The sequence below is a fragment of the Triticum urartu genome, chromosome 1 (genome assembly GCF_003073215.2).
Source record: "Triticum urartu cultivar G1812 chromosome 1, Tu2.1, whole genome shotgun sequence".
Lineage (NCBI taxonomy): Eukaryota > Viridiplantae > Streptophyta > Magnoliopsida > Poales > Poaceae > Triticum > Triticum urartu.
The window spans coordinates 317345332-317417420 of record NC_053022.1 but is presented as its reverse complement, the minus strand read 5'-3'; positions in this window follow the sequence as shown (position 1 = coordinate 317417420).

Below are 72089 nucleotides of genomic sequence, written 5' to 3'. Positions count from 1 at the left end.
ATTTATAGACGTAGAGGGAGCTAGGAAGCTCCAAATGGAGTGCGGTTTTTGGCCACGCGATTGTGATCGAACGCTCTAGATGATGGAGAGGGATTAGGTGGGTTTTGGGCCAAATTGGAAGGTTGTTGGGCTGCAACACCAACGAGGCCTTTTTGGTCCCTCGGTTAACCGTTGGAGTATCAAACGAAGTCCAAATGGCACGAAACTTGACAGGCGGTCTACCGGTAGTAAACCAAGGCCGCTTGGCAAGTCTCGGTCCAATCCAGAAATGTTTAACCCCCACACACGAAAAGAGGTAGAAAGGGGCACCGGAGGAGATAGGAGCGCTGGAATGTAAAACGGACAACGGGGAAAATGCTCGAATGCATGAGACGAACACGTATGCAAATTCAATGCACATGATGACATGATATGATATGCATGACAAGGACAACAACACACGGAGACAAAAACCTGACACCGAGGAAAGTAAAATAACTTAGGCTGGAAACGGCAAGAGTTGGGATACAGATAAGGTAAATTACATCCGGGGTGTTACAAGAGGCCACTGCTAGCATATCATCCATTACTTGGAATTTTATGCACTTTTGATTGGAACTATTAGCAAGCATCCGCAACTACTAACGTTCATTAAGGTAAAACCCAACCATAGCATTAAGATATATTGGTCCCCCTTCAATCTCGTATGCATCAATTTCTATGCTAAGTTGAAGCTTCTGTCACTCTTGCCCCCCCAGTACATAGTCCTATCAACATACAACTAACCCTATGGTGTGATCCACACGCGCGCTCATATGATGGGCACCAAAGGACAACAACATAACCACAAGCAATTTAAACGAATCATAGCAATTTACCAATTACTGATAGGACAAAGAAAATCTACTCAGACATCATAGGATGGCAACACACCATTGGATAATAATATGAAGCATAAAGCACCATGTTCAAGTAGAGGGTACAACGGGTTGCGGGAGAGTGGACCACTGTAGATAGATGGGGGAAGGTGATGAAGATGTTGGTGAAGATGACGGAGGTGTTGGTGTAGATTGCCGTGACGATGATGGCCCTGGCGGCGTTCCGGCGCCACCGGAAGAGAGGGGGAGAGGGCCCCCCCTCCCTATTCTTCCTTGATCTTCCCCTAGATGCGAGAAGGGTTTACCCCCTAGTCCATGGCTTCCATGGTGGCAGAGGGGCGAGAGCCCCTCCGAGATTGGATATGTCTCTTTGTCTCTCTCTGTTTCTGCGAGAGCCCCACCTCCGAGAGCCCCACCTCATCATATGACATATATATGGTAGACACACCCAAAGAAGGCAATGGCGACGAGACAGCGGAGGATGACCCCTCCAAGAAGCAACCCAAGCGCCGACGTCAGCGGTGCCGCTCTAAGTCTCGCCAAAGCAAAAGCGGTGACACTGACACAGGAGATAATACCACTCCGGACAGTGTCGAAGATGACAACAATCCCCTCCAGCAAGATTTAGGGCAGGAGGATGGAGAAGCCAGCCCTCCCGAGAGAGCGGTAGATGGAGAGGCGGAGGATGATAATTACATGCCTCCCTCCAAAGACGAGGCAAGCCTCGACGATGACGAATTCGTCATGCCTGAGGATCCCCTCGAACAAGAGCGCTTCAAGTGCCGGCTTATATCCACGACAAATAGCCTTAAGAAAAAGCAACAACAGCTTCAAGCTGGTCAAGATTTGCTAGCTGACAGATGGACTGAAGTCCTTGCGGCTGAGGAATATAAACTCAAACGCCCCTCCAAGAGTTACCCAAAGCGTAGGTTGCTACCTCGACTAGAGGAGGAAGCACTCAAACCTACATCTCCAACATATGATGCGGCTGACCAGCCACCTCGTGGCCGCGACAGAGAGGCATTTCAGCCAAAAGCTCAGCCTGCACTCCGACGCCACTCAAATAAAAATGTCAAGGCATGGGGAAATACGCCAGACCTGCGAGACGTATTGGAGGACAAAGAAAAACATGCAAGATCAATCTACGGATCACGAGGGCACGCCACTATGCGGGACGATAACCGTCACGCCGGATATAGTAAAAGTAAGTTCGGCCGGGCCGAACACAGCGGGCAAGACTCATTTTGAGCTGCGTCGCGATATAGCCCAGTACAGAGGCGCCGCACACCCCCTATGCTTCACAGAAGAAGTAATGGATCACCAAATCCCAGAGGGTTTCAAACCCGTAAATATCGAATCATACGACGACACAACAGATCCTGGGGTATGGATCGAGGATTTCCTGCTGCACATCCACATGGCCCGCGGTGATGATCTACACGCCATCAAATACCTCCCACTCAAGCTCAAAGGACCAGCTCGGCATTGGCTCAACAGCCTGCCAGCGGAATCCATTGGCTGTTGGGAAGATCCAGGGCACTTATGTGCGACCACCGGATGCCGATGACTTGAGCCACATAATTCAGTAGCCAGAAGAATCGGCCAGGCAATTCTGGACACGGTTCCTAACAAAGAAAAATCAAATCGTCGACTGTTCGGATGCAGAGGCCCTAGCAGCTTTTAAGCACAACATCCGCGACGAGTGGCTCGCCCGACACCTTGGCCAGGAAAAGCCGAAATCTATGGTAGCCCTCACGACACTCATGCCCCGCTTCTGCGTGGGAGAAGACAGCTGGCTGGCTCGTAGCAATAACATATCAAAGAACCATGGTACTACGGATACCAAGGATGGCAATGGCTGGTCACGTCGCAACAAACACAAGCGCCGAATGAACAGCGACAATACCGAGGATACGGCAATCAATGCCGGATTCAAAGACTCTAAACCCGGTCAGCGGAAAAAGCCATTCAAAAGAAGCACTTCGAGCCCGTCCAGTTTGGACCGTATACTCGACCGCTCATGTCAAATACACGGCACCCCGACAAGCCAGCCAACCACACCAACAGGGATTGTTGGGTGTTCAAGCAGGCCGGCAAGTTAAACGCCGAAAACAAAGATAAGGGGTCACATAGCGATGAAGAGGAGGAGCCCCGGCAGCCGAACACCGGAGGACAGAAGAGGTTCCCCCCACAAGTGCGTACGGTGAACATGATATACGCAACCCACATCCCCAAGAGGGAGCGGAAGCGTGCGCTAAGGGACGTATATGCGTTGGAGCCAGTCGCCCCAAAGTTCAACCCATGGTCCTCTTGTCCGATCACCTTCGATCGCAGGGACCACCCCACTAGTATCCGTCATGGCGGATTCGCCGCACTAGTCCTAGACCCAATCATTGACGGATTTCACCTCACTCGAGTCCTTATGGATGGCGGCAGCATTCTGAACCTGCTTTATTAGGACACAGTGCGCAAAATGGGTATAGACCCCTCAAGGATCAAACCCACAAAAACGACCTTCAAAGGCGTCATACCAGGTGTAGAGGCCCATTGCACAGGCTCAGTCACACTGGAAGTGGTCTTCGGATCCCCGAATAACTTCCGAAGCGAGGAGTTAATCTTCGATATAGTCCCGTTCCGCAGTGGCTATCATGCACTGCTCGGGTGAACCGCATTTGTGAGATTCAATGTTGTACCGCATTATGCATACCTCAAGCTCAAGATGCCAGGACCTCGGGGGTCATCATAGTTAATGGAAACACAGAGCGCTTTCTCCATACGGAGGAGCACACTGTGGCCCTCGTAGCAGAAGCGCAAAGCAGCCTCTTAAGGCACTCCACCAGTTCGGCGATTCAAGACCAGGACACCTTCAAGCGCGCCTGGAGTAATCGGCAACAAGACCGCCTGGCACGTTCCGAGCTCGCATAGCAATGCGGCCCCCACCCCAGTACCAGCCAAACTGCGAAATCCGTGCCATGCGTACATAATTACGCATTAAAAATACCATGGGCACAGGTGGGGAGGGGGCACGACTACGGCACGCCCCAAGACGCGGCTCAACCGCACTAGGGGCTTCCCGCTTTGTTACTTTTCTCTTTTTCAGGACCTTAATCTCTGGAAACCCCGTCCGGCAGTACGGTTGCCGGACACACGATGCAACAACCAAGTAGGCAGAAAGCTACGTCTCACCACAGAACTCCCAGGTGGTCTCTGACAACGAGTGAAATACCTGCTTTAAATACCATTCCTCAGCTTGCCCTGGGAGGGGACATGTCAAATAGTCCTACTTTTTGCTTATCGCACTACTTGTATCATTCTGCTTTAACGCACCTTTTTTTAAACAATGCATAGCACTAGACTATTATCGCATTCTATATTCTTCTTTATATATATATGTTCATTCATGACATTCAGCACCCGTACACTCTGGTACGGCCAATACGCTAGGGGCTTAAGCATACCCCATAATACGGTGTGAGAAGTCCGAACACTTTCGACAGTGCGGCACCCCGAACTTATAGCATTATATGCATCAACTATGAATCATGTCTTGGGTCAATAGTTGGGTTTGCCCGGCTCCCATGTTTTGGTACCTTACGTTCCGCTATATCGGCTAAGGTAGCACTAGGAGAACTACTGCGATTGTGCCCCGGTTCAGCTGGGCTAAGCACCTCAGTAGAGAAAGCTAAAACTGACTGTCATGATAAGGCGAGAGCTGGTCGCTGTTCGAGAGGTTTCGAGTCTCTAAAGACTTATGTCGCTTAGAGCGAGGAGTCGGCTTTGTCCGGCTTCAGGCGTGTATAGCGCCCCGAATTCAGCCTTCCAAATACTAGGGGCTTCGCCAAAATTTAAAATTGTAGAATTCTATGGCTAAGTGAGGGTGATAAAGCATTATAGTCAGATTGCCTTGTTCGTTGTGCTGAGCACCTCCCTCGAAGGACCCAAAAATGGGAAAAGAGTGCTCAGGTTTATCCCGAACACCCCAACACTCGTGGCATGGGGGCAGAAGCCAACGACTAGCCATCTCTCAGATTTGATAAACAGCCGAACATAAGGTAATATTTTAAATTCAAACAAGCGTTGCATAGCGCATATGAACAAGTTTTCATAATACTTGATCACACGAGAAAGTTCATTCAAATATTATGTCTTTCGCACACTCGTCCGCTACAAGACGGGCACCCTTCAGGACACCCTCATAATACATCTCGAGGTGGCGATGCTCCTTGCCCTGCGGCGGCCCCTCCTTCACCAGCTTCTTAGCGTCCATCTTGGCCCAATGCACCTTGGCACGGGCAAAGGCCCGGCGTGCACCCTCGATGCAGACGGACCGCTTTATGGCCTCCAGCCGTGGGCAATTATCCATAAGCCGCCTCACCAGGCCAAACTAGCTATTGGGAAGGGCGTCACCAGGCCACATACGGACTATAAGGCCCCTCATGGCCTGTTCGGCCCCCTTGTGTAGCTCGACCAGTTGCTTCAGCTGGTCGCTCATAGACATCGGGTGTTCGGTCCCAGTATACTGAGACCAGAACAGCTTCTCCATCGAGCTTCCCTCCTCGTCCTGGTAAAACTTTGAGGCATCCTATACGCTGCGGGGCAAATCTGCGAATGCTCCTGGAGAGCTCCGGACTCGGGTAAGTAACAAGTAATTTACTTTCACATGCTTGCTTTGCATATTGAATGCCTTACCCGCCGCTATCTTCCTCATCACCTCAATCTCCTGGAGGGCCTTTTGGGATTTAGCCTTGGCATTCTTTGCGCTCTCAAGGGACACGGCAAGCTCAGACTCTCGTGTCTTTGAGTCAAGCTCCAACGCCTCGTGCTTCGTCACGAGAGCTTGGAGCTCTTGCTGCACCTCGCCCACCCATGCCTCTTGCTTTTCCCGCTCGGTGCGCTCCTGGGCCGCTTTGTTTTCGGCCTCGGACAACGCTTGCTTCAAGGTCACCACTTCGGTCGCGGCCCCTGGCAAATTCATGATGATCCTGTCATTTTGCAATCGCATATTTTTTGTATATATATATAGACAAGGTATTACTTACCTTTGTTCTCCTTGAGCTGCCTCTTAGCAAGGCCGAGCTCTTTCTCGGACCACTCGAGGTCCTACTTCAGTGCGGCGTCCTCCGTAGTCAGTGCGGCAGAGGTCAGCAGCGAAGCCTGCATATGCATATAGACATACTTATATTAGACTCCTGCAGATATTATGTGATCCTCTATTCGGCTTTTCTTTGTGAACACCAAACAGAGCATCAGGGGCTACTGTCTATGCGGTAATATTTTCCTATATTTTAAATACGTACCTCAAAGCCTGTTAGAAGGCTGGCACAAGCTTTAGTCAGTCCGCTCTTGGCGGACTGAACCTTCTTGATCACCGCACTCATAATAGTGCGGTGCTCTTTGTCGATGGAAGCACCGCGAAGCGCTCCCAGCAGGTTGTCCGGTGCCTCTGGATGGACAGAGGTCACCGGCACGGGCGTCTTGCCCCTTTTGGAAGGGGCCACCTGCCCGAGTCCGGAACTACTGGAGGTTCCGGCGCGGTGTTCGGCTGAGAGCAGAACTTGGGGCCCCCGGGAGCCTTGCTCCCTTTGCTCCTGGAGTCCGGAAGGTCGCCTTGAGGCGCCTCCGGGACTGTCTCCCCTTGGCTCGGTGCCTCTTGATACAATACCTCGATATTGTCCGTAGGGCAAGGGGAGGAGGCGGTCGGAAGTGGATCGCTATCCATACCCGACGAGTCCAAGGAACCGTCCGATGAGGATACATCGATAGGGGCTTGGGACGGTCTGCATAATCATATTCGGCGTTAGGAGAAGCAGTGCGACAACAGTATGCTATGAGTTACTTTGGTATCCAAATACTTACGACTTCTCTAGGGGCTTGGCCCTGAGCAGCCACTCGTCTTCGCCTTCGGCGGTGGTGGTGGAGCATTCCGGAAGAAGAGTCCTTCCCTTCTTGGACCCTTTGGCCTCCCCGGTTGGGGCGGCCTTCCTTTTCTTGTCTCCCCCGGCTGGAGGGGGAGCATCTTCATCTTCCTCCTCATCTTCATGGGAGGAGTGCGTCGCGGAGTTATCGGACGATGAGTCCGATACCACCTGGCGCTGGGAACTCTTTCGGGTTCCCTTGGCCTTCTTCTTGGTCTTCTTCGGCACCTTATAAGGAGCCGGAGTCAGCATCTCCGTCAGGAGAGCGTCCACGGTGTCTTCGGGCAGGGGGGGCGGACAGTTAATCTGCTCCGATGTCTCCACCCAGTCCTGTCCGCGATCCTCGGTAAGAGAGGGAGGGACCTCGGCGCCCTTGAACAACACCCTCCAGACGTCTTTATGCGTCGTGTCGAAGAGCTCGCTTAGAGTCTGGTGCTGAGCCGGGTCGAACTCCCATAAGTTGAAATCCCGTTGTTGACACGGGAGGATCCGGTGGAAGAGCATGACCTGGACTATGTTGACAAGCTTAAGTTTCTTGCTTATCATGTTCCGGATACATTTCTGGAGTCCGTCCAGCTCTACCGATGAACCCTAGGACAGGCCCTTCTCCTTCCAGGAAGTGAGCCACGTGGGGAATCTGGATCGAAACTCGGGGGCCGCCACCCAGTTGGTGTCGCGCGGCTCGGTGATGTAGAACCACCCCGATTGCCACCCCTTTATGGTCTCCACGAAGGAGCCCTCGAGCCATATAACGTTGGGCATTTTGCCCACCATGGCTCCGCCACATTCCGCTTGTTGGCCGCCCACCACCTTCGGCTTGATATTGAAGGTCTTTAGCCAGAGGCCGAAGTGGGGCCGGATGCGGAGGAAGGCCTCGCACACGATGATGAACGCCGAGATGTTGAGGATAAAGTTCGGGGCCAGATCATGAAAGTCCAGCCCATAATAGAACATAAGGCCGTGGACAAATGGATGGAGGGGAAACCCCAGTCCGCGGACGAAGTGGGGGAGGAAGACCACCCTCTCGTGAGGTTCTGGGGTAGGGATGACCTGCCCCGTGGTTGGCAGCGGGTGCGCGATATCCGCAGCTAAGTATCCGGCTCCACGCTGCTTTTTGATGTGTCCCTCTGTGACGGAGGAGGCCATCCACTTGCCTCCCGCTCCGGACATGTTTGGAGAGAGTTGAGGAGAAGGATGTGGACTTGGGCGTTGGAGCTCGAGTGCGCAAGAATGGATGAGCAAGGAGGAAGAAGGCGTGGGTAGAAAAAGGTGAGAGCTTATCCCTTTATAAGGGCGGACGAAACTATGCGCCCCCACTAGCCTGGTAAAACTCGCTTATCCCCCAAAGCGCCGTAATTGGTGGCGCGGTTGGGTTACCCATGTCTGTATTGATGAGAATCCCGTAATAAGGGGAACATGATCTCTGCTTTGACAAGACGTGTCAAGAAACCGGCTCGCGTTATGTGCGGGGCTGGTTAAAGAAAAATAGTTTGAATAATTGCCGGGCCATGGCGTGATGTCGTGCTGCCAAAACGTGTCAGCAAATTAGATTTGTGGAAATATTATTCTCTCTACGGTGGTATGTGGAACTTATTTTGCAGGGTCGGACACTATCCTTGTATTCAAACTCTTCTGTGGTGTATTCGGAGGAGGAACCCGCCTTGCAATGCCGAAGACAACACTGCGCGCCGGACTCATCGTCATTGAACCATGGTTCAGGGGCTACTGAGGGAGTCCTGGATTACGGGGTCTCCGGACAGCCGGACTATATCCTTTGGCCGGACTGTTGGACTATGAAGACAGGAGATTGAAGACTTCATCCCGTGTCCAGATGGGACTCTACTTGGCGTGGAAGGCAAGCTAGGAAATACGGACATGTATATCTCCTCCTTTGTAACCCACCTTGTGTAACCCTAGCCACCTCCGGTGTCTATATAAACCGGAGGGTTTTAGTCCGTAGGACAATAGACAATCATACCATAGGCTAGCTTCTAGGGTTTAGCCTCTCCGATCTCGTGGTAGATCAACTCTTGTATTACTCATGTTATCAAGAATAATCAAGCGGGACGTAGGGTTTTACCTCCATCAAGAGGGCCCGAACCTGGGTAAAACATCGTGTCCCCTGCCTCTTGTTACCATCCGCCTTAGACGCACAGTTCGGGACCCCCTACCTGAGATCCGCCGGTTTTGACACCGACACGCACACCCACCTGCCTCGTGGTCCCCTCGGGCATCGTCTCGCGTTGATTCTTCTTCCCAGAAATCACATATATTCCAAAAAAAATCTTCGTAAGTTTTATTTCGTTTGGACTCCGTTTGATATGGATTTTCCGCGAAACAAAAAACATGCAACAAACAAGAACTGACACTGGGCACTGGATCAGTATGTTAGTCCCAGAAATAGTATAAAAAGTTGCCAAAAGTATATGAAAGTTGTATAATATTGGCATGGAACAATCAAAAATTATAGATACGATGGAGACGTATCAGAGTTTCTCTCGAAAGAAGTAAGTGAGAGGAAAGTAGAACTTGATGAGGTAATTGTACCTTCTCCCTTATTGGAAAGTAGTTCATCACATAAATCAGTTCCAGTGATACCTACACCAATCAGTGAGGAAGCTAATGATGATGGTCATGAAACTTCTGACTAAGTTACTACCGAATCTCGTAGGTCAACCAGAGTATGATCCGCACCAGAGTGGTACGGTAATCCTGTTCTGGAGGTCATGTTACTTGACCATGACGAACCTACGAACTATGAGGAAGCGATGATGAGCCCAGATTCCGCGTAATGGCTTGAGCCCATGAAATGTGAGATTGGATCCATGTATGAGAACAAAGTGTGGACTTTGGTTGACTTTCCCGATGATCGGCAAGCCATAGAGAATAAATGGATCTTCAAGAAGAAGACTGACACTGACGGTAATGTTACTGTCTACAATGCTCGACTTGTTGCGAAAGGTTTTCGACAAGTTCAAGGAGTTGACTACGATGAGACCTTCTCACCCGTAGTGATGCTTATGTCTATCCAAATCATGTTAGCAATTGCCGCATTTTATGATTATGAAATTTGGCAAATGGATGTCAAAACTACGTTCCTCAATGGATATCTTAAAGAAGAGTTGTATATGATGCAACCAGAAGGTTTTGTCGATCCTAAAGGTGCTAACAAAGTGTGCAAGCTCCAGCGATCCATTTATGGACTGGTGCAAGCCTCTCAGAGTTGGAATATACGCTTTGATAGTGTAATCAAAGCATATGGTTTATAGACTTTTGGAGAAGCCTATATTTACAAGAAAGTGAGTGGGATCTCTGTAGCATTTCTAATATTATATGTGGATGACATATTGTTGATTGGAAATAATACAGAATTTTTGGATAGCATAAAAGGATACTTGAATAAGAATTTTTCAATGAAAGACCTCGGTGAAGCTGCTTATATATTGGGTGTCAAGATCTATAGAGATAGATCAAGACGCTTAATTGGACTTTCACAAAGCACATACCTTGATAAAGTTTTGAAGAAGTTCAAAATGGATCGGTCAAAGAAAGGGTTCTTACCTGTGTTACAAGGTGTGAAGTTGAGTCAGGCACAATGCCCTACCACTGCAGAAGATAGAGAGAAAATGAAGTCATTCCCTATGCCTCAGCCATAGGTTCTATCATGTATGCAATGCTGTGTACCAGACCTGATGTGTGCCTTGCTATAAGTTTAGTAGGGAGGTACCAAAGTAATCCAGGAGTGGATCACTGGACAGCGGTCAAGAACACCTTGAAATACCTGAAAAGGACTAAGGACATGTTTCTCGTTTATGGAGGTGACAAAGAGCTTGTCGTAAATGGTTACGTCGATGCAAGCTTTGACACTGATCCGGATGACTCTAAGTCACAAACCGGATACATATTTATATTGAATGGTGGAGCTGTCAGTTGGTGCAGTTCCAAGCAGAGCATCGTGGCGGGATCTACTTGTGAAGCGGAGTACATAGCTGCTTCAGAAGCAGCAAATGAAGGAGTCTGGATGAAGGAGTTCATATCCGATCTAGGTGTAATACCTAGTGCATATGGTCCAATGAAAATCTTTTGTGACAATACTGGAGCAATTGCCTTGGCAAAGGAATCCAGATTTCACAAGAGAACCAAACAAATCAAGAGACGCTTCAATTCCATCCGCGATCAAGTCAAGGAGGGAGACATATAGATTTGCAAGATACACACGGATCTGAATGTTGCAGACCCATTGACTAAGCCCCTCTCACAAGCAAAACATGATCAACACCAAGACTCCATGGGTGTTAGAATCATTACTATGTAATCTAGATTATTGACTCTAGTGCAAGTGGGAGACTGAAGGAAATATGCCCTAGAGGCAATAATAAAGTTGTTATTTATATTTCCTTATATCATGATAAATGTTTATTATTCATGCTAGAATTGTATTAACCATAAACTTAGTACATGTGTGAATACATAGACAAACAGAGTGTCCCTAGTATGCCTCTACTTGACTAGCTCGTTAATCAAAGATGGTTAAGTTTCCTGACCATAGACATGTGTTGTCATTTGATGAATGGGATCACATCATTAGAGAATGATGTGATGGACAAGACCCATCCGTTAGCTTAGCATTGATGTCGCTTGAAGCTACGTCGGTATTTCCCCAAAGAGGAAGGGATGATGCAGCACAACGGCGGTAGGTATTTCCCTCAGATATGAAACCAAGGTTATCAAACCAGTAGGCAAACCAAGCAACACAATGTAAACATCCCCTACATAGATAACAAATCCTCGCAACCCGACGTGTTAAAGGGGTTGTCAATCCCTTTCGAGTAACGGTGCCAGAAATTGGTCCGTGACGGGAAAAAGTTGTAATAGATTGAATAAATAGATCGCAAATAAAATAAAGTGCAGCAAAGTATTTTTGGGTTTTTGGATTAATATATCTAAAAATAAAAGAAAATAAAAGTAGATCGCAAAGGCAAATAATATGAGAAAGAGACCCGAGGGCCGTAGGTTTCACTAGTGGCTTCTCTCGAGAAAAATAGGAAACAGTGGGTGAACAAATTACTGTAGGGCAATTGATAGAACTTCAAATACTCATGACGATATCCAGGCAATGATCATTATATAGGCATCACGTCCAAGATTAGTAGAATGACTCCTGCATGCATCTACTACTATTACTCCACACATCAAACGCTATCCAGCATGCATCTAGTGTATTAAGTTCATGGAGAAACAGAGTAATGCAATAAGAAGGATGACATGATGTAGACAAGATCTATCTATGCAGAGATACACCCCGTCGTTTTATCCTTAGTAGCAACGATACATACGTGTCGGTTCCCCTTATGTCATTGGGATCAAGCACTGTAAGATCGAACCCACTACAAAGCACCTCTTCCCATTGCAAGATAAATAGATCAAGTTGGCCAAACAAAACCCAAATATCGGAGAAGAAATACGAGGCTATAAGCAATCATGCATAAAAGAGATCAAAGAAACTCAAATACTTTCATGGATATAAAAAGATAGGTCTGATCATAAACTCAAAGTTCATCGATCCCAACAAACACACCACAAAAGAGTTACATCATATGGATCTCCAAGAGACGATTGTATTGAGAATCAAGAGAGAGAGATGAATCCATCTAGCTACTAACTACGGACCCGAAGGTCTACAAAGAACTACTCACGCATCATCAGAGAGGCACCAATAATGGAGGTGGTGAACCCCGTCCGAGATGGTGTCTAGATTGGATCTAGTGGTTCTGGACTCTGCGTCGGCTGGATGAATATTTCATCGACTCCCCTAGGGTTTTGGGAATATTGGGGTATTTATAGAGCAAAGAGGTAGTCCGGGGGGCACCCGAGGTGGGTACAATCCACCAGGGCGCGCCTGGGCCTCCTGGCGCGCCCTGGTGGGTTGTGCCTCCCTCGGGGCACCCCCAGGCACAGCCAGGGCCCGTTGTGTTCCTTTTGGCCCATAAAAATTCTCCGTAAACTTTCGTGGCATTTGGACTCCGTTTGATATTGATTTTCTGCGATGTAAAAAACATGGACAAAACAGCAACTGGCACTTAGCACTATGTCAATAGGTTAGTTCCCAAAAATGATATAAAATGGCTATAAAATGATTATAAAACATCCAATATTGATAATATAACAGCATGGAACAATCAAAAATTATAGATACGTCGGAGACGTATCAAGCATTATGATCGTTTAGTTTTATTGCTATTGCTTTCTTCATGACTTATACATGTTCCTCTGACTATGAGATTATGCAACTCCCGAATACCGGAGGAACACCTTAGTACATGTGTGAATACATAGACAAACAAAGTGTCCCTAGTATGCCTCTACTTGACTAGCTCGTTAATCAAAGATGGTTTAGTTTCCTGACCATAGACATGTGTTGTCATTTGATGAACGGGATCACATCATTAGAGAATGATGTGATGGACAAGACCCATCCGTTAGCTTAGCATTATGATCGTTTAGTTTATTGCTATTTCTTTCTTCATGACTTATACAAGTTCCTCTGACTATGAGATTATGCAACTCACAAATACCGGAGGAACACCTTGTGTGCTATCAAACGTCACAATGTAACTGGGTGATTATAAAGATGCTCCACAAGTGTCTCCGATGGTGTTTGTTGAGTTGGCATAGATCAAGATTAGGATTTGTCACTCCGTGTATCGGAGAGGTATCTCTAGGCCCTCTCGGTAATGCACATCACTATGAGCCTTGCAAGCAATGTGATTAATGAGTTAGTTATGGGATGATGCATTACAAAATGAGTAAAGAGACTTGCCGGTAATGAGATTGAACCAGGTATGATGATACCGACGATCGAATCTCGGGCAAGTAACATACAGATGACAAAGGGAATAACGTATGTTCTTATGCGGTTTGATCGATAAAGATCTTCGTAGAATATGTAGGAGCCAATGTGAGCATCCAGGTTCCGCTATTGGTTATTGACCGGAGATGTGTCTTGGTCATGTCTACATAGTTCTCGAACCCGCAGGGTCCGCACGATTAACGTTCGATGATGATTTGTATTATGAGTTATGTGTTTTTCATGACGGAAGTTTGTTCAGAGTCCTAGATGAGATCACGAACATGACGGGGAGTCTCGAAATGGCAGAGACATAAAGAATGATATATTGGACGATGTTATTCGGACACCGAAAGAGTTCCGAGAGGTACCGGGTAAAAAATGGAGTGCCGGAGGGGTTACCGGAACCCCCCGGGGAAGTAATGGGCCAACATGGGCCTTAGGGGAGAGAGAGAGAGGGCAGGCCACAAGGAGGTGGCTCCCCCCATGGGGAGTCCGAATAGGACTAGGGGATGGGGCGCGACCCCCCTTTCCCTCTCCCTCTCCCTCTCCCTTCCTTCTCCCCCCTTCCACCAAGTGGAATCCTACTAGGACTTGGAGTCCTAGTAGGACTCCTCTCTCTTGGCGCACCCTATAGGGGCCGGCCAGCCTCTCCCTCTCCTCCTTTATATACGGAGGCAGGGGGCACCCTAGAACACACAAGATCAATTGTTCCTCAGCCGTGTGCGGTGCCCCCTCCATAGTTTACCACCTCGGTCATATTGTCGTAGTGCTTAGACAAAGCCCTGCGCGGATCACATCATCATCACCATCACCACACCGTCGTGCTGATGGAACTCTCCTCGTCCTCAACTGGATCAAGAGCTCAAGGGATTTCATCATGCTGAACGTGTGCTGAACACGGAGGTGCCGTACGTTCTTGGATTGGTAGGATCATGAAGACGTTCGACTACATCAACCGCGTTACTAAACACTTCCGCTTTCGGTCTATGAGGGTACATGGACACACTCTCCCCTCTCGTTGCTATGCATCTCATAGTTAGATCTTGCGTGATCGTAGGAATTTTTTTTGAATTACTATGTTCCCCAACACATTGGTGATAAACTTGCTCAATGTGTGACATTGGTGATAAACTAGCTCATTGTGCAGTACCATTGGTGAAAAACTAGATCAATGTGTGGCATTACTGATGAACTAGCCCAATGTGCGGCAGGGGGGTAAGGTGTGGGTTAACATCTAATTTCTCATGTGTGGCATTGTTGAAAAACTAGCTCAATGTGCATTAGCATTGGTCATAAAACTAGGCATGTACCCTAAATATAATCCCAAAATACTCTAGCGTTCTTACCGGCGCCAAACGCTCAGGTCCTTGTCGCAACGGCCCGCTCAAATCCATGGAGATCCTCACCGCAATGCGACGCCCCGACCAGATCTGCCCAAATCCAGGACAAGGCGGCAAGGAGGATGGCCTCGACGTGGTGGGGCGCGTGTCGACGAGGCGTGGATGGAGGTCGAACTCATCATCGAGGTGGTGTTCTAGTGTTGTGCCCCCAACTGAGATTTAGGGTTCGAGTAGATTGGGTTGTGGGGTAGGGGTGGGGGATGCGGCGGCACGAGTGCGATTCAGTGGCTTGTCCCTCTTCTGCCGCTTCTAGGTGGGCCACGGAAAACCTTCCCGAATCCAGCCAACCAGGTCACATCTCGCGGATCGACCATGTCTAACCCTAGCACCTGATCCAAACCATCCCTGAATTGCGATCCAATGGCTCGGATGGTGCAAGATTTTGAGAGGGGTTTGAGGGAATTTGATGGGGTTTTGAGAGTGTTTCAACGATTAGGGTTGAGCATAACTCATTTTAAAAATATATGAAAAATATGAAACTTGCACACATCATTGTTTTATGTTACTAAGTTGCTAGGAAAAATAAGAAACCACGTCTACGAATATTTTCATGAAATTCCCTTCACATAAATGAGCTCTCACCAACAAGGGTGCATGGTTTTCAAGGGAAATGAACTAGGGTTTAGGGTTAGCCATAGCATAGTTTGTCCAAACACTACCATATTTCGCATGGACCCTATATTTACAAACCAAATGTCACGGATTTGTTTTTAGTTCACTTAGAGAAGGTCAAAAAAATGCTTACAAATGGGTTTGTCTACCCTAGATTTCGAGCTCATTTGGAGCACATATTTCATGACTATGGGTTTTACTTCACAAAAGAGACGTCTTCATAGTACTTCAAGAAAGTAGCATCACATCACACAAAATGATAAATATCAAATTATTAGTAATCAAATTCAAATTTAGAACATCACAAAGTTCAAGCTCAAGTTTAGAATATCGAAAGGTACACAACATTGCATAGTTCAAGCTCAAGTTCAGACCATCAAAAAGTTCACAACATTACAAGGTTCAAACTCAAGTTCACGTCATTTCAAAGTTCAAACTCAATTTCGCATCATTTCAAAGTTCAAACTCAAATTCCAAACCTTTTCTGGCTCATGTTTCTTGCTGGATTCACCACCTTGCTCCTTGTGTTCGTTGCTGGGTTATCGGGTAGCTTCACTGACTTTGTTCTTTTGGTCTTCACAATAGGTTCTAGCGGTGGAGGTGGTGAAGGTGTACTTCTAGTAACAGAACAGGTAATGGCCAATGGGGAAACAACTACAGGTGTGATACGTCTCCAACGTATCTATAATTTTTTATTGTTCCATGATGTTATATTATCATTCTTGGATGTTTTACACTCATTTTATAGCAACTTTATATCATTTTTTGGGACTAACCTATTGACATAGTGCCCAGTGTCAGTTGTTGTTTTTGCTTGTTTTTTACATCACAGGAAATCAATACCAAAAGGAGTCCAAACACAGTAAACTTTTTTGGAGATTTTTTCTGGACCAGAAGACACCAGGTGGGCCAAAGAAGTACCAGAGGGGACCTCTGAGGGGAGCACAACCCACCAGGATGCGCCTGGGGGCCCAGGCACGCCCAGGTGGGTTTTACCCACCTCGGTGGCCTCCCGCACCGCCTCTTCGCCCTATAAATTCCCAAATATTCCAAAACCCTCGATGATAACCCTAGATCAGATGTTCCGCCACCGCAAGCCTCTGTAGCCACGAAAAACCAATCTGGACCCCATTCCGACACCCTGGCGGAGGGGGAAATCATCACCGGTGCCCATCTTCATCATCCCGGCGGCCACCATGATGAGGAGGGAGTAGTCCACCCTCGGGGCTGAGGGCTTGTACGAGTAGCTATGTGTTGAATCTCTCTGTCTCTCTCTCTCTCTCATGTTCTTGAGATGTCACAATCTTGATGTATCGCGGGCTTTGTTAATATAGTTGGATCATATGGTGTTTTCCCTCTCTATCTTGTTGTGAATTGAGTTTTCCCTTTGAGATTTCATTTTATCGGATTGAATACTTTTATGGATTTGAGAGCACTTGATGTATGTCTTGCTATGAATACCCGTGGTGACAATGGGGTATCATATTGATTCACTTGATATGTGTTTTGGCACTCAACTCGCGGATTCCCAAGGTGACATTAGGGTAATCTATGCATAGGGGTTGATGCATGTTCTCGTCTTTTGTTTCTTCGGTAGAAATCTTGGTGCACTCTTTGAGGTTCTTTGTGTTGGATTGAGTATTATGAATCTAAATTTGCTTTGGTGTTATTTTAGTATGAACTCTTGATAGATCGATCTGAAAGAATAACTTGTGTTATTTTAGTACGAACTCTTGATAGATCGATCGGAAAGAATAACTTGGTATTATGTTAGTACGAACTCTTGGATAGTTGATCAGAAAGAATACACTACAAAAAAAGACACATCCGTGACATTTTGGGCCGAACAAATTTTTTCTGTCATGCTTATGACACTTCTATGACAATAATTGTGCCAAAACCCGGTATCATCATAGATGTTGTGGGATCCTACTTCTATGATAAAAAATCATGAAAGAAAATGGGCTTTTCGTCCTGGGCGGGCCAGAGACACAACTGCATAACATTCTTTGGGTCGTCCATGATGGAAAAAACCATGGTAGAAGCGAGGGCGAGGAAAATATCGTGAAGTTCCCGGTTATGGTGGGTGGTCGGGGTCGAGCAATGCATGGAGGTTTGCGTGTTTCTCTTGTACACGTATGCGCATGTGTGCGAGGCGTTGCTCTCTAATCGAACCCGAGCGATTGCACTAGCTACATTACAGAACCCTGATCGATCCGTTGTTGTTAACTGAACCCGAGTGATTCCTTCGCTACTGCTGCTAACTGAAGCCGATCGAACCTGTTGCCTCCTTCCCTTGATGAACAGTGAGCGTTGGTAGTAGACACCGTTGCCGCTAGACAACCCCGTGGAGGGCTGGTTGAACAGTAGCCGGTGGAGGGCTGGATGAACAGTAGCCCATGGAGGGGTGATTGAACAGGACCCCATGGAGAGGGCTGGTTGAACAGTAGCCGGTGGAGGAGCGGTGGAGGCTGGATGAACAGGAGCTCGTGGATGAACAGTGGCTGGTGGAGGCAGGAGGGGAGACGCCGTGGATGAACAGTCGCAGGTGGAGGCTGGAGGAGGTCGACAATGGATGAACAGTAGCCCTTGGAGGCAGTCGACGATGGAGATGAACAGTATCCTGTGGAGTCCCGTTTTGCGATACGCCACACCCCTCCCAATCAACAGGACCCCCGTTTCAACCGTAGAGCTCCAACACAAGTCTGTTTCCTCTGTTTTGCGGTACGCCACACCCCTCCCGATCAACAGGACCCCATTTCGACCGTAGGAGGTCCAAGAGAAGTCCGTTGCCTCCATTTTGCGGTACGCCAGACCCCTCTCGATGAGCAGGATACTATTTCGACCGTGGTCGGTCAAGCATAAGGCCGTTTCCTCCGTTCTACGATATGATAGGCCTCGATTCGATCGGCTATTTCGTCCAAGCCGGTTGGCTCCTGATGAGCATGACGCATTCCGACCCAGTCGGTTGCCTCCCGATGAATAGGACATTATTTCTCTGTTTCGACCTAGCCGGTTCGCTGCCCGATGAACAAGACGTCATTGCTGCCATCTATTGCCTCTCCATGTACACAAGCCCTGGCCATTCGTATATATATATATGCACGAGTACACGCTCGAGACCCCGCTCGTATGTACGTACATGACCGTATTTTTTGCCCTGTGGCTGTACGTACGTGTATAGGACTTAGACAGGACTGCGTGAACTGCTATGTCAGGTGCTCTACAACAACACGTGCCACTACTTACTCGATCACGGTTCATACTTGCAGAGGCCGATCGATCAGTATGTACGTACACGTTCATGACCAGATAGACAACGCTACGTACACTTTGACCGGGTGGGTCCTAGCGGTCTGGGAGGATAAGGGCGCACTTCCTAGTGTGCGAAGATATAGCTGCTCGGTCCCAGCTGTTAGGGAGAGGAATCGTTTTTATTTTGCGATTAATAAGGAGGCACTTCCTTGTGTTCGAAGATGTAGCTGGTGGGTCCAGCTGTCAGCCTCACCGCCTAAAGTCCTCTTCGGATGGCTGTCCTTTGTTGACCACATCGCGCCGAGAGCACCAAGGCGGTGGACGATGACGAGGCCTAGGAAGGGAAGGCGCGGAGCCGGGGAAGACGCGGCAGTGGATGCCCACGTGGAGGGGAGTACGTGGGTTGATTGCTTCGGCTGCGGTGCGAGGCTACCATCACCGGAGAATAACAGGAGGTGTGGGTGAGTATAGAGGGATGACATGACCAGCGGTGGCAGCACAACCAGACACGGGAGGCAGGAGCAGGCGGCATGGCGGGCGCTGGTTTGGGCGGCTGGAGCAAGAAGACCAGAGGTTGAAGAAGCACGACGGCCGTTGGATGGACATCGTACGGTCACTGTAGCTAGAATCGTTTATATTGACTAAGTTGACAAAGCCCTTGGTACGCGTCAACTTAGTAGGCCCATAGGTCAGCCTCCGAAATAGTGCGCCCCAGATGTCAGGGGGAGGAAGCATTTTTTGGGCGGCTGAAGCAAGAATATCCGAGATTGAAGAAGAAGCACGACATCCATTAGATGGACATCCAACAGCCACTACCGCTAGAACCATGTGTTGACTATAAGTTTACAAAGCCTTGCAGACGCGTCAACTTAGTTTTTTCTTTTTTTAGGGGACGCGTCAACTTAGTAGTCCCACAAGTGTGTGGCAGAGAACATATAGCCCATTTGCGACTTGTAAGAATGTACAACCCATTTTTGAATTCGAATGGAATTTACTGCATCCCATTTGCAGTTTGTTAAAAGTATGACCCATTTTCTAGCTAGGACAACGATTAATAATTTCAACCAACCGCTCAAAACAGAATTCAATAAAATTTCCCACATTTTGATGGGATCCGAAATATTTTTATCCCGAAATTTCTAGTCAGATTAAATATAATTTCAAAATAAATTTGTATTACGTAAAAATACAGCAAAATATTATGCGCGCAACAAGTAATTAAATTAAAATTTTCAAATTCCAATAATAATATTTTTTTAACTAATTGCGTGTTTGGTGCATTTTTTTATAGTTACTACCTAGTTTTTGTACTTACATCCCACTTATTATTTCTTAAAGCCCATTTTCTTGTTAAGCCTAATGCATCCCTCCTAGGAAAGACTTGCAGCCCAGTGGGGCGGAGAATAACAAGTTGACCCGTATATTGTGTACAACTGTCGGCCCAGTTGAATTGTTGATGTTGAAAAAAAAGGCTTGTGTAGTACAGTACAACTTTACATGGCTACTGAACCCACATTCAGCAACGCCGGAAAGGCCCAAACAAGGCTTCTGTACAACTTTTTGAAGTCACTGAGCTTAATTAATAACTTAAAAAAAGTTAGAGTACAGTGGAACCTAATTAAAAGTTGTCGTGAGCGAAGAAATAATTCAATGGGTCCCACTTGTGCATGTGTGTGTGTGAGAGAGAGAGACCCATCGGTCGATGCTCGTAAATACATCATTCAGCCATATGCATTGCTGATGCTCAGTAAAAACTTATATAGTTGACACAATCATATAGAACATCATAGCACACTGAACTTGCATACAAAAATTTCACGCCGGCAGCACAATTAGAGTGGAAGCAGTGGATCGCTACGGGTAGGGCTATGCTGAAACCAACGAACTCGTACATAATGGTTCATCGTCTTTATCAATGACGGGGAAATATCTTGAATGTTGTGGAAAGAAAAAGACAGACAACACAATATATAAGTTCTGCTAGAACATTAAGTTGACGTACAACCCTTTCTAAAAAAAGTTCAGGTAAAAAAATAGAACAGGTCACAATCAAATGTACTGGCACATCAGTGCTTCACACCCATAACTCGGATTTAACTAGTACCCGACAAGATTCAGTTGTTACCTCAAATTAGAGCACATCCAAGCAACCAGCCCTACCTCTTCTCCCAAAGAAGCAGTGGCCTCCGCCGCGCGATGGAGTAGGCCCTGTGCCATCCATCGTTTCGAGCAACACGGGGACAATCTGACGTTGATTCCTGTAATGGATGTTGCCGACGGACCCGGGCACCAGCGCGGTGGCAGGACTTCGATTGATGGGTTGACCACTTCTTCGACATGCACGAACACTCGATACAGGTACATCCCTAATGTGGTCCACGGCGGCTGAGGGAGTCCTGGATTAGGGGGTGTCCGGATAGCCAGACTATACCTTCGGCCGGACTCCTGGACTATGAAGATACAAGATTGAAGACTTCGTCCCGTGTCCGAAAGGGACTTTCCTTGGCGTGGAAGGCAAGCTTGGCGATACAGATATGTAGATCTCCTACCATTGTAACCGACTCTGTGTAACCCTAGCCCTCTCTGTTGTCTATATAAACCGGAGGATATTAGTCCGTAGGAGGACAATAATCATACCATAGGCTAGCTTCTAGGGTTTAGCCTCTCTGATCTTGTGGTAGATCTACTCCTGTACTACCCATATCATCAATATTAATCAAGCAGGACGTAGGGTTTTACCTCCATCAAGAGGGCCCGAACCTAGGTAAAACATCGTGTCCCCTGCCTCCTGTTACCATCTGCCTAGACGTCGAGATCCGCCGGTTTTGACACCGACATTGGTGCTTTCATTGAGAGTTCCTCTGTGTCATCACTGTTAGGCCCGATGGCTTCTCCGATCATCAACAGCGATGCGATCTAGGGTGAGACTTTTCTCCCCGGACAGATCTTCGTATTCGGCGGCTTTGCACTGCGGGCCAATTCGCTTGGTCATCTGGAGCAGATCGAAAGCTACGCCCCTGGCCATCAGGTGAGATTTGGAAGTTTGAACTACACGGCCGACATCCGCGGAGACTTGATCTTCGACGGATTCGAGCCACAGCCGAGCGCGCCGCACTGTCACGATGGGCATGATCTAGCTCTGTCGCCGAACAGTGCCCTGGAGGCCGCACCTGTGTCCGCTCCGACCCCTAGCTCGAAGCCGATCACACAAATTGAGGATGGGTGGTTAGACACCGCCTCGGGGGCTGCAATCTCTATGGCGATCGAGCCGAACACCAGCCCTATTCTCTGCGAAGCCCGTGACTCCAAGGAGCTGGACTCCTCTCCTGACTCCGAGCCCTCCGCGCCCCTACCGATCGAACCCGATTGGGCGCCGATCATGGAGTTCACCGCCGCGGACATCTTTCAGCACTCGCCCTTCGGCGATATTCTGAATTCACTAAAGTCTCTCTCTTTATCAGGAGAGCCCTAGCCGGACTATGGTCAGCAAGGTTGGGATGCGGATGATGAAGAAATTCAAAGCCCACCCACCACCCACTTCGTAGCCACTGTCGATGATTTAACCGACATGCTCGACTTCGACTCCGAAGACATAGACGGTATGGACGCCAATGCAGGAGACGATCAAGAACCAATGCCTATAGGGCACTGGAAAGCCACCTCGTCGTATGATATATACATGGTGGACACCCCAAAAGAAGGCAATGGCGATGGAACAGCGGAGGATGACCCCTCCAAGAAGTAGCCTAAGCGCCGGCGTCAGCGGCGCCGCTCTAAATCCCACCAAAGCAAAAACGGTGATTCCGGCACGAGAGATAATATAACCCCGGACAGTGCCGAAGACAACCACCTCCAGCAAGATTCAGCAGAGGAGGATAGAGAAGCCAGCCCTAATGAGAGAGCAGCAGACAGAGAGGTCGAGGACGATAATTATATGCCTCCCTCCGAAGAAGAGGAAAGCCTCGACGATGACGAATTTGTCGTGCCAGAGGATCCCATCAAACAAGAGCGTTTCAAACGCAGGCTTATGGCCATGGCGAGCAGCCTCAAGAAAAAACAGCAACAGCTTAGAGCTGATCAAGATTTGCTAGCCAATAGATGGACTGAAGTCCTTGCGGCCGAAGAGTATGAACTCGAACGCCCCTCCAAGAGCTACCCAAAGCGCAGGTTGCTACCCCAATTAGAGGAGGAAGCACCTAAACCTACATCACTAGCGCATGATGCGGCCGACCGACCACCCCGTGGCCGCGACAGAGAGGCCTCTCGGCCCTCCACTCAAGCCGCACCCCGGCGCCGCTCAAAAAATACCAAGGCATGGGAAAATGCGCCAGACCCGCGAGATATATTGGAGGACAAGGCAAGGCAAACAAGATCGATCTACGGATCACGTGGGCGCCCCACGGCACGAGACGGTACTCATCACGCCGGATACAGTAAATCTGGCCGGGCCGAACACAGTAGACAAAGCTCGTTTGAGCTGCGTCGTGATATAGCCCAATACAGAGGCTCTGCACACCCACTATGCTTCACAGATGAAGTAATGGATCATCAAATCCCCGAGGGTTTCAAACCCGTGAACATCGAATCATACGATGGCACAACAGATCCTGCGGTATGGATCGAGGACTATCTTCTTCATATCCACATGGCCCGCGGTGATGACCTACACGCCATCAAATACCTCCCACTCAAGCTTAAAGGACCAGCTCGGCATTGGCTTAACAGCTTGCCAGCAGAATCAATTGGTTGTTGGGAGGACCTGGAAGCCGCATTCCTCGACAATTTCCAGGGCACTTATGTGCGACCACCAGACACCGATGACCTAAGCCACATAATTCAGCAGCCAGAGGAATCGTCCAGACAATTCTGGACACGGTTCCTAACCAAGAAAAATCAAATCGTCGACTGTCCGGACGCAGAGGCCCTAGCAGCCTACCAGCATAACATCCGCGACGAGTGGCTTGCACGGCACCTAGGACAGGAAAATCCAAAGTCTATGGCAGCCCTCACGACACTTATGACCCGCTTTTGCGCGGGAGAAGACAGCTGGCTAGCTCGCAGCAATAACATGACCAAGAGCCCTAGTAACTCGAATACCAAGGACAGCAGTGGCAGGTCGCGTCGCAACAAGCAAAAGCGCCGCATTAATGGCGACAATGCTGAGGATACGGCAGTTAATGCCGGATTCAGAGGCTCTAAACCCAGTCAGTGGAAAACGCCATTCAAAAGAAATACTCCGGGCCCGTCCAGTTTGGACCGAATACTCGACCGCTCATGCCAGATACATGGCACCCCCGAAAAAACCAGCCAATCACACCAACAGGGATTGTTGGGTGTTCAAGCAGGAAGGCAAGTTAAATGCCGAAAGCAGAGACAAGGGGCTGCATAGCGATGACAAGGAGGAGCCCCGGCCACCGAACAACAGTGGACAGAAAGGTTTTCCCCCACAAGTGCGGACGGTGAACATGATATACGCAACCCACGTCCCCAAGAGAGAGCGGAAGCGTGCGCTAAGGGACGTATACGCGATGGAGCCAGTCGCCCCAAAGTTCAACCCATGGTCTTCCTGCCCGATCACTTTTGATCGAAGGGACCACCCCACTAGCATCCGTCATGGCGGATTCGCCGCATTGGTCCTAGACCCAATTATTGATGGATTTCACCTCACTAGAGTCCTTATGGACGGCGGCAGCAGCCTGAACCTGCTTTACCAGGATACAGTGTGGAAAATGGGCATCGATCCCTCGAGGATTAAACCCACTAAAACGACCTTTAAAGGCGTCATACCAGGTGTAGAGGCCAACTGTACAGGCTTAGTTACACTTGAAGTGGTCTTCGGATCTCCGGATAATTTCCGAAGCGAGGAGTTAATCTTCGACATAGTCCCGTTCCGCAGTGGCTATCACGCACTGCTCGGGCGAGCCGCATTTGCTAAGTTCAATGCGGTGCTGCACTACGCATACCTCAAGCTCAAGATGCCAGGCCCTCGAGGAGTCATCACAGTCAATGGAAACACCGAACGCTCTCTTCGAACGGAGGAGCATACGGCGGCTATCGTAGCGGAAGTACAAAGCAGCCTCTCAAGGCAATTCTCCAGTCCGGCCATTAAACGTCTGGACACCGTCAAGCACGCCCGGAGTAACCTACAACAAGACCGCCTGGCACATTCCGAGCAAGCGTAGCAATGCAGCCCCAACCCCAGCCCTCGCGAACCTGCGAAACCAGTGTTGCGCGTACATAACTACGCTCTGGAAATACCATGGGCACAGGGGGAGGGGCACCATCACGGCACGCCCGAATCGCGGCTTAAACCGCACTAGGGGTTGCCGATTTCTTAATTTTCTCTTATTTTCAGGACTCCATTCTTAGGAAGGCTTGTCCGGCAGTACCATTGCCGCACAAACGATACAACCAGGGAAGCGGAAAGCTACGCCGCACTATGGAACTCTAAGGTGGTCTCTATAACGAGCAGTATACCTGTTTTACATACCATTCCACAGCTCGCCCCTGGAAAGGACATGTTAAATAGTCCCATTTTTTGCTTATCGCACTATTTGTATCGTTCTGCTTTGATCGCAGCTTTTTTAAATAAACAATGCATAGCTTTCGTCTATTATTGCATTACCTTTTTTTACGAATATATGTTCATTAATGACATGTTGCACCCGTACACTTTGGTACGGCCAATACGCCAGGGGCTTAAGTACCCCACAATACGGTGTGAGAAGTCCGAACACTTTCACAAGTGCGGCACCCCGAACTTATAGCATTATATGCATCGGCTCCGAATCATGTCTTGGGTCAATAGTTGGGTTTGCCCGGCTCCTATGTTTTGGTACCTTACGTTCCGTTATATCGGCTAAGGTAGCACTAGGAGAACTACTGCGATTGTGCCCCAGTTGAGCTGGGCTAAGCACCTCAGTAGAGAAAGCTAAAACTGACCGTCATGATGAGGCGAGAGCTGGTCGCTGTTCGAGAGGTTTTCGAGTCCCTAAAGACTTATGCCGCTTAGAGCGAGGAGTCGGCTTTGTCCGGCCTAGGTGTGGATAGCGCCCCGAACTCGGTCTTCCGAACACTAGGAGCTTCGCCGAAATTTAAAATTATAGAATTCTATGGCTAAGTGAGAGTGTTCAAGCATTATAGTCTGATTGCCTTGTTCGTTGTGTTGAGCGCCTCCCTCGAAGGACCCAAGAATGGGAAAAAGAGTGCTCATGTTTATCCCGAACACCCCAGCACTCGTGGCATGGGGGCAGAAGCCGACGACTCGCCATCTCTCAAATTTGATAAATGGCCGCACAGAAGGTAATATTTTAAATTCAAAAGCGTTGCTTAGCGCATATGAACAAGTTTTCAGCGTACAGGATCACAAATGCGAGTTTACTCAAAAACTACATCTTTGGAGCATTCATCTGCTATAGGCGGGCAACCTTCAGGACGCCCTCATAATACGCTTCCAGGACGCGATGCTCCTTGCCCGGTGGCGGCCCGTCCTTCACCAGCTTCTCCGCATCCATCTTGCCCCAGTGCACTTTAGCACGGGCAAGCGCCCTACGGGCACCTTCAATGCAGACGGAGCGCTTGATTACTTCAAGCCGTGGACAGGCATCCACCAGCCCCTCACTAGCCCGAAGTAGCTCCCAGGCAGAGCCTCTCCAGGCCACAGCTGAACTATGAGGCCCTTTATGGCCTGTTCGACCACCTTGTGGAGCTCGACCATTTGCTTCAGCTGGTCGCTCAAAGGCACCAAGTGTCCGGCCTCAGCATACTGAGACTAGAACACCTTCTCCGTCGAGCTCCCCTCTTCGGCTCGGTAGTAGGCGGCGGCATCAGACGCACTGCGGAGCAAATCTGCGAATGCTCCTGGAGAGCTCCGGACTCGGGTAAGTAACAAGTAATTCACTTTCACGTGCTTGCTTTGCATAATGAATGCCTTACCCGCTGCTATCTTCTTCATCGCTTCAATTTCTTTGAGGGCTTTCTGGGCTTCGGCCTTGGCAGACTTCGCGCTTTTGAGGGCTGCCGCAAGCTCGGACGCTTGCGTCTTTGAGTCAAGCTCCAAACTCTCGTGTTTTTTCATGAGAGCCTGGAGCTCTTTCTGCACCTCCTCCACCCGCGCCTCCTGCTTCCCTCTCTCCGTGCGCTCTGCCGCCGCTCTGTTTTCGGCCTCGGACAGCACTTGCTTAAGGGTTGCCACCTCGGTCGTGGCCCCTATAGTAGCATGTTGATCCTGTCATTTTTTGCAACCACATCTTCTCTATATACTTGCGCAAGGTATTACTTACCTTCCTTCTCCTCGAGTTGCCTCTTAGCATGGCCGAGCTCGTTCTCGGACCGTGCGAGGTTTTGCTTCAGCGTATCCACCTCCGCAATCAGTGCGGCGGAGGCCAGCAACGAAGCCTGCATACGCATATTGACTTGATTATGTTAGACTCCTGCGAATGTTATTAGATCCTCTATTCGTCTTTTCTTTCCGAACGCCGAACAGAGCATCAGGGGCTACTGTCTATGCGGTAATATTTTTACATATTCTTTACTTACCTCAAAGCCTGTTAGAAGGCTGGCACAGGCTTCAGTCAGTCCGCTCTTGGCAGACTGAACCTTCTGGATCACCGCACTCATAATAGTGCGGTGCTCCTCGTCTATGGAGGCGCCGTTAAGCACCTCCAGCAAATTGTCTGGTGCCTCCGGTTGAACGGAGGTCACCGGCTCGATAGGCTTGCTCCTCTTGGAAGGAGGCTGCCTACCGGAGTCCGGAACCGTTGAAGGTTCCGGCGCGGTGTCCGGCTCAAGGCCGGACTCAGAGCCCTTGGGGGTTTTATCCCCTTTGCGCCTAGAGTCCGGGAGGCGCCTCCAGGACCACCTCCTCCTGGCTTGGAACCTGTTGGGACAGCACCTCGGCGTTGTCCGTAGGGTGGGGGGAGGTAGCCGTCGGAAGCGAATTCACATCCGACGAATCCAGGGAACCGCTCGACGACACGTCGAGCCGGTCTTTGGGTGGACTGCATAAACATGTTCGACATAAGGAAAAGCTGTGCAATGGAGGAATACTATGAATCACTCTGGTATCCGGATACTTACGATCTCGCCAGGGGCTTGGCCCTGTGCGGCCACTCCTCTTCGCTGTCGTCGGCGTTGGTGGAGCCGTCCGGAGGAAGGGTTTTCCCCTTCTTGGACACATCGGCCTCCCCAGATGTGGCGGCCTTCCTTTTCTTCTCTCCCCCCGCTGGAGGGGGAGAGGTCTCTTCTTCCTCCTCCTCGTCTTCACGGGAGGATTGCGTCTTGGAGTCGTCGGATGATGAATCCGACACCCCCAGGCGCCGGGCACTCTTTCGAGTCCCCGTGGCCCTCTTCTTGGCCTTATTCTCCGGCACCACATAGGGTGCCGGAACCAGCAGCTTCGCCAAGCGAGCGTCCGCTGGGCCTTCGGGCAAAGGAGCCGGACAGTTGATCTGTCCGGACGTCTCCTGCTAATCCTGTCTAAGGTAAGGGAGCTTAGATCCCACATGGAGTCAAACTATGAAAAACTAATACCCTATAAAGGTAAAAACAGCTTACCGCACGAGCGCGACGCTGTGTGCTGAATCCGCGATCCTCGGTGGCGGATGCGGGGGCCTCGGCGCCCTTGAAAAGCACCTTCCAGGCATCTTCGTACATCGTGTCGAAGAGCCTGCTCAGAGTTCGGTGCTGCGCCGGGTCGAACTCCCACAGGTTGAAAGCCCGTTGTTGACACGGGAGGATCCGACGGATGAGCATAACCTGGACTACGTTGACAAGTTTGAGCTTCTTGTCCACCAGGGTTTGGACGCATGTTTGGAGTCCGGTCAGCTCTCCTTCTTTACCCCACGACATGCCCATCTCTTTCTAGGAGCTGAGCCGCGTAGGGGATCCGGATCGGAACTCGGGGGCTGTGACCCATTCAGGGTCGCGCGCTCGGTGATGTAAAACCACCCCTATTGCCACCCCTTTAGGGACTCCACGAAGGACCCCTCGGGCCATAGGACGTTGGGCATCTTGCCCACCATGGCGCCTCCGCACTCCGCCTGGGTGTCGCGCACCACCTTCGGCTTGACATTGAAAGTCTTGAGCCATAGGCCAAAATGGGGGCGGATGCAGAAGAAAGCCTCGCACACGACGATAAACGCCGAGATATTGAGGACAAAGTTCGGGGCTAGATCGTGGAAATCCAGGCCATAGTAGAACATGAGCCCCCGGACAAATGGGTGGAGAGGGAAGCCCGGTCCGCGGAGGAAATGGGGGAGGAACACCACCTCTCATGGGGCCTAGGGGTGGGGATGAGCTGCCCCTCTTCGGGAAGCCGGTGCGCAATGTCGTTAGACAAGTATCCGGCCTTCCTCAGTTTTTTGATGTGTCCCTCCGTGACAGAGGAGACCATCCACTTGCCTCCCTCTCCGGACATGGCCGGAGAAGGTTGAGGTGGGGTGTGCGGACTTGGGCGCTGGAGCTCGAGTGCGTGGAAGTGGATAGGCAAAGGAGGAAGAAGGCGTGGATGAAAAGGCGGATCCTTATCCCCTTATATGGATGGACGTGACTATGCGCCCCCACCAGCCTGGTAAAACTCGCTTATCTCCCAAGTGTCATAGTCAATGGCGCGGTTGGGTTACCCACACCCGTATTGATGAGAATCCTGGAATAAGGGGACACGATCTCTGCTTTAACAAGACGTGCCAAGGAAACCGCCTCGCTAAACGCGCCGAGGTGGGACAGTAAAACGATTCGAATAAAGACTTGGCCGTAGTGTGATGTCATGCTACGAAATATGTCAGCAGATTAGATTTGTGTAAATATTATTCTCTCTATGGCAATATGTGGAAACTTATTTTGCAGAGCCGAACACTACCTTTGTGTTCAAAATCTTCTATGAAGTACTTGGAGGAGGAACCCGCCTTGCAATGCCGAAGACAATCTGTGCGCCGGACTCGTCATCATTGAAGCCTAGTTCAGGGGCTACTGAGGGAGTCCTGGATTAGGGGGTGTCCGGATAGCCGGACTATACCTTCGGCCGGACTCCTGGACTATGAAGATACAAGATTGAAGACTTCGTCCCGTGTCCGGAAGGGACTTTCCTTGGCGTGGAAGGCAAACTTGGCGATACGGACATGTAGATCTCCTACCATTGTAATCCGACTCTGTGTAACCCTAGCCCTCTCTGGTGTCTGCATAAACCGGAGGGTTTTAGTCCGTAGGAGGACAACAATCATACCATAGGCTAGCTTGTAGGGTTTAGCCTCTCTGATCTCGTGGTAGATCTACTCTTGTACTACCCATATCATCAGTATTAATCAAGCAGGACGTAGGGTTTTACCTCCATCAAGAGGGCCCGAACCTGGGTAAAACATCGTGTCCCCTGCCTCCTGTTACCATCCGCCTAGACGCACAGTTCGGGACCCCCTACCCGAGATCCGCCGGTTTTGACACCGACAGCGGCCTTGGTGGCGACGAATAGTACAACTCCGGTTCCTGCACCGGTATCTCAACACCAATCACCTTCGCTATGGTGGACGGCTTATTCATCCATGCCATAACCGTCAGAGCCCAACTGTTTGGAGGAACAAACATACTTACGAGCTCACCTCCAAGGTCGTTGATAAGCTCATTCATGGACTCACTGTTCCAAGCATGTCGAGGCATGACGTGGTAGGTTAAAAACTCAAGCTCAGAGGGCACCGAGCCCCATCCTGGGTGCCATTGATCAAAGCTCACCATCGTGCCATCGCAGAACAAACGTCGGGAAGATTCGAACACACGACTGCAGTGGAAAGTTGTCCGAAACCAGACGAAGAAATCAGCTGGTGCCGGACAAACTTCGACGAGCAAGTCACTTATTTAGATGCCGTGCACAATGCCAAGAGCTTTGACAAGATCGTCCGGCGAGACGGGAGGCCGGTCGCCGTTGATGGTTACCATCAGCACTTTGCCGACAAACTAGTCGTCAAGCGCCGCCATACCATAGTTGAGCGACATCACGCAACGCCCGAAGGCAGGACGGACCTCAGGATCTCTGGCTCAGATATCCGCGTTGACCGATGACATGATAGTGCGCTTGCGTATAGGGAGTACATGAGGGGGATTTGGGGGAATTGGAGTAGGAATCGAGATTCCAGAGGTGGGGGAGGGGCGGGACATTGGGGATGAAAAGGTAGCATGAATTTTGAACACGCGCCAATATGCTCTCGGCACGCAAGCGCGCGAAAACACCAGTGGCACCCACATGTCGGCCTAAGAGTCCCAATTCTTTCTTTTTTGAGAGCCTGACCTTTTTTAGGATCTTTTGAGAGCTCGGCCTGAGAGTCATAATTGACCTGTTTGGCACTGCGTTACTACTCGGCCCATATTCAACGACACCTCACTGGCCCAAACAAGTGTACATCATCGAGAAGACACTGTGCTCAAATTATAACTTTAAAAAAGGAGATATGCTCTGAACGCTAGAGAATGGTGATGCCCTCATTTAGCCCACCAGCAGTTCGAGACAATAAACAGTTCGAAACCACGATATATACAACATTCAGAAACTCACTAGTGACTACTACTGACATGAACAGTAAGACATGACAGTTCATAAGAAGTATTGCTACACCACCAAAACGCACCCATCTGCAGCGCTCAGACTCTCGTGATCCAGATGAGAATGACATTCTAAATAGAGGCAACTATTACATAGTAAGAGTGACATAGACGAGGATGACCAAATGACAATGAATATGGATAACAAAAGAGAGAACAACCCATCCAGAACAAGCAGCAAAGACAACAAGTCATTCGAAGAGGGATGATCCAACAACATCATAATTTGCAGCCCCGCTTCAACCACCAGTGATCCGGAGACACCAGTACTCCACCCTTTCGATGCAATAGCCCAATTACCTATCAACCTGAAGGCTTGAACCACATCACTACCTGTCGGACTTGTCGGATTTCGGGTTCCGGCAAAACCCTTGAGGTTCGAACATTGGTGTGCGCACGAAGATCGATCCTCCCCCAAGCACTCACCCTCATCGCGATCTCAAGGCTCAGCGCATCGAACACACAGAACAAAGGGACACTAGATTTATACTGGTTCGAGCCACAGATGTGGTGTAATACCCTACTCTAGTGTGGTGTGGTGAATTGCCTCTTGGGCTGAGGATGAACAGTTACAAAGGAAGGACAGCCTCCTGAGGAGAGGTGCTCTTGTGCTTGGCGAGTTTGTGCCTTGGTGGAGTGGATCCGGTCCAAGATGAGATGATCCCCCTACGATGGTGGCTAGTCATATATATAGAGGCCCGTGTCCTCTTCCCAAATATTAGGCGGGAAGGGATCCCACAACGGCCAATTTGAAGGGGGACATCTAGTACAAGTTATCCTAACAAAAGATGGTCTTTGCCTGCCAAAGGCTATGGTGATGACGCCGTCTTGGGCTCCATGGTGACCTCCGTCCTGCCGGTCTTGGTCTTGTTGCACCGATATGGAAACCTTTGCTTGACGCCTCAGGACTGTGTGCATGCGCTTGCCTCTTTAGCACCAAAGAGGAAACAAGGACACTGCGCACGCTAGCGCCCGCTGGTGCCTGCCTGGCCTAGGTCGTCACGGCTTGCATCACAAGAACCTCGCGAGGCACCCCTTGCCTTGATCTCTCTGCCCCTCATGAGCCAGCCTGGTGAGGCCGCCCCGAGGAGGCCTTGCGTCGTCCGCCTCGCGAGACTTGGCCCCTCGCGAGGGTCTTGAGTGTTTTTTCGGTGAAGATGGGCCGTACAGGGCCGCTGGTGGAGCCACGCCGTGGGCCGCAGGCAGGCAAGTCTGGGGACCCCCGTTCCCAAGACGCCGGCAGTAGCCCCCGAGCCCAACCCACGCTCGGACTTGGCTTTGAGGTGAAACCAAGGGGCAAGTGTGGAGCACCACGGGCCCCAACAGCCTGCGGCCTCGGTTGACGCGTGGCAGTTGATGGAACCTGGGCGTATCCGCTTCCCCATGCTACCTCCGCAACTGACCGACTTGACGAGTCCCTGCTGCATGCAAGAAAAAGGTCATTATTACCTTATATCATGGAGGCCGGCGGTTGGCCTCCTCTTGGCTGTAAATGGGAAGGGGGAAGCGGAGCCCCCGTCACCCATCTCTTCCTTTGCTCCTCCTGCATCTTCTTCTTCCTTACTCCATCGTTAGCAGCGGCAATCATGGAGCCGGTGAAGAGGTTCTCGGCCACGGAAAAGGGGAAGGCCCGCCAGGAGGGGCCGGCGAAGGGGTTCTCAGCCGCAGAGAAGGGGAAGGCCCGCTAGGAGGGGCCCGGCTCGCCGCCACCCAAGAGGGGGCGTGGTCGCCTGCGTAAGCACACCGTGGCCCCTCGCAGCTGTGGCGACGCCTCCTCACGTGGTGGGAGTCGCCCGGGTTGTAGCAGTCCTGTCGATGAAGTGAGACGCACCATGGTTGCGCGGCCTCCTCGGCTGCGCTTCCACTTGGCGGAGGTGATGCCGGAGTTCGTCATGTGGTCGGAGAACCCGGCCGGCACCTGGCTTCAGCTCCCGCACTTCTTCGTCGGCAAACTGCCGGCCATGGGTCCGAGCGGTCTCTGGCTGCAGGTGGATGGCTGCTGCGGAAAGGCTTCATGGGTCACTGTGGAAGTCTCCGGCGCAGGCAACGCAGCCCTGGCCCGCGGCTGGCAGACATGTGCCCGCGCGCGCGGCCTGGGCGGGCGGTGTACCCTCCACTTCAAGTACGACGGTGACATGACCCTCTACGTGCGGGTATTTGGGGAAGATGGTCGCCGCGTTGGGTGCTGCCCCGAGGACAACGACGGTGGCGAGGTGCTCGGCCTTGGCGACGGTCGTGACGAGGATGACGGTGGCTTCGTCCTCGGCGCTGGCCGCGGCTCGTCCATCTACGGAGGCTCCTCCTCCGGTGATAGCTCTAGCAGCGGTGGCTATGACCAGCCGCCATGCCACCGGGCCAGCTTCGAGGGTGGCAGCGGGTCGTCTCATCGCCGCGCTCCAGTGAAGTGCGAGGAGGGGTCTGGCTAAGCCTAGGAGAGCGCCATGGACCCATCCTCGCGAACTGCTACGGGGGCACGCACCACTTTTGTTTTGTTCTTTCCTTCCTGCATTTGAGAAGAAACAAGTATGGGCCCTGCAGGGGCGTGTAATGAACCATGATTTCCAAGTCGCCATGTTATGTTTATCGTTCCTGCTTCGTGTTGCAGTACCAGCGTTTTATGTGGGCGTGTAGAGATAACTTACCTAGATGTGTCTGAAGTAGTTTCCGCCCCATGAGGCGCGCATTTCCCAGTTCCTGGTGAGGCCTCCTTTGCTCAGGAGGCATCTAGGAACTGCAAAAATTCATTAGGAAACTCTTATTCTTCCGAATCCTGGTCGCAGGCGCAGCTGGCCACGACGCAGCGCTTTGTATCAGGTACCCGAAGGGCACGGATTGAGAGAGGTGCGCCAGCTTGCGGGCTCAGGCAAGGGTCCCTCATGAAGAATAGGAAAAACGCTCACGAGGGCAGGAAAAATGCTCACGAGGGCACTTGTCCAGCCCCCTCGAGAGGCATGCCAGGGAGAGCACAGGCCAAAACAAGGTATAAAAGGCAGAAACTGAGGCAAAAGGCAATGGAACCAAGCCGGCAAGGAACATCAGAAAGCAAATTTCCATTAAGAAAAAGGGGGCAAGCCAACTACAGAAGCAAATGAAAAGCCGCGTCCAGCACCTAGTCTAGTATTCTCACCAGCGTGGAGCTAAGTGCTGCCACTAGGACGTGGGGGGGAGCCCCTGAGACCCGAGGGCGGCACTCCCGAGACTCCGGGGCGTGTACATCCCCACTCATTATTATGTGAGAGTGTCACGAGCGGAGACCTTCATAGGCACGGGGCCTTGCTTCACAGGCGTTGGGCCTTGCTTCATGGGTAGAACCTCCGGAGGTGCTGAATGTTCCAGGCGTTCTGGATGGGGACCCCGTCCTGCGTCTCCAGGCGCGCGACGCCAGGCCTGGAGACGCTGGCGACCCTAAACGGGCCCTCCCACATGGGCGAAATCTTATGCAGCCCTTCCCTGGAGAGCACACGCCTTAGGGCGAGGTTGCCCACCTCGAGCATCCTAGAACGGACGCTACGACAGTGATACCGCCGCAACGCCTACTGGTATCTTGCCACTCGAAGCGTGGCTTCGCGGCGGCGTTCCTCCCCCAGCACAAGGTCCATCCCCCGCATGGCGTCTTGCTGCGTCTCATCAAATGCCAGGACCCGCATGGAGCGATGCTTGACCTCGTGAGGGAGAACCGCTTCTGCTCCGTAGACGAGGAAGAACGGGGTGTCGCCTGTTGGCTTGGTGGTGGTGGTGCGGATGGACCATAGCACAGACCGGAGCTCATCGTGCCAGCCCCTGCCGCAGGCCTCGAGCTTCTTCTTGAAGGTCCTGGTCTTGAGGCCCCCGAGGACCTCTGTGTTGGCGCGTTCGGCTTGACCATTGCTCCTGGGGTGTGCCATCAAGGCGTAATAGATCTACGTTCCAAGGTTAGCACAATATGTCTTGAAGAGATTGCTAGTGAACTGTGAGACATTGTCGGTGAAGATGCGATTAGGGACCCCGAACCGGCTCACGAGACCCTTGATGAACTTGACCGTAGATCCGGTTGGGATGGTGCGAACGGCTTCCACCTCGGCCCATTTGGTGAACTTGTCGATGGCGACGTAGAGGTAGCGGTAGCCCCCAGGCGCTCGAGGGAACGAGCCTAAGATATCTAGTCCCCAGACTGCAAACGGCCACGAGAGCGGGATGGTCTGGAGGCCCTGAGCTGGCCGATGGATCTGCTTGGCGTGGAATTGGTAGGCCTCGCAGGATTTCACCGGCTCGGTTGCGTCGTTGAGCGCCGTAGGCCAATAGAACCCGCTGCGGAATGCCTTGCCGACGAGGGTTCGTGATGACGAGTGGTGCCCGCGGTCTCCGCCGTGTATGTCAGCCAGCAGCTCGTTCCCCTGTTCCCTGGAGATGCATTGTAAGGAAACATCATTTGGCTGCTTCCTGTATAACTCACCGTTCTGGATGCAGTATGCCGTAGCCTGTCGGGCCACACGCTCCACGTCCTCCTCCTTCTCCGGCAACGTCCCTTGCATCAGGTATTCCTTGAGCTTCTTGGTCCAGCACCCCTCTTGAGGCTCGAGCGCCAGGAGTAGGCGCGCTCCCGAGGTTGGGCCACAGGCTGGGGCTCCTGAGGCAGGTGGTTGGAGGAGCTCCTCCCGAGGCGGTGCCGGCCCCGAAAGCGGAGGTGTTGCCGATGGCTTGAAGAGCCGCTCTTCAAAGACGCCTGGCTCTTGGGGTTGTCGCTTGGACACCCTTTTGGCGATGTCGTCGGCCTCCTTGTTGGTGCCGCGGGGCACGTGCTGCAACTCTAGACCTAGGAAATGCTTTTCCATTTTGCGTACCTCCGCGAGGTATGCTGCCATGTGCTCGTCCTTCGGCTCGTATACCTTGTTGGAGAAGTTGACGAGGAGCTACGAGTCGCCCCTGATGGTGAGGCGCCTCACCCCTAGGGACACCACGGCCTTGAGGCCAGCAATGAGCCTTCGTACTCCGTGATGTTGTTGAGACCTTCTCGCCTTGCTGGAAGCAGAGCTGCACGGCATAATAGAGCTTGTCCTGAGTGGGCGAGATGAGCATTGCTCCAGCCCCCACGCCCTGGCGTGCGAACGCGCCATCGAAATACATGACCCAGCCATCTGGTGCTTCACTTCCTGGCAAGAGGGATCGGTCCTCGCCTGCTTCAAACCCCGGGGCGTCAGTCCATTCTGCCATGAAGTGAGCGAGCGCGGCCCCCTTGCTGACCCTAGTCGTGCTGAAGTCCAGCTGGAATGCTTGCAGCTCGATGTTCCATTCGGCGACTCTTCCAACAGCGTTGGGGCTCCTGAGTACCCTCTCTAGCGGGTAGGCCGAGACGACCTTGATTAGGTGACCTTGGAAGTAGTGCCGCAGCTTACACGAGGCCACCAGAAGTGTGAGCAGGAGTTTCTGAGGCATGGGGTACCGTGCCCTTGCCTCCTGCAATACCGTGCTGATGAAATATACTAGGCACTCGACAAAGGTGTGAACGTCGAGGGAGCTTGTGCCTGCCGGCAGTTGGGGCGTCTCCTGAGATGACAGGACCTCAAGAGCCTGACTGCCTGCCGGGGCCTCTACCGGCCCGGGAACGCCGCCTTGCTGGGCCTAGTCGCTTGTTGGCATTGCTTCAGCCCTTGTGGTGCCCTTCAGGTCCTGCATCGCCTCGGCTGGTGGTGCGGCGCGGCGCGGCAGTCTCCTCCATGTCTTGAATCAAGGTCCTTGCCTCCCAAGATTTTACCACAGTATCATCGACGTAGGCCTCTACGTTCCTCCCAAGATGCTGGCCCAGGACAATGTGGCTCGGCCGTTGGAAGGTTGCGCCTGCGTTGCGTAGCCCGAACGGCATGCAAGTGTAGCAGTACACCCCACACGGGGTCAGGAAGGTCGTCTTATCCACATCTTCCACTGCCATCTTGATCTGGTGATAACCTGAAAACGCGTCCAGGAAGCACAACAGGTCGCATTTGGCGGTGGAATCAACGATCTGGTTGATGCGCGGAAGTGGGAACGGATCTTGGGGGCAAGCCTTGCTGAGGTTGGTGAAGTCAACACACATGCACTCCTTCCCACCTTTCTTTGGCACGATGATGGGGTTCGCCAGCCACTCGGGGTACCGAACCTCGCGAATGACACCCACCGCCTCTAGCTTGCGGGTTTCCTGGATGATGAAGGACTGCTTCTTCGTGGATTGTCTTTGCGCTTTCTGCTTCACAGGGCGCACATTGGGGCACACCCTCAAGTGATGCTCGACCACCCCTCTCGGGACCCCTACTAGCTGCTTGGGTTCCTAGGCGAACACATCCTTGTTCGCGTGCAAGAACCTCACCAGTGCCTCCTCTTGATTTGGGTCGAGGTTGGCGCCTATGGTGAAGGTGGCTCCTAAGGGCCCATCTTCCTCGACTGACACTTGCTTGGTTTCGGCCCGATCTTGAGTGAACAACTGCCTGTTCTTTGCTGGTGTGGCCTCCTTAGCCCCTGGGGTGGCCTCGTTGGCTGGTCGTGCCACCGCGGCGTTTTTGAGGGTGCACTTGAGTGCCGCTAGAGCCTCCTTGGTATCTCCAACTACGGCGAGGACATCCTTGCTCCCGGGCATCTTCATGAGGTTGTAGGCCGGATGGGTCGCCGCCATGAACTGAGCCAGAGCTGAGTATCCGAGGATGGCGTTGTACGGGAGGCCGATGCGGGCGATGTTGAAGTCGATCAGCTCGGTGCGGTAGTTATCGCGGGTGCCGAAGGTCACAGGAAGGCGGATCTGCCCCAAGGGGCTGGTGGAGCCGCCGCTGACCCCGGAGAAGGGCTTGCTGGGTCGGAGCCGTTGGAGTGCTACATGAAGAAGGCTGAAAGCCTCCATGGAGAGCATGTTGAGACCGGCGCCGCCATCGATGAAGGTCTTGGTGACGGCTATGCTGCAGATGGCGGGCGTGCACAGCATTGGGAGCACGCCCGAGCCGTAAGGTCCGCCTTGGGCGCCGCCCAACCTGGGGGAGCTCCTTGCCGCGCGGAGGCGGCGCCAATCTGGCGAAAGAATGGCCTGGTGTGACGGTCCGAGGGTGGTGCTTGCGAGCCGCCGAGGAGGGCCGCGACGACGAGGGGCGCCGATGCCGTGAAGCGTGCGATGAAGAGACCGCGCAGCTCCTCCCAGGAGGTCACCAAAGATCCTGGCAAGCTGAGCAGCCAAGCGCGTGGCGCGCCGGCTAGGGCCAGGGGAACCAGTTGGCCATGACTTGGTCGTCGCCTCTGGCTTCGAGGACGGCCTTCTCATACGCCTGTAGGAAGGCCGTCGGATCTGCCACGCCGTTGTAGCGGGGTGGCATCTCTGGCTTGAACTTGCGCGGTCACCGCTCCTGCCGCAAGGTGTGGGTGAAGGCCCGGACACCCGTGGCGCATCCGCAGGTGCCCGCTGGCTTAACCTGAGGGATGGCGTCCGCCATGGAGCTGGACGAAGCAAGCGGAGAGGCTAAGCTTCGGTGCAGACCCCTACCTGGCGCGCCAAATGTTGGATTTCGGGTTCCGGCAAAACCCTTGAGGTTCGAACACTGGGGTGCGCAGGAAGATCTCTCCTCCCCCAAGCACTCACCCTCATCATGATCTTAAGGCTCAGCACATCGAACTCGCAGAACAAAGGGACACAAGATTTATACTGGTTCGGGCCACTGATGTGGCGTAATACCCTATTCCAGTGTGGTGTGGTGGATTGCCTCTTGGGCTGAGGATGAACAGTTACAAGGGAAGAGCAACCTCCTGAGGAGAGGTGCTCTTGTGCTTGGCGAGTGTGTGCCTTAGTGGAGTGGATCCGGTCCAAGATGAGATGACCCCCCTACGATGGTGGCTAGTCCTATATATAGAGGCCCGGGTCCTCTTCCCAAATATTAGGTGGGAAGGGATCCCACAACGGCCAATTTGAAGGGGGGCAGCTAGTACAAGTTATCCCGACAAAAGATGGTCTTCGCCTGCCAAAGGCTCTGGTGATGACGCCGTCTTGGGCTCCACGGTGACCTCCATCCTGCCGGTCTTGGTCTTGTTGCACCGATATGGAAACCTTTGCTTGACGCCTCAGGACTCCGCGCCTACGCTTGCCTCTTTAGCACCAAAGAGGAAATGAGGACGCTGCGCGCGCTGGCGCCCGCCTGGCCTAGGTCGTCATGGCTTGCGTCACAGGAACCTCGCGAGGTGCCCCTTGCCTTGATCTCTCCGCCCCTCGCGAGCCAGCCTCGTGAGGTCGCCCCCGAGGAGGTCTGGCATCGTCCGCCTCGCGAGGCTTGGCCCCTTGTGAGGGTCTTGAGTGTTCTGTCGGTGAAGATGGGTCATACAGGGCCACTGGTGGAGCCATGCCATGGGCCGCAGGCAGGCAAGTCTGGGGACCCCCGTTCCCAGGACGCCGACGGGACTTGACACATCCAAGGATCAAAGTTAATCCAGATGCCTTTGTCATTCTCACCTTCTTTAGGCTGTAGGTTGTATCGTTCACAAGGAGGGGAGTTTTCTCCCGAACTCCTAGGGCTCGCCGTGTAGACATAGTTTTCCTTAGCAAACAGAGCCTCTCTGCCATCAAGGTCCTTGCCAACGGTGATCCTGGTTAATTAGATAATTGAGTTCGAGAAACAGAGATTGGAACCAAGGATGTTTACCCACGTCCAACTCAAAAATCCTGAAGGCCCCAACAAGCTGGTATCCTGCTCATAGACGTAACAACCACTGTCCGGATACTCACGTATTTCACGGTGCTTGTATATAGTGGGGTTTTTGCAATATAAATTTTCTGTATCATGTGTCCGAATGATCATTAGTCTTTTGTTGTCGTCTAATCAAGCGAGGAACGAGTTATGCTTCCCTGTTTTTGGCAAAGGTGGTGTTATTACAATGGGCAGTAACTGTAGGGACACTGCATCATATCAAAAAGGACAGGCATTGTTAATGTAAGATCAGCATTGTTCAGAGTATGAGTAGGATGATGCAAGAAACAACATTGATATGTCCTTGTTGGAACTGGGAGGAAAATAAAGGGAAATGTATACTGGGTTCGAAAATATAGAAGTGCCATGCATTGTTATACTCATGTTATCTCACAATCGACTCTTCACAGGAAACTACCATGTCATGCATGTTATGTAATCATGTTCTATCCTCACAAACAAATTCTTCAAGGAAACTAACATACCATGCATTGTTATATACTCATGTTCTATGGGCAAAAAATTTGTGAGGATATTATTCTAGCCATTGATTGCTGAAGGGCAAATATAGGTATGTACACATGGTAAGCATTACAGGATTTCACTACTTCCAAATATAGAGTTCTCCATATGCACATTTACTTCCCTAATAGATGAAACCAACAGTGTGATACATGTTTCTACATCATGAAAATGAGGAAACTAGCATGGCCATTGATACACACTCATATTTTGTAGTATATAAATACGGAGAATATCCATATCTTCCTAACCATTTGATTATTCAGGGGTACAAATTGGTTGTAACGACATGGTCACAATCGCATGAATTAACTCATTCCAAATATAGCTGATTTACGACGTCTCTAATACATTTCCATAATTCTACTCAAATTCTGCTCAAACAGGGATATGCCAATCATCACAAAAAGTTCAAACAGTGTCATGGCATCATCATTAACATCAGATGGAAACAACTTACATGCACCGTCCCAGCAATACGTGGTGCCATCTGCTTTGTCGATCACGTAGACGATGGCATGGTGTTCAATAGCATCACAGAAGTGTGTATCAGCTTTGATGGTCCACTGCGAGGTGAGCTGTCTCCAGCTAAAGAAGGCACCAGCGAAAAGATAGGCGAGTCCATGGTCGAACAAGGCAATTAGCTTGGAGTCTCCGTAATTCGCATCTCGTGTGGGCACTTGGCAGATTACAATCTTCTACAAAACAAGGTGCGTCCAACTGACTTCGTAATCTAGATGACTTGGACCACAATGGTAAAACCCTATATAATCCAACGTAGGAAGGATAATCTCATGGGAGGTGTGGAAGTTCACGAGCACCAACTTTTTCCGGTCTTGTCTGATGGCAGCCACCCAGTGGGAGCTCATGCCGACCCAGTACATACCTGCCAAGAAGTTTCAGGCAATGGTGATTTGATCGAAGTCGAGGGAAATGATGTATGGTGACCCACTACATACCTGCAAAGAAGTTTCGGCTAATGGAGGTCGGATTGAAGTCGAGGGTATATGCCTCCGTATCATGGTGAGCAAATCTTGCAAGACCAGATAGCAGCAAGCAGGGTGTCTTGAAAAGCTTATGCCTCGCTTCGATGATGGCCGTGTGCCTGTCCCTCGAGCATGTAGCCAGCCGCACAACGCTAAACATATCCATACACGAACAACAGAGGTCGAGGATGTCACTGGGGAGATTGCTCCAATCGCGACTCATATGGATGTTGTGCGATTCGCGTTCGGCCATGGTGGAGTTTGGAAGGTGGGGTTTTGGGGGGCCAGATTTATGGGGGAGAAGGCTCTTGGTGCTGGAGCGGCTAGCAAGGGAATAGTGGTACCGGGGGAGGCGAGCGTGGCGAGGGTACGCGGGGGCAAAATGAAATGATGAAGAGTGACCTCATGATCTCTGACGAGACGGAGATGGAGATAGAGTGGTGCTAGTGGAGAGGGAGACGAGGCGAGGCATGCTATATAGCAGCGGTGACAGTGACTGCATAGTGCACAACGTGAGGCTGACTTTGGTAACCTGGACACACTGCCTGGATTGGTGTCACCTCTGGCGCCGGGTCTTGTCATTTCACTGTGAGGACCGGATGAATAATATTTTGACCATCAAGTGTACCACAGTTGTACTACTACTACTACTACTACTACTACTACTACTACTACTACTACTACTACTACTACTACTACTACTACTAGTAGTAGTAGTAGTAGTAGTACTACTACTACTACTACTACTACTACTACTACTAGTAGTAGTAGTAGTAGTAGTAGTAGTACTGTCGTGCTAGCATGCCTCTGGGTTCACTTAATCCTCCAGGTATCATCCATATTGCGAGCAGAACCAAATTCTCGTGCATGCGGAAGCACGAAGAAGGATTTTTCTTTTTTGAGGATAACCACATACTTATTCCTGAACTAGAGAATGTTGTGTCTCCCATGCACGCGCCAATATCCATCTGAATCAGCTACAAGCCTACGACACATTTTTTATCCGTATGCATAGGTCCCACCTATCAGGAGGGGTGCAGAAATAAAAAGTAATCATAAAATGTCTCGCCATGGTGATTCAAAAGAGTGACCTCAACTAGCCAGTGGCACATGTACCGCTAGAAGGATGGGCACGTACACAGACAGGTACCACTACTCAATCTACCCACATAACCTTTTCATTTACTCTACCTAGCCGTCTAATCAACTGCCTACAGGCCACTTCTCCCATTTACTTCTCCATCGGGAACCGATTTTCCTCGGCTTCCTCACCTCTCCTTCATCTTCATTTGCATCCAAACCACACTGCATTCACATTGTTTTAACCTCTTCACATCCTCCTGGAGTAATTATGAAGCCCCTTTAAATAATCATCTTCTTCAGTTAGACTACCCATCTAATCCTAATTCTCCAAACCATAGCCCTCCGGTCCAGCGGTTCCAAATGGCGAAAGAGATGGATATGCAGGTTTTTAGCGTCCAACATTTTTGGATTTCGGGTTCCGGCAAAACCCTTCAGGTTCGAACTCTGGGGTGCGCACGAAGATCTCTCCCCCTAGCTCGCGCCCTCACCACGATCTTACAGCTAAGCACGCCGAATTCGCCGAACAAAGGACACAGGGTTTATACTAGTTCGGGCCAACGTTGTGGTGTAATACCCTACTCCAGTGTGGTGTGGTGGATTGCCTCTTGGGTTGAGGATGAACGAGTACAAGGGAAGAACAGCCTCCTGAGAAGAGGTGTTCTTGAGCTCGATGAGCTTGTGTGTTTGAGGATGGTCTGAATGTCTCTCCCCGCTACGGTGGTGGCTAGCCCTATATATAGAGGCCCTGGTCCTCTTCCCAAATGTAGGCGGGAAGCGATCCAACAACGGCCAAATTCGAAGGGAGACAACTAGTACAAGTTTGTCGGATGTGGGGTTCGGGCAAACCCTTACGGTTCGAACACTGGGGTGTGCGCGAAGTCTGTCCTTCCTACCGATCTATGCCCTAGCTCGCTAAGATCTCGCAGACGAACTCGACAAACTCGTAACACAGAAAGACACGAGGTTCAACTGGTTTGGGACACCGTTGTGGTGTAATACCCTACTCCAGTGTGGTGGTGGTGGATTGCCTCTAGGGCAGATGATGAACAGTACAAGGGAAGAACAACCCCTGAGGTTGAGGTGTTCTTGTGAGTAAGATCTCGATCAGGTTGGATCAAGCTAAGATGAGATGCCTCTACTATGGTGGCTAGCTCTACTTATATAGACTCTGGTCCTCTTCCCAAATATCGAGTGGGAAGAGAGCCAACAACGGCGGGCCAATTTGAAGGGGGACAGCTAGTACAAGCTATCCTGACAAAAGTGGTCATCGCCTGCGAAAAGCTTTGGCGGTGACACCGTCTTGGGCTCCACGATGACCTCCGTCTTGCCATCCTCCTGGTCTTGGTCTTGTGGCACCAATATAGCAACCTTTGCCTGATGCCTCGGTACTCTTCGCCTGCGCTGGCCTCCTTAGCACCAAAGAGGAAACAAGGACGCTGCGGGCGCTGGCGCCCGCCTAGTGTTGTGCGTCATGGCTCACGTCACGAGGGCCTCATGAGGTTTTCCCCGTCTTGATATCTCCGCTCCTCGTGAGCCTGCCTGGCTAGGCTACTCCAGAGGAGGCCTTGCGTCGTCCGCCTCGCGAGGCTTGGACCCTCGCGAGGTTCTTGGATGCCTTGTTGATGAAGATGGGCCGTATTTGGCCACGTTGTGGGCCGCAGGCAGGCAAGTCTGGGGACCCCCGTTCCCAGAATGCCGACAGTAGCCCTCGGGCCCAAGGTGCGCTCGGGCTTGGCTTCGCGGCGAAGCCAAGGGTCAAGTTCGGAGCATCACGGTCCCCCAAATCCTGCGGCCTTGGTTGACGCGTGGCTGTTGATTGGACGTGGGCGTCTCCGCTTCCCCATGCTGCCTTGGCAACTGCATGACTTGACAAGTCCCTGCGACATGCAAGGAAAACTGTCATTACCTGCGATCGTGGGAGACGCCGGTTGGCCTTCTCTTGCTATAAATGGGGAGGGGGGCGGAGCCCCCGTTGCCCATCTCTTCCTTGCTTGCTCCTTCCTCCTCACTCCATCACTTGCAGTGACACCCATGGAACCATGAAGGAAGTTCTCTGTCGCCGAGAAGGGGAAGGCCCCTCACGAGGGACACGGCTCCCCGGCGCCCAAGCGCGGCCCCGGCCGCCCGCGCAAGCATGCCGCCACCCCCGCCGTGGCCCATTGTCGAGATGGCGCCACAGCACGCGGAGTGGGTCATTCCAGCCATGGCGGTCCGGTTGATGAGGGGAGGCGTGCCATGGTGGCGCGGCCTCCTCGTCCGCGCTTCCACACGGCGGAGGTGTCACCGGAGTTCGTCGTCTGGTCGGAGAACCCGACCGGCAACTGGCTCCAACTTCCGTGCTTCTTCGCCGGCAAACTGCCGGCCTCTGGTCCATGCGGACTCTGGCTGCAGGCGGATGGCTACTGCAGCAAGGCCTCTTGGGTTGCCGTCGAGACTTCCATCGCGGGCAACATAGCCCTGGCCCGCGGCTGGCAAACATTCGCCCGCGCGCGCGGCCTGGGCAGGCGGTGCACCCTCCACTTCAGGTACGATGGTGGATCTGCCCTTTATGTGAGGGTGTTTGGGAAAGAAGGTCGTCACGCTGGGTGCTGCCCCGAGACGAACGACGGTGAGGAGGTAATCGGCCTTGGGGATGGTCACGGCGAGGACGAGGGCGAGCCCGCCCTTGGCGGCGATCGTGTCTCGTCCAGCTACGGCGGCTCTTCCTCCGGCAACAGCTCCAGCAGTGGCGGCTATGACCAGCCGCCACACCCGTTTTGAAGGCGGCAATGGAAGCCGGCCATTTTGAAGGCGGCAATGGGTCATCTCGTTGCCGCACCTCCGTGAAGCGTGAGGAAGGATCTGGCTAGGCTCGGGGTAGTGCTAGGTGCCTGTCTTCGCGGATCGCCGCAACGCTACTTTTGTTTTGCTCTTTTCCTGCATCAAGAATGAAACCAGCATGGGCCCAGGGGGGCGTGTATCAAACTATGGTTCCTTGGCTATATCAGTATGCGTGTTGTTCTCGTGCCGTGTCGTTATTTTGCGCAAAGATAACTTAACCTGGTATACTCAGGACGTCCTCTTCCTCGCGAAGCGTTTATTTCCTCGCATCCATCTTGCCTTGGTGGCCTGCATTCACTCAGGAACTGCGAAAAACTCGTTAGGAAGTGCGTTAAAATATTTGCCGTTCATCCTGGCCCTAACCTGGAGCTTTGTATCGCGGTATCCGAGGGGCACGGACTAGGAGAGGTGCGCCAGTTTTTGGGCTCAAACGAGGGTGGCTTGCGAGAAGGCAGAAAGGAGAAAAATACTCGCGAGGGCACCTGCCTAGGCCCTCGCGAGGCATGCGAGAGAGAGAACACGAGCAAATTCGAGCCGGAAAAAATGCAGTGAAAGGCGAGGGAATCAAATGGGCAAGGAACGCCAAAAGAAAACTTTGATTAAGGGAAAGCGAGTCAACTACGGAAAGCAAATGAAAAGCCATGTCCGGCACCTAATCTAGTCTTCAAGTCTTCTCACCAGCGCAGAGCTAATTACTGTCCACTAGGCGTGGGAGGGAGCCCCAGGGCCTGAGGCAGGAGCTCCTGAGACTCCGGGGCGTGTACAGCCCCACTCATTATTACGTGAGAGTGTCACGGGCGGCGATTCTTCATAGGCACCGGGCCTTCTTCACAGGCTCTGGGCCTTTCTTCTCAGGCTCAGGGCCTTGCTTCTTAGGCTCTGGGCCTTGCTTCATGGATAGAACTTCCAGAGGTGGTGGATGTTCCAGGCGTTCTGGATGGGTATCCCATCTTGCGTCTTCAGGCCAGGCGCGCTGCACCCGGCCTGGAGACATGGACGACCCTGAACGGGCCCTCCCACATGGGCGAAAGCTTGTGCAGCCCTTCTCTGGAGAGGACCTGCCTTAGGACGAGGTCGCCCACCTCGAGCGTCCTGGAGCGGATGTTGCGGCAGTGGTATCGCCGCAGCGCTTGTTGGTACCTTGCCGCCCTCAACGCGGCTTCGCGACGGCGTTCCTCCCCTAGCACGAGATCCATCCCCCGCATGGCGTCCTGCTGCATTTCTCGAACGCTAGGACCTGTGCAGAGCGATGCTTGACCTCGTGAGGAAGGACTGCTTCAGCTCCGTATACGAGGAAGAATGGAGTCTCGCTCGTTGTCTTGGTGGCGGTGGTTCGGATGGACCACATCACGGACTGGAGCTCGTCGTGCCAGCCCCTGCCGCAGGCCTCCAGCTTCTTCTTGAAGGTCCTGGTCTTAAGGCCCATCAGTACCTCCATGTTAGCGCGCTCGGTCTGACCGTTACTCCTAGGGTGGGCCACCGAAGCGTAGCAGATCTGCGTTCCAAGGTTAGCACAGTAGGTTTTGAAGAGGTTCCTAGTAAACTGCGAACCATTATCTGTGATGATGCGGTTGGGGACCCCGAAGCGGCTCACGAGGCCCTTGATGAACTTGACAGCAGAGCTGGCTGGAATGGTTCAGACGGCTTCCACTTCCGCCCACTTGGTGAACTTGTCGACGGCGACGTAGAGATAGCGGTAGCCCCCTGGCACCCGGGGGAACGGGCCTAGGATGTCTAGCCCCCAGACCGCAAACGGCCATGTGAGCAGGATGGTTTGGAGGCCCTGAGTAGGCTGATGGATTTGCTTGGCGTGGAATTGGCAAGCTTCACAGGACTTCACCAGCTCGGCCGTGTCGTTGAGTGCTGTAGGCCATTAGAATCCACTGTGGAACACCTTGCCGACGAGAGTCCGTGACGACGAGTGGTGTCCGCAGTCACCGCCGTGTATGTCAATCAGCAACTACTTTCCTTGATCGCTGGAGATGCAGCGCAGCGTGACATCGTTCGGTCATTTCCTGTATAACTCGCCGTCTTGGATACAGTATGTCGTGGCTTGCCGGGCCACGCGTTCCGCGTCCTCTTCCTTCTCCGGCAGCGTCCCTTGCATCAGGTACTCTTTGAATTCCTTGATCCAGCACTCCTCCTGGGGCTCGAGCACCAAGAGCAGCGGAGCTCTTGAGGTCGGGCCACAGGCTAGGGCTCCCGTGGCCAGGGGCTGTGGGAGCTCCTCCCGAGGCTGAGTCATGCTTGAAAGAGGTGGCGTAGCTGATGGCTTGAAGAGCCGCTCTTCAAAGACGCCGGGCTCTTGCGGTTGCCGCTTGGATGCTCTCTGGCGATGTCATCGGCTTCCTTGTTGGTGCCCCGCGATACGTGGTGCAGCTCCAAGCCCAAGAACTGCTTTTCCATCTTGTCCACCTCCGCGAGGTAGGCCTCCATGTGCTCGTCCTTCGGCTCATACACCTTGTTGGAAAAGTTGACGAGGAGCTACGAGTCGCCTTTGACGGTGAGGTGCTTCACCCCTAGAGCCGCCGCAGCCCTCAGGACAGCTATGAGGCCTTCGTATTTTGCGATGTTGTTGGAGACCTTCTCGCCGTGCTGAAAACAGAGTTGCACGGCGTAGTAGAGCTTGTCCTGAGTGGGCGAGATGAGCACTGCTCCAGCCCCCGCGCCTTGGTGCGTGAAGGCGCCATCGAAATACATGACCCAGCCGTCTGGTGCCTCGCTTCCTGGGGAGGTGGACCGGTCTTCTCCTTCCTCAAGAGCCGGGGCATCTGTCCATTATGCCAAAAAATTGGCGAGCGCGGCTCCCTTGATGACCCTGGTAGTGCTAAACTCCAACTGGAATGCTTGCAACTCGATGTTCCACTCAGCGACCCTTCCGGCTGAGTTAGGGCTCCTAAGCACCCTCTCCAATGGGTAGGCTGAGACAACCTTGATGGGGTGGCCCTGGAAGTAGTGCCGCAGCTTGCGCGAGGCCACCAAGAGTGCGAGCAGGAGCTTTTGCGGCATGGGGTAGCGCGCTCTCGCGTCCCGCAGTACGGTGCTAACGAAGTACACCGGGTGCTCGACAAGGGCTGGCACACTGTCGATGCTCGGGTCCCGCGAAGATTTTGGCATATCCTGAGGTGGTGGGTTTCCTGAGACCTGACCGTCCTCAGGAGCTTCTACGATGTTGCCCTACTGAGCTTGGTCTTCCGCCGCTGATGGCTTTGTTGCACCTTCATGACCCCGCGCCGCATCAGCTCTGGCTTGGCGCGGCACACCCTTGTCTTGGCGCTCCTCCCGAACCGCCACCAGCGCCGCGTTGGCGGAGTATGGGGTAGCGGCAAGGTAGAGCACCAGAGGCTCGAGAGGCCGCGGTGCCACCATCACTAGGGGGCTGGTGAGGTATTTCTTGAGGTCTTGGAAGGCCCGGTCGGCCTCCTGGGTCCACTCGAATAGGCCATTCTCCTTCATGAGCTTAAAGATGGGTAAGGCGCGCTCACCTAGCTTGGAGATGAAACGCCCTAACGCGGTCACCCGCCCTGCTAGCTTCTGCATTTCCTTGAGGGTCTGTGGTGGGCTCATGTCTTCGATTGCCTTGATCTTCTCCGGGTTCGCCTCGATCCCTCTGTGGGATACGACGAACCCCGGTAGCTTGCCGGAGGGGACACCAAACATGCACTTCTCCGGGTTAAGCCTCAAGTTCACTTGGCGCAAGCTCTCGAAGGTCTCCTCCAAGTCTTGAATCAATGTCCTCGTCTCGCGAGATTTGACCATTATGTCATCAACGTAGACCTCTGTGTTCCTACCGAGCTACCGCCCCAAGGCGATTTGCATCAACCGTTGAAAGGTTGCGCCCCTGTTGCGCAGCCCGAAGGGCATGCAGGTGTAGCAATACACCCCGCATGGTGTCAGGAAGACTGTCTTCTCCACATCCTCCACCGCCATCTTGATTTGGTGGTATCTTGAGAATGCATCCAGGAAACATAGCAAGTCGCACTCGGCGGTGGAGTCAATCATTTGATCGATGCATGGAAGCGGGAACGGATCCTGGGGGCACGCTTTGTTAAGGTTGGTGAGGTCGACGCACATTCGTTCCTTCCCGCCTTTCTTCGGTACTACGGCAGGGTTCGCCAGCCATTCGGGGTATCGAACTTCTCGGATGGTACCTACCGCCTCCAGCTTGCGTGTCTCTTGGACGATGAAGATCTGCTTCTCAGTGGACTGCCGTCTTGCTCGCTGTTCACGGGGCATACGTTGGGGCACACCCTTAGATGATGCTGGATTACCTCTCTCGGGACCCCTACCAGCTGATTGGGCTCCCACACGAATATCTCCTTGTCCGCGCGTAAAAATCTCACAAAAGCTTCTTCTTGTCCTGGGTCAAGGCCGGTTCCTATGGTGAAGGTGGATCTTGAAGACCCATCCTTGTTGACCGGCACCTGCTTGGTCTCCGCCTTGTCTTGAGTGAACAACTGCTTATTCTTGGTGGGCGCGGTCTCCATGGCCTCGGGCGTACCGGCGCCGGCTGGCTATGCTGCTTCCACGGTCTTGAAGGCGAGCCTGAGCGCCGCCATGGCCTCCTTAGCGTCCCCCTTGATGGTGAGGACGCCCTTGCTCCCTAGCATCTTCATGAGGTTGTAGGCCGGGTGAGTCGCCACCATGAATTGAGCGAGAGCTGGGTACCCGAGGATGGCATTGTATGGGAGACCGATGCGGGCGATGTCAAAGTCCACCAGCTCGGTGCGATAGTTGTCTCGCGTGGCAAAGGTGACAGGGAGGCGGATCTGCCCTAGAGAGTGGGCAGCTCCACCACCCACTCCTGTGAAGGGCTTTCTGAGGCCGAGTCCTTCGAGCGGCACATGAAGAAGGTTTTAGGCTTCTACGGAGAGCAAGTTGAGGCCGGCGCTGCCGTCGATGAGGGTCTTGGTAAGGGCCACGTTGCAGATGGTGGGTGTGTAGAGCATCGGGAGCATCCCGGAGCCGGCGGTGGAGTCGGGGTGGGCTTCCTAGTCGAAGGTGAGGTTGGCCTCCGGCGCAGCTGTAGGATCGAAAGTATGTCTAGAGGGGTGGTGATTAGACTACTTGACCAAATAAAAATCTAGCCTTTTCCCAATTTTAGTTCTTGGCAGATTTTAGCTATCTTAGCACAAGTCAAGCAATCTACACATAATTCAAGCAAGCATGCAAAAGAGTATATGAGCAGCAGAAAGTAAAGCATGCAACTTGCAAGAATGTAAAGGGAAGAGTTTGGAGGATTCAAACGCAATTGGAGATACGAATGTTTTTGTCGTGGTTCCGATAGGTGGTGCTATCGTACATCCACGTTGATGGAGACTTCAACCCACGGAGGGTAACGGTTGCGCGAGTCCACGGAGGGCTCCACCCACGAAGGGTCCACGAAGAAGCAACCTTGTCTATTCCATCACGGCCATCACCCACGAAGGACTTGCCTCACTAGCGGTAGATCTTCACGAAGTAGGCGATCTCCTTGCCCTTACAAACTCCTTAGTTCAACTCCACAATCTTGTCGGAGGCTCCCAAGTGACACCTAGCAAATCTAGGAGACACCACTCTCCAAGAAGTAACAAATGGTGTGTTGACGATGAACTCCTTGCTCTTGTGCTTCAAATGATAGTCTCCCCAACACTCAACTCTCTCTCACAGGATTTGGATTTGGTGGAAAGAAGATTTGAGTGGAAAGCAACTTGGGGAAGGCTAGAGATCAAGATTCATATGGTTGAAATGGAATATCTTGACCTCAACACAAGTGTAGGTGGTTCTCTCTCAGAAAATGTGTATTGGAAGTGTAGGTATGTTCTGATGGCTCTCTCCACGAATGAAGAGTGGGTAGAGGGGTATATATAGCCTCCACACAAAATCTAACCGTTACACACAATTTGCCAAACTCGGCGGGACCGAATAGTTAAACTCGGTCGGACCGATTCAGCAAACCTAGTGACCCTTAGGATTTTTGGTGGGACTGAGATGCAACTCGGTAGGACCGATATGGTTAGGGTTAGGGCATAACGTAATCTCGGTGTGACCGATTACACAAACTCGGTGGGACCGATTTTGGTAATAAGCTAACCAGAGAGTTGGTCAGGTAAACTCGGTGGGACCGATTCGCTCATCTCGGTGAGACCGAAATGTTACAAAAGGGAAACAGAGAGTTTACATTGCAATCTCGGTGGGACCAATCGCTCATCTCGGTAAGACCGAAACGTTACGAAGGGAAACAGAGAGATTACAATCCCATCTCGGTGAGACCGAGATCCCTATCGGTGAGACTGATTTGCCTAGGGTTTGTGGCAGTGGCTATGACATTTAAAACTCGGTGGCGCCGGATAGAAAGAATCGGTGGGGCCGAGTTTGACTTTTGGTTTAGGTCATATGTGGATGTGGGAAGGTAGTTGAGGATTTTGGAGCATATCACTAAGCATTTTGAGCAAGCAAGACATTAAGCAACACCTCATCCCTCCTTGATAGTATTGGCTTTTCCTATAGACTCAATGTGATCTTGGATCACTAAAATATAAAATGTAGAGTCTTGAGCTTCAAGCTTGAGCCAAACTTTTTGTCCTTAGAAATTTGAGGGATCCACTTTCCTCATCCATGCCATGCCATTCATTGAGCTTTTCCTGAAATATTAATCTTGGAATAATGTTAGCTCAATGAGCTATATGTTGTTAGGAATTACCAAAACCACCCAAGGATAGTTGCACTTTCAATCTCCCCCTTTTTGGTAATTGATGACAACATATATATCAAAGCTTAGACAAATGATAATAAGAGTGAAAGGTATTGTCTCTTTGAGAAGTATGTGAAAAGCAAGAGCTCCCCCTAAATTTGTGCAAATCTTAAGATTTGCTTTGGACTGCAAATGCACAATGAGTTAGGATCATGGGTTACTCTCACATACATCTTGGTGGAGCGCTCAAAATGACAAGAATTAAATACATGCACTCATCACCAAGCAAAGTGAATGATCATATAAGGATAAGTAAGATAATATCATCTAACAAGCATAAGTGTAGCTTATGATCAACCACATGATCATCAATGTCTCACAGATAATAGCATAGTATCTCAAGCAATCAAAAGACAAACAAATTTCAACCACCAAAGCAAGAGAGAATAAAAAGCAACGCTCTCTCTCGAAGCCTATGATCTATACATTTTTCTCCCCCTTTGGCAATAAGTTACCAAAAAGTTCATAGAAAATGCATAGCACTAGAACGTCTCTCAAGCTTGGTCTTCAGGTGGTGGTGTCTGGAGAACGCCAAGGACGAAGGCTTCATTTTATGTGGATGGAGCTGATGGAGTTGGTGCTGGAGCTGGTTGCGCTGAAGTTGTAGCTGGTGCAGATGAAGTGGCTCTAGTGTCTGGAACAGGCACTACAGCAGACCTCTAAGCTCTAGGCACTCTGGCAAATGCATCAGTGGTTGTCTTGCCCTTCCTCTCCTGCATATCATCTTGAAGTTGCTCCACAACAGACTGAATCTCAGTTACCTTCACATCCAAGTCATAGAATTTTTTCTCCACGATTCTTTCCAAGATCTCCTGGTTTTGAGTTAGGTTGGCCAACCCCTTCTCAATCCTTAGAGTTGATGCTATCAAATAACCAAGCTGGTCATGCTTGCTTTTCAAAAAGTACTCAGATGCCTCCTCTTGAGTTGGCATCTTGGCAGCCTTCTCTTTCTTTGCTTTCTCCTTCTTCTCTTTAGCTTGTACTGATGATGGTTCATTCTCATTCATCACAACTTGATTGTCCTCAAAGTCAGGATAGATAGGCAAGTGTTCCTTATCCAACAAGTATGTGCCTGTGCCCATCTTTGAGTTTATCAACTCCTGGATCTGTGGGGCATATCCACAACTTCTTTTCCGGTCAGCTGCAGTCCTCTTGATAGTCTCAACTATAAGGCTCATGACCTTGAACTTCTGTGGCACATCAAATATATGTAGCAAGTTAATTGCATGGCCTCTGATCATTCTGTGATCACCAGGCTTGGGCAAGAGAGTGTGCCTAAGGATCCAATTGATTGTAGGCAGCCCTGACAGCAAGTGTTTTACTGACCCAAACTGGTGAGTCTCAAGATCATCTTCAGGAATCTCCTTGTACATGTTTGCCATAGAGTTGTGATCCATCTTCTTCTTGGCATAGACATCCAAGTCATCTTCTTCTTCCTTAGGAGCATTGATCAGATTTGCCCATTCCTCAATAGTTGAGTGGTACCTTGTACCTTTAGACATCCATACTATCCTGCCATCTGGATAGAAGTGTGCTGTGGAGTAGAATTGCATTATGAGCTCCTCATTCCACTTTGTGAGCTTCTGCCCAACAAAGTCTGCAACTCCACAAGCATTGAAGCTATCAAACACACCAGGATAGTGTTCCTCATTTTCCTTGATATACTTCCAGTCGACCCACTTCATTTCACACACTATAGGCTTCTTGTCCAACAACACTGTCTCGTAGAATTCCTGTTGTTCCTTTGTGTGGAACCTGTAATCAACAACAGTCCTTCTCCTGGTAGCATATGGATCTGTCTCTCTCCATAGCCTCAACCCTGAGTCTCTCCTAATCTTCATGTTCTCAGCCACAGGATAAGCATCATTGTGGTCTGGAATCTTGGGTTTGAGCTTTCTTAGGACTTGTCCTTCATCATCTTCATCAGCAGCAACTTCAGGCACTGGGGCCTTGTTCTTCTCAGCAGCTGGTATACTCCTGGTATTCCTCTTAGGTGCACTCTTGGGCTTGGAGGCTGCTTTGGGTGCTTCTTTGGGCTTTGATGTTGCAGCCCCTGACTTTATAGCATCACCCATCAGCTTTTGTGCCTTGGGTGCTGGTGCAGCAACCTCTTCTTCCTCTTCCTCTTCAGAATCTCTCATGATTGAGGATCTCCCAAGCACTCTAGCAGTGGTCTTTTTGATCCTCTCCTTCCTCTTCTTCCCTTCTGCAGTAGCCTCTTTGGGTTCAGATCCCAAAGGGACTTGAGTAGATGCTCTGGCCTTAGACATTGGAATTCTCTTTGCAGGAACCTTTTGCTTCATGCCTGGCTTGATGGCAGAAGCAGTGCTATATTCCTTCTTAACCACTTTCTTCTTGGAAGTGGCCTCATCCTCAACTGCCACATAGTCTTCATCCTCAGATTCAGAGGTCTTCTTCTTTCTGGCCCTGGTGGCAGCTTTGGGTAAGTTGCTTGGGGTGCTCCTGCTACCATCATCTAAACTGCTAGAGGGACTAGTGCCCTCACTCAGGTGAACCTGCTCCTCTGACCTGTTCTGGCTGTCACTCTGATCAGACATATTGCAAACACTGATAGCAGACCCTGTGAATAGATATATATGAGATAGAGTGGATGAGCATCACAAAATGTAGAGGTTTTTGCAAAAGAATGAGTCAAAAACTTAGTTTTAGTTTTCCACAGAAAGCATTTCGGATCAACCGATTTGTAAACTCGGTGATACCGAAGCAGCTGTTGGAACCTAAACTAGTGAACTCGGTCAGACCGAGTCACAGTTCGGTGGCACCGAGACTGCTAGGGTTTCACAAAATCCTGAACTCGGTCACACCGATTTGCAATTCTCGGTCAGACCGAAAATTACATGTGCAATGGCCTGAGCCGAATCGGTGGTACCGAGTTCCACAACTCGGTGGGTCCGATATGGTTTCGGCGGAAACCTAACCCTAAATTTTCAATTCAACTCTAGTCTACGGAGTGTTTTGACTGGATAAGATTGTTTCAATCGTGGCAAGATTCATGATACTCGCTACGGCGGCAACGGCGGGGAAGAATTCCGTTGACGGCGGCGGAGACCAGCAGCAGGAGGCAACTAGCGACGAGGAGGACGATCCGGAGACCCAGTAGGCAGAGCGAGCTATGCGCGGGCGAAGGGGTTTCGGAGAAATTTCCAAAATTTTACCCGTGAGTATATATAGCCCGACCCTGTCGGTGTGACCGAGTGGAACAACTCGGTGGCACCGAGATTCATAACTGCAAGCAGTTACTGAAACTCGGTGTGACTGAAAGGTTCAAATCAGTTGCACCGAGATTGAAAACCTAGATCGACTTAGTGATCTCGGTATGACCAAAATGGATGAATCGGTCAGACCAAAACGCACAAAGAAGTTTTGGAAGTTTAAGTCTATGACGAATCGGGGACTCCGAGTGCTCCTCACATAGAGTGGTTCGAATCTGACTTGATCAAATTTTGTGATGTAGCATGAATAGAGTTTGAGACGAGAAAAGCATAGATAGCTAGAGAGGGTTCTTAGGCATTCTTGTCCATCCACTTGGCAAAAGAAAAGAAAACCAATCAATCAAAACAACAAGTGGATGTCCTCGAATGAGTAAAATATGCAATCAACATGCTCACACAATAAAATGGCAATTGAAATATGTGGCAAAGCATGCACAACCAATTCTAGCATCTATCAAACAATTGGCGATGACTAGGTCATCTATATATGAGTATATTGACTTAGGAGTCAAATGAGAACATTTGATCATAGGTCATACTCATCGTTTAAGCACAAGTAGGGTTACCACTTTTACATAAAGCCATTTGTTGTGTTCACACCATTAGAGTTGCTTTAGCTCAATTCTTAGAGTAAAGCTCCCCCTAGATGTGAGATCCCCCCTAAGAGGGATGAACTAACCTTGGGTTTTGTCGATGATGACTTCATGTAGATGTTGAAGATGTGGATGCTCAATGTTGATGTAGATCATTTGAAGCTATCCATTGGAGTGAGTTGCACTTTCAATACCTACACGGGTTAGTCCCACAAGGAACAAACAAGGATATCCATAGACATAAAGTGATGCACACACAAGATGATGTCTATGAAAGATTTTAGGTTACCTTGTCCCTTGTCTTACCAACAAGAGGGTTTGTGACTCCTTGAACTAGTGCAAGATGTGGAAGTTGATTGCACTTGTTCTTGCCAAGCTGATAAGAGTGAAGTATGTTGGCGGAGTCACCCTCAAGAACTCTCTAGTTATTATTCTTCGGGATCCACACCATCTTGATGGGAATCCTTGGTGTTGTAGTTGTACTTGATGAAGTGGAACTTGAAGTAGTCCTGGGAACCCACTTGACCAAGGCCTTAGGAGCTTCTTCAAATGCATCAATTTCCTCTTGAAGCTTGTCCTTGCCTTTTTGCTTGTGGTCTTGTGGTGGAAGATAATCTTGAGCTTGTGTCCCTTTGAGAGAAGTAGGATCATGGTTCTCTTGTTGAGGAACAAACTTCGTCTTGGGGTATTGATCTTCTTCCCACTCAACTCCATTGGCATTGAACTTTCGTTCAAAACCAACACCTTGATTCTTCTGGTGCCTTCCTTGCTTGCGTACAATTTCCTCGAATTGCTTACTTCCGGCAAGGCTCTTGTAAACACCTTCCTCTATAATTCCCTTCAATAAGCTATTTTCTTTCTCAAGTGTAACTTGGCTAAGAGAATCATTAGTGGAATCAAGAGAACTACTAGAAGCAACAATATTGGATTTAGCATGATTATTGTTACTACTAGAGGAAGAATCTTTCTTGTTCTTGTTACTAGACTTGACTTGAGGCATGTAAGTGGATAAGAGTAAACGCTTGGCAATGTAAGAACTTTTCTTACGAAGATCATCATTGATTGCTTTTAAGAACTCATGCTCTTGCTCAAGGTTGAGCTTTTCAAAGCGCAATTTCTCATGAGTCCTTAAAAGTTCTCGCTGATCTCCTAAGATAGTTTCATGAGCTAACTTAAGAGTGTTTAGTTCTTTAGTTAGAGAATCAATCTTCTCCTTATCATTGTCATTCGTTTTATCTTGATTAGCATGATTAATTGACGTTTCGTCATAGTATTCATCACTAGAGTTGTCAACAAGTAAATCATCATCACCTAACAAGTCATCTTCATCACTATTGAAATCAACATACTCGGGGTGTGATACCTTTGGGCCTTTAGCCATGAAGCATGTTCCAACTCCTTCATTTGGTGAGTCAAATATGTCGTAGGAGTTGGTTGTCACAAGTGCTAGACCGGCAACACCTTCATCTTGAGTATATTCGGAGTCGGAGTGATAGCTTCTCTCGGAGTGGTTGTCGGAGTCGGAGCCGGATACCCATTCACCAACATGATCTTGATGTCTTCATTTTGTGTAGCTCCTTGATGAATTGTCCTTTCTTTCCGAATCCTTGCTTCTCCATGAGGGTCTTCGTTCATAACGATCATCTCTACTCCTTCTTTCTCTAGATGGTGATTCTTCTCTTCTACTTCTTCTCTTGGGAGAGTCTTCTCTTCTCTTGTAGGGGGCCGTACACTCATTGGAATAGTGTCCGGGCCTTCCACAATTTTAGCAATTTCGCTCTCGACTAGAAGATCTTTTGTCATTGTAGGACCTTGACTTGGAGCTTCTCTCTTTGCTTCTACTCTTGTAGAACTTGTTGAAGTTCTTGACCATTAAGCTCAATTCTTCATTGAAGGTTTGTTTCTCACTCGATGATGTGGGGGCTTCACATGAGGCTTTGTAAGCACCACTTGATTTGTTGTGAAGTTCCTCTTTATCCTTGAGTGACATCTCATGAGCAACAATTCTTCCGATGACTTCCGTTGGCTTGAGATCTTTGTAATTGGGCATCATTTGGATCAATGTGCACACGGTATCATATTTTCCATCCAAGGCTCTTAGGATCTTCTTGATGATGAATCTATCGGTCATCTCTTCACTCCCTAAGCCGGCAATCTCATTTGTGATAAGAGCAAGCCTAGAGTACATTTCAGCGACACCTTCACCATCCTTCATTTTGAACTTGTCAAGTTGACTTTGAAGCACATCCAATTTGGATTCCTTGACGGAGTTGGTACCTTCGTGCATATCAATCAAAGTATCCCAAATTTCCTTTGCATTCTTAAGACGGCTAATTTTGTTGAATTCTTCAGGGCACAATCCGTTGAAGAGGATATCACAAGCTTGAGCGTTGTATTGCAGCATTTTCAACTCTTCCACGGTGGCTTCACGGTTTGGTTCTTTCCCGTCAAAGAATTCACCTTGCAAGCCAATACACACAATAGCCCAAACGGCGGGGTTATGTCCAAGAATATGCATTTTCATCTTATGCTTCCAACTAGCAAAATTAGTACCATCAAAGTAAGGACCTCTACGGTGATAATTTCCCTCACTAGACGACATACTCTCCTAGGTTGTGAAACCAAGGCTATGACCACCAAAAGCTATGGAAATCAAAGAAAATGGAGACCAAAGCTCTGATACCACTTGTAGGATCGAAAGTATGTCTAGAGGGGGGGTGATTAGACTACTTGACCAAATAAAAATCTAGCCTTTTCCCAATTTTAGTTCTTGGCAGGTTTTAGCTATCTTAGCACAAGTCAAGTAATCTCCACATAATTCAAGCAAGCATGCAAAAGAGTATATGAGCAGCGGAAAGTAAAGCATGCAGCTTGCAAGAATGTAAAGGGAAGGGTTTGGAGGATTCAAAAGCAATTGGAGACACGGATGTTTTTGTCGTGGTTCCCATAGGTGGTGCTATCGTACATCCACGTTGATGGAGACTTCAACCAACGAAGGGTAACGGTTGCGAGAGTCCATGGAGGGCTCCACCCACGAAGGGTCCACAAAGAAGCAACCTTGTCTATTCCATCACGGTCGTCGCCCACGAAGGACTTGCCTCACTAGCGGTAGATCTTCACGAAGTAGGCGATCTCCTTGCCCTTACAAACTCCTTGGTTCAACTCCACAATCTTGTCGGAGGCTCCCAAGTGACACCTAGAAAATCTAGGAGACACCACTCTCCAAGAAGTAACAAATGGTGTGTTGATGATGAACTCCTTAAGAAGTAACAAATGGTGTGTTGATGATGAACTCCTTGCTCTTGTGCTTCAAATGATAGTCTCCCCAACACTCAACTCTCTCTCACAGGATTTGGATTTGGTGGAAAGAAGATTTGAGTGGAAAGCAACTTGGGGAAGGCTAGAGATCAAGATTCATATGGTTGGAATGGAATATCTTGACCTCAACACAAGTGTAGGTGGTTCTCTCTCAGAAAATGTGTATTGGAAGTGTAGGTATGTTCTGATGGCTCTCTCCACCAATGAAGAGTGCGTGGAGGGGTATATATAGCCTCCACACAAAATCTAACCGTTACACACAATGCCAAAACTCGGGTGGGACCGATGGTTAAACTCGTCGACCGATTCAGCAAACCTAGTGATCGTTAGGATTTCGGTGGACTGAGATGCAACTCGGTAAGGACGATATGGTTTAGGTTAGGGCATAACGTAATCTCGGGTGTGACCGATTACACAAACTCGGTGGGACCATTTTGGTAATAGCTACAGAGAGTTGGTCAGGTAAACTCGGTGGGACCGATTCGCTCATCTCGGTGAGACCGAAATGTTACAAAAGGGAAACAGAGAGTTTACATTGCAATCTTGGTGGGACCGATCGCTCATCTCGGTAAGACCGAAACGTTACGAAGGGAAACAGAGAGATTACAATCCCATCTCGGTGAGACCGATTTTCTTAGGGTTTGTGGCAGTGGCTATGACACTTGAAACTCAGTGGCGCCGGATAGAAAGAATTGGTGGGGCCGAGTTTGACTTTTGGTTTAGGTCATATGTGGATGGAAGTAGTTGAGGATTGGAGCATAATCACTAAGCATTTTGAGCAAGCAAAGCCATTAAGCAACACTCATCCCTCCTTGATAGTATGGCTTTTCCTATAGACTCAATGTGATCTTGATCACTAAAATATAAAATGTAGAGTCTTGAGCTCAAGCTTGAGCCAAACTTTTTGTCCTTAGAATTTTGAGGGATCCACTTTCCTCATCCATGCCATGCCATTCATTGAGCTTTTCCTGAAATATTAATCTTGGAATAATGTTAGCTCAATCCTGAAATATTAATCTTGGAATAATGTTAGCTCAATGAGCTATATGTTGTTAGGAATTACCAAAACCACCCAGGGATAGTTGCACTTTCAGCAGCCCAACCCGGCGGAGCCCCTGGGCGCTTGGAGGCTGCCCCAATCTGACGGAAGAATGGTTTGACGTGGCGATCTGAAGGCGGTGCTTGGGAGCCACCCAGCAGTGCCGCGACTGCATGGTGCGCCGGCACCACGTAACGCGCAGTGAAGAGGTTGCGGAGCTCCCCCCAGGATGCCACCATGGATCCCGGGAGGTTGAGCAGCCAGGTGCGCGGCTCGCCGGCGAGGGCCATGGGGAACCAGTTGGCCATGATCTTGTCGTCGCCTCTGGCTTCGAGGACAGCCTCCTCGTACCCCAGCAGGAATGACGCCGAGTCTGCGGCGCCATCATAACGCGGCGGCATCTCCGGCTTGAACTTGGCCAGCCACTGCACTCGCCGCTGGGCGGGGGCAAGGGCTCGGTACCCAGACTCCCTGCTGCTGGTGTTGGCTGCAGAGGTGGGTGGCGGGGCACCTGCCATGGGAGCGTAGTGCGGCGGTACGGGGCTCAGGTTGGTAGAGAGGATCCCCGGCGCACCCCTACCTGGTGCGACAAATGTCGAATGTGGGGTTCCGGCAAACCCTTAAGGTTCGAACACTGGGGTGCGCGCGAAGTCTTCCCTTCCTACCGATCTACGCCCTAGCTCGCTAAGATCTCGCGGACGAACTCGACGAACTCGCAACACAGAAAGACACGAGGTTTATATTGGTTCGGGCCACCATTGTGGTGTAATACCCTACTCCAGTGTGGTGGTGATGGATTGCCTCTAGGGCAGATGATGAACAGTACAAGGGAAGAACAACCTCCTGAGGTTGAGGTGTTCTTGTGAGTAGGCTCTCGATCAGGTTGGATCAAGCTAAGCTGAGATGCCTCTACTATGGTGGCTAGCTCTACTTATATAGGCCCAGGTCCTCTTCCCAAATATCGAGCGGGGAGGGAGCCAACAACGGCGGGCCAACTTGAAGGGGGGCAGCTAGCACAAGCTATCCTAACAAAAGTGGTCTTTGCCTGCGAAAAGCTCTGGCGGTGACGCCGTCTTGGGCTCCACGATGACCTCCATCTTGCCGTCCTCCTGGTCTTGGTCTTATTGCACCAATATAGCAACCTTTGCCTGATGCCTCGGTACTCTTCACCTGCGCTGGCCTCCTTAGCACCAAAGAGGAAACAAGGACGCTGCGCGCTGGCGCCCGACTGGTGTCGTGCGTCATGGCTCACGTCACGAGGGCCTCGTGAGGTTTGCCCCATCTTGATATCTCCTCTCTTCGTGAGCCTGCCTGGCTAGGCTACTCCAGGGGAGGCCCTGCGTCGTCCGCCTCACGAGGCTTGGACCCTCGCGAGGGTCTTGGATGCCTTGTTGATGAAGATGGGTCGTACGGCCTGCTGGCTTGGCCACGCCGTGGGCCGCAGGCAGGCAAGTCTGGGGACCCCATTCCTAGAACGCCGACAAAGTTATCCTGACAAAAGGTGGTCTTCGCCTACCAAAGGCTCTGGTGGTGACGCCATCCTGGGCTCCATGGTGCCCTCCGTCCTGCCGTCCTGCTGGTCTTGGTCTTGTTGCACCGATATGGAAACCTTTGCCTGCTGCCTCAGGACTCCTCGCCTGCGCATGTCCCTTTAGCACCAAAGAGGAAACAAGGACACTGCGTGCTCTGGCGCCCGCCTGGTGTCCGCCTGGCCTTGGTCGTCATGGCTTGCGTCACAGGGACCTCGCGAGGTGCCCCCCGCCTTGATCTCTCCACCCCTCGTGAGCCAGCCTGGTGAGGCCGCCCCCGAGGAGGTCTTGCATCGTTCGCCTCGCGAGGCTTGGTCCCTCGCGAGGGTCTTGAGTGTTCGCTGCTGAAGATGGGCCGTACGGGGCCTTTGGCGGAGCCATTTCGTGGGCCGCAGGCGGGCAAGTCTGGGTACCCCCATTCCCAGGACGCCGACAGTAGCCCCCGGGCCCAAGGCGCGCTCGGACTTGGCTTCAAGGCGAAGTCAAGGGGCCAGTGCGGAGCGCCGCGAGCCCCAAGAGCCCGCGGGCTCGGTTGACACGTGGCGGTTGATGGGACGTGCATGTCTCCACTTCCCCATGCTGCCTTGATATCTGCCTGGCTAGGCGGCCACCGTGACTTACACAGTTATTCCCTCGCTGCTGATGACGCACCTCTCCAATTCTTCTGCCTTCCCAAACAACAACCTCCTCTCCCAACTCGGCCTGAGCTTGGCCTCCCCGCCGCCATGGCACCAAGCCGAATGGAGAAGGGAAAGAAGAAGTCCTAGTCTTCAGCCGAGCCACCTCCGGTCATTGAACATGTCGTTGGTTGGTCGTTAGTGCTCAACCAGGAAGCCATGGATAAGGTCCGCCCAACGCTCGCCTCTAGCTTCAACGAATTGGGGAAGACGGTGGCCTGGCCCGCATCCCGCGCCTCTGTTGATAGGACAGCAACCGAGGTCCAATTCTTCATTGACGCCCTATGGGCCGGCCTGGTTCCTCCTTTTTCCTCCTTCTTCAACGCCGTGCTTTCCCACTATCAGATCCATATGCTGCACCTAGATCCCCAATCCGTCTCCCTTCTTGCCGTTTTTGCCTTCATTTGTGAGGCTGATGACCCACAAGTATCGGGGATCTATCATAGTCCTTTAGATAAGTAAGAGTGTCGAACCCAACGAGGAGTAGAAGGAAATGATAAGCGGTTTTCAGCAAGGTATTCTCTGCAAGCACTGAAATTATAGGTAACAGATAGTTTTGTGATAAGATAATTTGTAACGAGCAACAAGTAACAAAAGTAAATAAAGTGCAGCAAGGTGGCCCAATCCTTTTTGTAGCAAAGGGCAAGCCTGGACAAACTCTTATATAGAACAAAGCGCTCCCGAGGACACGTGGGAATTATCGTCAAGCTAGTTTTCATCACGCTCATATGATTCGCGTTCGGTACTTTGATAATTTGATATGTGGGTGGACCGGTGCTTGGGTGCTGTCCTTACTTGGTCAAGCATCCCACTTATGATTAACTCCTATTGCAAGCATCCACAACTAGAAAATAAGTATTAAGGTAAACCTAACCATAGCATGAAACATATGGATCCAAATCAGCCCCTTACGAAGCAACACATAAACTAGGGTTTAAGCTTCTGTCACTCTAGCAACCCATCATCTACTTATTACTTCCCAATGCCTTCCTCTAGGCCCAAATAATGGTGAAGTGTCATGTAGTCGACGTTCACATAACACCACTAGAGGAGAGAACATATATCTCATCAAAATATCGAACGAATACCAAATTCACATGACTACTAATAGCAAGACGTCTCCCATGTCCTCATGAACAAACATAACTACTCACAAAGAATATTCATGTTCATAATCAGAGGGGTATTAATATGCATATAGGATCTGAACATATGATCTTCCACCAAATAATCCAACTAGCATCAACTACGAGGAGTAATCAACACTACTAGCAACCTACAGGTACCAATCCCAGACTTAGAGACAAGAATTGGATACAAGAGATGAACTAGGGTTTGAGAGGAGATGGTGCTGGTGAAGATGTTGAAGGAGATTGACCCCCTCCCGATGAGAGGATCGTTGGTGATGACGATGGTGATGATTTTCCCCTCCCGGAGGGAAGTTTCCCCGGCAGAACAGCTCCGCTAGAGCCCTAGATTGGTTCTGCCAAGGTTCCACCTCGTGGCGGCGGAGTCTCATCCCGAAAGCTTGCTTATGATTTTTTCCTCAACAAAAGACTCCATATAGTAGAAGATGGGCATCGAAGGGCCACCAGGGGGCCCACGAGGCAGGGGGGGCATGCCTAGGGGGGTAGGGCGCGCCCCCACTCTCATGGCTGGTGAGTGGACCCCTCTAGTACTTCTTGCGCTTAGTATTTTTTATATATCCTGAAAATAACTTTCGTGAAGTTTCAGGACTTTTGGAACTGTGCAGAATAGTTCTCTAATATTTGCTCCTTTTCCAGCCCAGAATCCCAGCTGCCGACATTCTCCCTCCTTATGTAAACCTTGTAAAATAAGAGAGAATAGGCATAAGTATTGTGACATAATGTGTAATAACAACCCATAATGCAATAAATATCGATATAAAAGCATGATGCAAAATGGACGTATCAACTCCCCCAAGCTTAGACCTCGCTTGTCCTCAAGCGAAAGTCGAAATCGAAAAATATGTCCACATGTTTAGAGATAGAGGTGTCGATAAAAATAAAATATGGACATGAGGGCATCATGATCATTCTAAGAACAACAACTTATATAATTATAGTCATATGATCTCTTATGCTAGAGTAACAATTCAATCACAATTTCAAGTATGAATCATAAACTTCATTGAAAACTAACAAACTATAATCTCAATCATTGAAGCAATTGCAATTTATCATAACATAGGAAAGAGTCAATATAAGAGCTTTTCAGCAAGTCCACATACTCAACTATCATATAGTCTTTCACAATTGCTAACACTCACGCAATACTTATGGGTATAGAGTTCTAATCGGACACAGAGAAAGATAGGGGCTTATAGTTTTGCCTCCCAATGTTTTACCTCAAGGGTAATGTCGACAATAATAGTTCATGAAAACTCACATCCAATTAGCCATATATACCAGGATCTTTCCAACATATTGTGCTTGCCAAAAGATAAAATGTAAAAAGGAAAGGTGACGATCACCATGACTCTTATGTAAGGTGGGAGATAAAAGTAAAAGATAGGCCCTTCGCAGAGGGAAGCCGAGGTTGTCATGCGCTTTTATGGTTGGATGCACAAAATCTTATTGCGAAAGAATGTCACTTTATATTGCCACTTGTGATATGGACCTTTATTATGCAGTCCGTCGCTTTTATTTCTTCCACATCACAAGATCGTATAAAGCTTATTTCCTCCACACCAATCAATCATACATATTTAGAGAGAAATTTTTATTTCTTGCACCGATGACAACTTACTTGAAGGATCTTACTCAATCCATAGGTAGATATGGTGGACTCTCATGGCAAAACTGGGTTTAAGAGTATTTGGAAGCACAAGTAGTATCTCTAATTGGTGCAAAGAATTTGGCTAGCATGAGGGGGAAAAGCAAGCTCAATCATGTTGGATGATCCATGACAATATAATTTATCTCAGATGTAAGAAAACATAACCCATTACATTGTCTTCCTTGTCCAACGTCAACTCTTTAGCATGTCATATTTTAATGAGTGCTCACAATCATAAAAGATGTCCAAGATAGTGTATTTATATGTGAAACCTCTCTTTCTTTATTACTTCCTATTAATTGCAACGATGGCCAAAGCTATGTTTGTCAACTCTCAACAACTTTTAATCATCATACTCTTTATATGTGAGCTCATTACTCTCCATAAGATCTATATGATCTCTTTTATTTCTTTTATTCTTTCTCTTTTCTTTTATTCACTCAAGATCATGGAAAAATAATCAAACCCTTGACTCAACACTAATCTTTATTATATAGCTCATGGACTCGATTACATAGAGGGATCATAAAGCAAAACTCAAAACTAGATCATACCAAAAACTTTATTCTACTAGATCAAGATATTACTAAAAGGATCGAACTAAGAAAAACGATAAAGATAGAGATGTGATGGTGATACGATACCGGGGCACCTCCCCCAAGCTTGGCAGTTGCCAAGGGGAGTGCCCATACCCGATGCTCAGTTCTTCTTTGTTGGTGAAGAAGGTGATGGTTTTGTTGATGGCGTAGGCTTCTTCCTTAATTTGCGATTGAGGACAGAATTTTGGTCCCTTAGGTCATCGATCTCCTGCTCCAGGCTTAGTATCTTTTTGCATAGTTCCTGCTTGTTTTCCTGCAAGAGGCGAAAAGGGATAAACTCGACCTTAGGTTTCTTTACTCTATCCGGGAGGCTTGACTTTTTGAACTCCACATGCATGTCCCCAGGTTGAGGTAATGGGACTTCATCTTCTTATGAGCTCGTCTCCTCCCTTCCCTTGGGTTCATAGTCCTCTTCTTCTTCTGCGGTCCAACCACAATGCTCCACATCCCCATAGACCTTAGGATCTGCAAGGTAATCAGCCACATAGCTTTCTCCTTCTGAATCCTGGGACGACATGTTGCAGGACAGCTCGAAACAAAGACATGAGATATTTGCGTGATACAGAGGTCAAAACCTTCGGGAGATTAAATAATGAATTTTTACCGACCAAAAGAAGTATCATGCAAGAAAACAGAGTCCGGAGAGAACACGAGGTGCCCACAAGGGAGGGGGGCGCGCCCAGGGGGTAGGGCGCCCCCTCCACCCTCGTGGAGCCATCGTGTCCTTCCCGGACTGCTTCTTATTTTTCTTTTTTCTAAATATTCCAAAATGGAGAAAAATTTCCATTAGAACTGTTTTGGAGTCGGTTTACTTACCGTACCACATACCTATTCCTTTTCGGAGTCTGAAACGTTCCGGAAAGTGTCCCTTATGTATTCCTCCAGGGTTATGGTTTCAATAACATTGGTTTCAACATTTATAGGATTACCTGAGATATAACGTTTGATTCGTTGACCATTCACCACCTTCGGATTTGTGCCTTCGAAGTTGTTGATTTTTATGGCACCAGAACGATAGACCTCCTCAATAATGTAAGGACCTTCCCATTTAGAGAGAAGTTTTCCTGCAAAAAATCTTAAACGAGAGTTGTATAGCAATGCATAATCACCTACATTAAACTCACGCTTTTGTATCCTTTTTTCATGCCATCTTTTAACTTTTTCTTTAAACAACTTGGCATTCTCATAGGCTTGGGTTCTCCATTCATCAAGTGAGCTAATGTCAAATAACCTTTTTCTCCCTGGCAAGTTTGAAATCATAATTGAGCTCTTTAATAGCCCAATAAGCCTTATGTTCTAGTTCTAGAGGTAAGTGACATGCTTTTCCATAAGCCATTTTATATGGAGACATACCCATAGGATTTTTATATGCAGTCCTATAGGCCCATAATGCATCATCAAGTTTCTTGGACCAATTCTTTCTAGATCTATTAACAGTCTTTTGCAAAATTAATTTGAGTTCTACATTACTCAATTCTACCTGACCACTAGACTGTGGGTGATAAGGAGATGCAATTATATGATTAACATCATACTTAGCAAGCATTTTACGGAAAGCACCATGAATAAAATGTGAACCACCATTAGTCATTAAATATCTAGGACCCCAAACCTCGGAAAAATAACTTCTTTAAGCATCTTAATAGAGGTGTTATGATCAGCCCTACTAGTTGGAATAGCTTCTACCCACTTAGTAATGTAATCAACGGCAACTAAAATATGTGTATATCCATTAGAGGCAGGAAACGGTCCCATATAATCAAAGCCCCAAACATCAAATGGTTCAATAACAAGTGAATAATTCATAGGCATTTCTTGACGTCTACTAATATTACCAATTCTTTAACATTCATCACAAGATAAGACAAACTTACGGGCATCCTTGAAGAGAGTAGGCCAATAAAAACTGGATTGTAATACCTTATGTGCAGTTCTATCTCCAGCGTGGTGGCCTCCATAAGCTTCGGAGTGACACTTGCGTAGGATCTGTTCCTGTTCATGCTCAGGTACACAACATCTAATAACACCATCTACTCCTTCTTTATAGAGATGTGGGTCATCCCAAAAGTAATGTCTTAAATCATAGAAAACTTTTTCTTTTGCTGGTATGTGAAACTAGGTGGTATAAATTTAGCAACAATGTAATTAGCATAATCAGCATACCATGGAGCAGTATGAGAAGCGTTTATGACATTTAATTGTTCATCAGGAAAGCTATCATCAATAGGTAGTGGGTCATCAAGAACATTTTCTAACCTAGACAAGTTATCTGCAATGGGGTTCTCAGCTCCCTCTCTATCGACAACATGCAAATCAAATTCTTGTAGCAAGAGAACCCATCTAATAAGTCTAGGTTTAGCATCTTTCTTTTCCATAAGATATTTAATAGCAACATGATCAGTGTGAATAGTTACTTTAGAATCAACAATATAAGGTCTAAACTTATCACAAGCAAATACAACTGCTAAGAATTCTTTTTCAGTAGTAGCATAATTTCTCTGGGCATTGTCTAGAGTTTTACTAGCATATTGAATAACATTTAATTTCTTATCAACTCTTTTCCCTAGAACAGCGCCTACAGCATAATCACTAGCATCACACATAATTTCAAAAGGTAAATTCCAATCAGGTGGCTGAACGATATGTGCAGAGATTAATGCTTTCTTAAGTATTTCAAATGCTTCTACACAATCATCATCAAAGACGAATGGTATATCTTTTTGTAATAAATTAGTCAGAGGCTGAGAAATTTTTGAGAAGTCCTTAAATTGCTTACTTCCGGCAAGGCTCTTGTAAACACCTTTCTCTATAATTCCCTTCAATAAGCTATTTTCTTGCTCAAGTGTAACTTGGCTAAGAGAATCATTAGTGGAATCAAGAGAACTACTAGAAGCAACATCATTGGGTTTAGCATGATTATTGTTACTACTAGAAGAAGAATCTTTCTTACTCTTGTTGCTAGATTTAACTTTTGGCATGTAAGTAGACAAGAGTAAACGCTTGGCAATGTAAGAAGAACTTTTCTTGCGAATATCATCATTGATCGCTTTTAACAACCCATGCTCTTGCTCAAGGTTGAGCTTTTCGAAGCGTAACTTCTCATGAGTCTTTAAAAGTTCTCTATGATTTTCCAAGGTAGTTTCATGAGCTTACTTAAGAGTGTTTAGCTCTTTAGTTAGACTCGCAATCTCCTTCTTATCATCGTCATTCGTTTTGTCTTGATTAGCATGATTAATAGCAAGTTCATCATAGTTTTCATCACTAGAATTGTCAACAAGTAAATCATCATCACCTAGAAAGTCATCTTCATCACTATTGAAATCAACATACTCGGGGTGCGTTACCTTTGGGCCTTTAACCATGATGCATCTTCCAATTTCCTTCATTTGGTGACTTAAATATGTCGTAGGAGTTGGTTGACACAAGTGCTAGACCGGCAACACCTTCATCTTGAGTATATTCGGAGTCGGAGTGATAACTTCTTTCGAAGTGATCGTCGGAGTCGGAGCCGGATACCCATTCACCAACGTGAGCTTGATGTCTTTGTTTTGTGTAGCTCCTTGATGATTTGTCCTTCCTTTCCAAATCCTTGCTTCTCCGTGATGTTCTTCGTTCATAACAGTCATCTCTAATCCTTCTCTCTCTTGGTGGTGATTCTTCTCTCCTACTCCTTCTTTTGGGAGAATCTTCTTTTCTTTTGTAGGGAGCCGTACACTCATTGGAGTAGTGTCCGGGTCTTCCACAATTATAGCAATTGCGTTCACGAGTTGAAGATCTTTTGTCATTGTAGGACCTTGACTTGGAACTTCTTTCCTTGTTTCTATTCTTGTAAAACTAGTTGAAGTTCTTCACCATTAGGCTCAATTCTTCATTGAAGTTTTGTTTCTCACTTGATGATGTGGGAGCACCACACGAGGCTTTGTAAGCACCACTTGACTTGTTGTGAAGCTCTTCCTTATCCTTGAGTGACATCTCATGAGCAACAATCCTTCTAATGACTTCCGTTGGCTTGAGATCTTTGTAATTGGGCATCATTTGCATCAATGTGCACATGGTATCATATTTTCCATCCAAGGCTCTTAGGATCTTCTTGATGATGAATATATCGGTCATCTCTTTACTTCCTAAGCCGGCAATCTCATTTGTGATGAGAGCAAGCCTAGAGTACAATTCAACAACACCTTCACCATCCTTCATTTTCAACTTGTCAAGTTGACTTTGAATCACATCCAATTTGGATTCCTTGACGGAGTCGGTACCTTCGTGCATATCAATCAAAGTATCCCAAATTTCCTTTGCATTCTCAAAACGGCTGATTTTGTTGAATTCTTCGGGGCACAATCTGTTGAAGAGAATATCACAAGCTTGAGCATTGTATTGCAGCATCTTCAACTCTTCCACGCTAGCCTCACTGTGCGGTTCTCTCCCATCAAAGAATTCACCTTGCAAGCCAACACACACAATAGCCCAAAAGGCAGGGTTATGTCCAAGAATATGCATTTTCATCTTATGCTTCCAACTAGCAAAATTAGTACGATCAAAGTAAGGACCTCTACGGTGGTAATTTCCCTCACTAGACGCCATACTCTCCTAGGTTGTGAAACCAAGGCTATGATCACCAAAGCTATGGAAATAAATGCAAATGGAGACCAAAGCTCTGATACCACTTGTAGGATCGAAAGTATGTCTAAGGGGGTGATTAGACTACTTGACCAAATAAAAATGTACCCTTTTCCCAATTTCAAGTCTTGGCAGATTTTAGCAACTTAGCACAAACAAGTAATCAACCTACACATGCAATTTTAAGAGTATAACAGGGGAATGTAAAACAATTGCATATGAAGATAAAGGGAGGAGTTTGGAGGGAGCAAATGCAATGTAGACACGGAGATTTTTGGCGTGGTTCCGATAGGTGGTGCTATCGTACATCCACGTTGATGGAGACTTCAACCCACAAAGGGTAACGGCTGCGCGAGTCCACGGAGGGCTCCACCCATGAAGGGTCCATGAACAAGCAACCTTGTCTATCCCACCATGGCCATCGCCCACGAAGGACTTTCCTCACTAGGGTAGATCTTCATGAAGTAGGCGATCTCCTTACCCGTACAAACTCCTTGGTTCAACTCCACAATCTTGTCGGAGGCTCCCAAGTGACACCTAACCAATCTAGGAGACACCACTCTCCAAAAGGTAATAGATGGTGTGCTGATGATTAACTCCTTGCTCTTTGCTTCAAATGATAGTCTCCCCAACACTCAACTCTCTCTCATAGATTTGGATTTGGTGGAAAGATGATTTAAGTGGAAAGCAACTTGGGGAAGGCTAGATATCAAGATTCTTATGGTTGGAATGGAATGTCTTGGTCTCAACACATGAGTAGGTGGTTCCCTCTCAGAAAATGTATGCTGGAAGTGTAGGCATGTTCTGATGGATCTCTCCTCGAATGAAGAGTGGGTGGAGGGGTATTTATAGCCTCCACACAAAATCTAACCGTTACACGCAATTTACCAAACTGGTGGGACCGAATCAGAAAACTCGGTCAAACCGATGTAGTTCAAAATGTGAACATTAGGATTTTCGGTGGGACCGACATGTCAACTCGGTAGGACCGATTTCATTAGGGTTAGGGCATAACGTAATCTCGGTGAGACCGATCACATAAACTCGGTAGGACCGATTTCTGTAATAGGAAAAAAAGAGTTGGTCAGGCAAACTCGGTGGGACCGAATCGCTCATTTCGGTGAGACCGAAATGTTACGAAAGGGAAACAGAGAGTTTGGATTGCGAACTCAGTGGGGCCGATCACTTATCTCGGTTGGACCGAAACGTTACGAAGGGAAACAGAGAGTTTGCAATTCCATCTCGGTGAGACCGAGTTTGACTTTTGGTTTGGGACATATGTGGATATGGGAAAGTAGTTGAGGGTTTTTGGAGCATATCACTAAGCATTTTGGGCAAGCAACTCATTAACAAACACCTCACCCCCCCCCCTTTTAATAGTATTGGCTTTTCCTATGG